Source organism: Typha angustifolia, chromosome 11 (genome assembly GCF_048772165.1).
Source record: "Typha angustifolia cultivar Huaian chromosome 11, ASM4877216v1, whole genome shotgun sequence".
Taxonomy (NCBI): domain Eukaryota; kingdom Viridiplantae; phylum Streptophyta; class Magnoliopsida; order Poales; family Typhaceae; genus Typha; species Typha angustifolia.
In genome coordinates this window covers 11,567,753-11,639,841 of record NC_133249.1, presented here as the reverse complement: position 1 = coordinate 11,639,841, position 72,089 = coordinate 11,567,753, and the positions used below count along the sequence as shown (strand labels likewise).

General features: G+C 38.5%; 1 protein-coding gene across 4 annotated transcripts; it reads left to right on the top strand.

Annotated features, from left to right (window-relative positions):
- Positions 1 to 15,929: 15,929 nt before the first annotated feature.
- LOC140769618 (uncharacterized) lies at positions 15,930 to 62,435 on the top strand. Of its 4 annotated transcripts, none has more exons than XM_073110390.1 (26): positions 15,930 to 16,020; positions 16,094 to 16,368; positions 16,573 to 16,922; positions 19,190 to 19,307; positions 19,411 to 19,534; positions 19,650 to 19,730; positions 21,098 to 21,317; positions 23,534 to 23,603; positions 23,687 to 23,740; positions 26,677 to 26,745; positions 27,374 to 27,430; positions 27,497 to 27,604; positions 27,694 to 27,766; positions 33,631 to 33,674; positions 36,143 to 36,232; positions 45,522 to 45,703; positions 49,658 to 49,766; positions 49,885 to 49,983; positions 50,062 to 50,205; positions 50,308 to 50,469; positions 52,982 to 53,197; positions 58,722 to 58,918; positions 59,007 to 59,178; positions 61,604 to 61,786; positions 61,931 to 62,116; positions 62,202 to 62,435. In XM_073110390.1, the coding sequence occupies exons 1-26, from the start codon at positions 16,011 to 16,013 to the stop codon at positions 62,295 to 62,297; spliced, it is 3,489 nt and encodes a 1,162-aa protein (XP_072966491.1). In that variant the 5' UTR covers positions 15,930 to 16,010; the 3' UTR covers positions 62,298 to 62,435. The 4 variants fall into 4 exon arrangements, with proteins under 4 accessions (XP_072966491.1, XP_072966492.1, XP_072966493.1 ...); XM_073110391.1 differs by having other exon boundaries at positions 62,180 to 62,310; XM_073110392.1 differs by lacking the exon at positions 50,308 to 50,469.
- Positions 62,436 to 72,089: the final 9,654 nt, after the last annotated feature.

Here is a 72,089-nt window from a genome sequence, read left to right as displayed (position 1 = left end):
AAAAAATTATACCCCAATGTTGATTTGCATGCATTAATACAACCTTCATAGTTTGAACCAGAGTAGCCAATTATTTTCAAATTATCAATCCATCTAAACATAAAACACGTAATCTTTGATCCCTTGAAGGCACTGTATCACTTTCTTTGCATTTCTCTAGTGGTTTATACCTAGATTATTATGATATCATCTTAACACTCCCATGAGAAGTACAACAACAAGCCTTGTGTAGACATGAGCATATATCAAGCTTTCGATAGGAGAACCATATTATATCTATTTCAAGATTATTTTTTAGGCACTAGCTTAAATTGAACCCTCACCCTTCACAATGAGAGCTATACTTGGTGAACAATTTTTCCTTCAAAATCTTTCTAAAACTTTATTGATATAAGTTTCTTAAGACACTTCTAAAATACCTTGAAATATGTCTCCATGTATCTTAATGCTAATGGAATAAGATGTCTCACCTATATCCTTCATATCAAAATATTTAGAAAGAAATTATTTCACCTCATGTAGTAAACCTTTATCATTGCTCATAACAAAATATTATCCACGTATGAAACAAGAAAACCTATTTTACTCCCACTGAATGTTGTACCTTCATATTCCTAGAAATTATGTGGTTCAACCACTTGTTCAAATTTTTTTGGAAACTCTTGAACTACCTAATCTATTGGAATGTTGTCAATTGTTGTGGAACTTCAACGATTTGTTGTTCCACACAGTTTGTACTTAAGCGATGTTGAAGATTTTGACATCTTGGATTTTTTATGATCTTCAATTATTTGAACTTCAAAGAAGATAACAATTTTGCTTATAATACTCGTCATTAAATGCACGTGCCCCTCTCGTGGGTAGAACCCACGTGGTTTCCACGTGACTTGTTGGTCAATATTTCTATACAATATATAGATAAAAGTTTAATATTTTTATAAATAATACAAGCAAAAGAAGTCTAAAAATACCATAGGCGACAATAATCCTCAAAATATATATTCATACATCTCATCGGAACAAAATACCACGTATGGGCTACAATTCATCTAACTTTATTTTACAATAACAAAATAAATAAAATAAATTATAGAACAAATCTTTGTTAGCTCCTCCACAAACTTGGGATCATATACTAATCTAAAAATATTTTTACCAAAAGATAGTGAGCATAAAGCCAAATAAGTATCTACTTCTATAGTCTAAAAGTAGTGTAAATAAAAATACAACAATTGAATATGAATATGTCTATCATGACAACAATCAATGCATTAGTGTCACATACTCATTATGTTCATCTAATGCAAATATGTATTAGCAATCTATAACAAGACATATATTAATATGTTCTATCATGTCCTCAAACTCATGCTCACACCAAGCTTTGCCCACAAGCATGTCAACACTATACTACATGATATGCATAATTTCAGACTATCAAGTTTTTTAACTTAAGCTTATGTAGAGTTATACATGTATACTACATCAACACTCACACTCAACTACACAAACACCCATTATAGCAATAGAATCATCTATCCATCACCCAAAGAATAATATAATCAATTGTCAGCCATCGCAGAATAAGATCTTAGTTTTAAGCTCAACACATGAGTTAGTATCACACTAAATACTACTCTCCGAGCCCTTGGCTCCATATTATCTCACCACCATGCGGAAGATCATGAGTCGTCGCTCACGAATGCCTCACCCTACATCATTGGGTACTGCTAGGCCTACGTCATCATATTCTTCTCTTTCTAACTTAAATACCCTAAAGGATTTGACTTTTATTGATCAAAATTAAATTGCATATCGCCCGGTGAAACGACTACTGTATTGTCTAGGATTAACATACTAGAACCTCGAGCATGAGTTCTAATATATAATTATAATAATATCCACTACTCTAACCATTACTTGGGAGGTGTCGGGTACTATCAAGACGCAGAAGTCATTCCTTTTATGGTCGTGCCCTCCCTTACCCGTTCCTTTCCCTCCCCATGCTTGTCAAGCCAAGGGTGAGGGAGGGGCAAACCAAGCCCCCCTATGCACGCCACCGACAACGAGCATGGTGGGCGAGCCTCGGGTAGTAGTGGGTTGTCGCCTTTTCCTTCTCTCTCTCCTTATTTCTTCCCATCCACTCTTGGCTCACTCCTTTCACCCTTCATTTTCTCATTCCACCACTCTCCCCTCTCACCATCTAACTAAGACCGTGGTTGTCATTGTCGTAGCCGAAGCAGGTGACTCATTATCGTCGGTGAGTCTTCCTCCCTTGCTCCTTCATTTTGGTAGCTGGTGTCTTTCCTTTCCCATTTCGCCTACGGCTGTCCAATGACAGTTGGTCACCGATGTGGGCCCTCATTACCCTCGTGGGGATGGTGCCGAGCTTGGAAGGGGGAGGGTAGAGCCCCTCCCCTCTAGTGTAGTGTCTTAGCCGGTTAGGTTGGGGACTGTCGGCTAGGGCTAGGTGGTGCCAGCCCAAGCGTGCCTGGCTTAGGCTGGGCCCGCGTCGAGTAGGGCTAGTCCTAGGTTGCTCGAGTGCGCCCAAACTCAGGGTGGGCCTTTAGTTGCGGGCTAGGCTTAACCCAGCCTAACAGCTCGAGCCTTCTTTTATTTATTTATTATTATTGGGCTGAGTAGTGAGCAGGGCCTGAGCCCAATTTTTTCACTAGCTAAATCCACACCCTTTCTGGGCATTTTATTTTCTCCTTTTTTTCTCATTATTGTTATTTTTATTTATTATTATTTGTATCTTCATTCACTACTTATTAAATATAGAAATAAGTGCTAACCTAGTGATTCTATCACAAAGCACCTTGGAACCAACGATCACCCCAGAGCCCACTGTGATTAAAGTGGGACTGCTTATCGCCAAGAAATTTTAGCTAATCTAGGCAAGTAGTTTATCAACCCTTGTATTTATCACTTGATGTGATGGGTGATAACATAAGAATTTATGATATGCTAATTCGTTTACCATAGTGAAACATGTTTGTTTAATATGCTGCCTATATCATTTTTATTGCAATGTGCATTCATCCGCATGCTCAAAGACAATAGCCTTCTTATAGTTACACTGTGTTAGTATGTTTACATTATCATGCCATTAGCACACGAGCACAACCATAAATGATCTTTTCGCCTCGACAATATCCGACACCTCCCTAACGAAGGTTAAGGGTGGAGGATATTTATATTATTACATAGTAAAGCCCACGAATGAGGTTTTAGTCTATGGATCTCAGACAATCAAGCAACCGGTTCGCCAAGCGATGGGCGAGGTACTGTCAATTGACGAGAGTCACCCTTTTAGGATGTTTAAATTAGAGAGAAAATATAGAATATACTGTCAATTGACGAGAGTCACCCTTTTAGGATGTTTAAATTAGAGAGAAAATATAGAATAATATAAACCTAGCAATACCTGATGTCGTAGGGAAAAGGCGTCTATGAGCGACGGCTTATGAATTTCTACATGATAATGCAATGATGTAGAGCAGTGAGATCAATGGTCGAATCTATGTGCATTACTGACTTATGTGATGAGCTTCCCTAGTCTGCTAGTAACAGACAACTAGTCATGTTGTTCACCGATGAGCAAGCGATTCTATCACTAAGATCTACCCTCCCTTGGGTTGCTGTGATTGTTGAGCATAGTGTTGGTGGCCAATGGCTTGTGTAGGCATGCCATGTATAAGTGATAAATAAAATAAATATAGTTTTATCGGGCCATGCTAGCCAATTACATGACATGCATGTTTTAGTTTATGTCCTGATTAGTTTCATAATTGCATATACATTTTTTTAATAATGATTATATTACTATCCATGATGCTTAACTAGTGATAGTATCACTTGCTGAGTATTAGGCTCATTCCATGCTAATTCATTATGCATACTGATTAATACCATAGCGGATGCTTGGTAGCAATTTATCTTGTAGGGCGATAGGCCCCTTTCTTTTCATACTTTTTGTACATTTGTATCAGAGATTTATGTTGTACTTTTGTATAAGAGATTTACTTTGAGCATATACTATTGTAAGGGTTTTCACTCTTTTTGTTATATTTGGATGGATTTGTTATGGTTTGTAGGCCATTTTTTCTACTTCTGTTTAATTTTTGGTCTCTTTGTTCTTGATAGTGCATTGTTGAATGCCTAAACCCCCCATGTGACGCTCATAAGGATGGATAAACCCTCATGAGAGTCACATGGCAGAGCCAAAATCAGAGCCAAGTCACTAAAAATTCTAGCAAATCCATCTGAAATACTATACATGAGAAAACCTATCTAGCTGTCAATAAGTATGCATTTTTCTTCTAGTCAATAACTATGCATTTCCTCCTAGGCAATAACTTATCCCCATAATTTTAATGGTGCCACCGAGCCATTGGAGGCTAATAGATGGTTGATAGATGTCAAGAAGATTTTGGATACCTTGGAATGCTCTGAGCGGTAGTGTGTCACCTTTCCTACCTTCCTTCTTCATGATGGTGTTGAGTAGTGGTGACAGGCAACAAAGAGGTTGATCCGACTAACACCTAGATTGGAGGCTATTACTTGGGCCATGTTCTCAGAGGCCTTCAACCAAAAATATTTTCTCATAGCGGTAAGGAACAAGCTGCAAAAGTATTTCAATGATTTGAAGTAAGGAAATATGACTACGGCACAGTATAAGGCAACCTTTGATGCTCTATCTCATTTCGCTGCATATCTTGTTCCTAATGATGAGGTCAGGATTGACCATTTTTGGAAGGGCTTGGGACTCAATACTAGAGAGCGATTATCTATTTTGGGACCCCTTTTTAGCGCCACGACTATGGAGCAGGCCTTAGTTGTTGAGGCAGATATTCTAGAGAGGAGGGCATTGAACTAGGATAGGGACAAATTTGGTCATCGTCAGGGTCAAAAATGTGATGCCCGCTGTCCTAGTTTGGGCTCGGGGTTGGGTGGCTCATCTTTGTAGTTGAGAATAGCTTATCATCCATATCAGGTAAGTAGTTATACTTCCGAGTCAACTCCTTATAGTGCTAGCTCTCATAGTTTAGGAGGCATTAGTCATGCCTTGTCTTAGAGTAGCATTGGTGGCTCAATTAGGGCTCGATGGCATCTAGTTCGAACATGCACCTAAACTATTTGGAACTCAAGGGTGTTATAACTGTGGCTAGGAGGGTCACATGTCCAAAGATTACCCTCATACTCGTCGCCCGACCCATTGCTTCTTATGTGGCCAGTAAGGTCACCGCTTTGATCACTATCTAGTGGTACCCAATGACGTAGGATAAGGGTTCATGAGCGATGGCTCATGAGTTTCCACACGGTGGTGCGATGATGTAGAGCTGCGGGCTTAGATAGTTGTATTAATGTGCAATACTAACTCATGTGATGGGTTTACGATTAGGGTCCCTAATCTATCGTGGCGGATGACCAATCATGCTATTTGTCGAGTGATGGGTAGGCGATTCTACTGCTAGGGTTTACCCTCACTTGAGGGCTGCTGTGAATGTTGAGTATGATATTGGTGGCCAAGAGCCTGTGTGGAAGATGTGTCATATATAAGTGACGGATAGAATAGTTGTAGTCTTATCAGATCATGCTAGCCAATTACATCACATGCATGTTTCAATTTACATCATGATCAATTGCATAATTGCACACACATTTTTAACGCTTGGTGTATTACTATCTATGATGCCTAGCGATAGTGTTACTTGCTGAGCGTTAGACTCATTCTGTGCTGATATATGATGCAGATTGATTGGCACTTTAGCGAAATCCTTTGCAGTAGTTTATCTTGTAGGGCGATAGACCTCTTTCTTTTCATATTCTTTATACTTTTGTATAAGGGGTTTATGTTGTCTCCTTATTATATCTTAATCTGACTATGTACTATTATAAGGATTTTTAATCTTTTTATTATATTTGGATGGATTTGTTGTGGCCTATAGGCCCTTTTTTTTACTTCCGTTTAATTTTTGGTCTCTTCATTCTCGATGTTATGTTGTTGAGCGCTTAAACCCTCACGTGACACTCACAAAGAGAGGTAAATCCTCGTGAGAGTCACATGGCGGAGCCGAATTATTACATTAATCTATATCTATCACATGCATACTCATACTAAAGATTATCTCAATATAAAGATATGATAATATAGTTTTCTTGAAACACCACCACCACATACATATGCTAATCATGTGCCAGATACCCACGTGATACTCACGTAACTCAATAATCAGTATTTCCACAGATTATAAATAATAAAACTATTTTACGAAAAGAAATATAAATCCAACAAGAAAAGATTCTAATAGAATTCAAATTTATTACTCTACCTTTCTCATTTACCTGTCCCCTCCCCCTTTGAAATCCCATACAACTCAGAAGAGTCGTGCCTTTTCCTCCTCTATTATGTTGAAAGGAAACTACTTACTCAGCCTCAATGATAAAGACCAAAGGGTCGTCGAGCACGTTTTTTTGTGTTGGTGTTATATTTCTCCAATCACTTCTATATCATCTACATACATACATCTAAGATCACTCTAATCAAATAAATAATAAAATATGTCTAACTATAATTATCTTTATATAGGATCACAAAATTATACTAGAGGTCAAAACATAATGCATATACATAATATATAATATATCTTGGTATGAGAAAACTATCTAGGAGATAAGACTACTTATAGTTTGATTAGAAAATATAACACACGTGTTCCTAACATCCGTCAACTCATCGCTAGCACGGTCTCCGAGGTCTAAAATAAGGAGTTTGAGACCTGAAAATATTTAGTAGTATGAAGTTAGCCATTTGTCCAATTAGAATCCATTCGAGTAAATATACGATGGTTTCTTAGGTCTAGAATTACTCTTATTAGTTTTATTAAATAACTAGATTTACGTAATAGATATAATCTTGTTACCATAATATATTATACTCTTGCTTGCTTAGTGATTCATTATATGCAAAATAATCCTTGAATATTTAATCATAAGTAATCATTATAATAATATATGTTAGACATTAAAATTACATAACCATGATCATGAATAAAAATATACATGAATTTGATTATAATTGATGTAACTATAAGTATTAATCTATTAATAATGTATAAGTTATATATATATATATATATGTTTATATACATGAAAATGCTTGTAAGTATAGTTAATTACTAATTGTACTAATTATATTTAGCTAATGATTAAATTAGTGAGTGCATAATCTTTAAATAATTAGCTACTTGAACAATTTAATTTTAATTAACTAATTAACATAAAATGAATAATTAATAGAAATCAAATAAAAGGAAAAATAAAATAAACTCAAAACTCTACGAAAGTGCTAGGCTTAGCCCAGCACTATTGTAGAGAGGAGGAGGAGGAGGGGTAGAAGAAGAAGAAGAAGAAGAAGAAGAAGAAGAAGAAGAAGAAGAAGAAGGAAGAAGAGAAGGAGAACGAGGAGGGAGGGGGAGCCGGGCTGATGGGGAGGGGCTTTACTTGTAACACCCATGTAAAATAAATAAATAAATATTAGTGCACGCGCCATGCGCATGCACTCTAATCGTAGCGCACGCACTTGGCGCATGCGCTGACTTCTTCTTCCTCCTCCCCCCACCTCTTGCAGTTAGTTGTGAGAGGTGGGAGAGAAGTGCGCCTAACTCCACTCTGCTTCCCTCTCTCCCTTATCTCTATTTAAACTCCAACACCTCTCCCCTTCGGGTTTTCTACTCTTCGCAATTTCTCTCTCTTCCACCCCTTTCTCTCTTTTCTCCTCCGAGCCGCTGAAGCTTTCGTTGCGGACAGCGGGTCACCGGAGCGCCGACAGCCAATCAAAACCCTCACTTCAATGCTCGAGTTAGTCTTCATCTCCCCTTTAGTTTAATTTGAATATTACTTAGTAAATCATGATTAATTACAGTTTATTCATTACTACCTTCACTGGAGAAATTCACCGGCTGGCGACTTTGGGTCGACTGCCCACCAGTCTAGGAAGTTTCCCCGCATCAGCCCCTTGCCTTGGGTACCCACGGGGCGTGAGGGAGGCGATGCCATGTCGCCTCCCACTGCCAGGTTACTTGGACACAAACAGCCACCACCAGTAGTGGTGGCCTCGCTCGCCAACCTCGATTGACTCACCTCTTCGCATGGAAGAGGTAGGTACTCGAGATGAGGGCTTCGAGCCCATCTTTTACCAAATTAGGAAGCTCCATGGCCGCCGGCCATGGAGTTCCTTAATTCTCACCATCGGCCACACTAGTCGATGGTTCAAACTTACCTACAACCCAAGTCGACCTCGTCAATTTTGGGGAGCCGATGGAGTTGGGCTACCGGCGACGGGGATCACCGGCAGCAGCACCACTTTCTTTTCTTTCTTTTTTTTCTTTTCTCCTCTGTTTTCTTCTCTAGGAAGAAGGCGATGAGAAGGGGTGGGGGTTGGGCCAACCCCCACCGTATTCTCATTTACGCTGTGGGGTGGGCCGCAGCCCACACCCACAAGCCTTTACCAAGGCTTCGATGGACTGTGCCAGAGCCCAGTCCACCCCCTTCTCGGTTTAGTGGGCTACGGTAGGCCGCAACCCACCTCCTCATCATGTCGAACTGAGCCCTTGAGTTTAGTCTAATACACCTTAAAGTTTAGTGGGCTGCGGCTCGTAGCCCACCTCCTCACCTTGTTGGACTGAGCCCTTGAGTCCAATCCATCACCTCTTAAAGCCTAGTGGGCTACGGTAAGCCCGCAGCCCACCTCCTCACCTTGATGGACTGGGCTTTTGAGCCTAGTCCACCACCTTTAGACTAGTGGGCTGCAGGTAGGTCAGCGGTCCACTTTCTTACCTAAGCAATACTGGGCCTTGAGCCTAGCCCAACAAATGGACCATATGCTAATCATTATTAGTCTTTTATTTTTCTTTAACATTTGTTAGCTACATTTCCTTTATTATTTTATTTTCTCAACCATGTTATTAAAAAAATTAGGAACAATACAGAATTAAAATAGACATTTGAATTTATTAGTCTTTTCAATTATCTTCAACACTTGCAAATGTGAATGTCTCTAATTTTACCATAAATGATCATTTTAAATTAATACAAAATAATATATTAATAGGAAAGGATAAATACAAAACGAAGTCAACTACTCGGACCTAGAAAATCAAACTTAATTTATACAGCAAGGTAGTTAGTCCTATAAGATCATTATTCTTATGTTTATTTTATCTATAAATTATTAGACCCATTACTTTGCGGGGAGGATCTCAAAATTCAGGAGGAGCCGACTGATTAGGAGAGTGAGATGGATTCCAAAGATATCTCAGGCGAGTAGAATCCCATATTAGTCTACGAATAATATATACTCATGTCATTTCTTACCTGTATTAATTACATGTCATTTCTTACTTGCAATAATTACATGTTATTTTTTACTTGTATTAATTACATGCCAATTCTTACCTGCATTATTTTTAACTTATTGCATATGTATGATAGGCTCCATGCATTGTTATAATACTTGTTACTTTGATGATCATGATATAATAAATAATAGAAGTCATGGCACCACGTGCACATATCATTATTAGTCGAGTCCCAACTAAGTAGTGCCTGTCTCACTCACTCAACCCGAGGTTAAGGGTAGAGTGTATTATATAGTATTATATTAGCGGTCTATACCTAAGGTTGTTTGGTAGAGCATTCAGGTGATTACACTACCCTAGTTGGAGACTAGTCTAGTATAATATTAGTAAAGATGATTGAGAGGTAGGGTTATAATTCTAGCGGTACCCGAGGACGTAGGGTCAAGGCGTCTATCGAGCTATGTGCTCTTACCCACCATATGCGATGATTCTGCTCTGTGCAATGATTCAGCTACAAGTAATGAATCTGTTTTGTGCGATGATTTACTAGAGCGGTGTTGATGGGCTTACGACTAGGGTCCTTAGTCTGATGGCCACAGGCAACCGGTCATATGTAGTGTCGCTAGGCATGTATGGGCGATAATACCGCTAGATGACTAGTCCCCCTCGATACTATGTTGCTTTGTGAGACATGTCATTAGTGACTCGGTTTTTGTGTGGGTTTTTATGTAAATTAAGCTATGATGATGAAAGTTATTAAAAGTTGTACTGTACACATTCCTTGATATATTTATGGATTTGCATTTCTATTTATCATGCAATACAATATTCATAGATTACTATTGGATTATACTTGTTGGGCCCCGTGCTTACCACTATTTTGTTGGAAATATTTCAGAGCTAATTATGAAGGACACGGATATCGAGGAGTAGCAGATTAGTTTTCCTATTTAGTATTGTTTATTCTATTATTTCTAGTTAGACTTAGCCTCTGCGAGGGATTTTATATTTAAAATTTGTGTATGGACTTGTAATCCTAGAGGCTTATTGAGGCCTGTGATAATTATAACTTTGGATTATTTGTTCGATTATTATAGTATTTCTAGACTTATCCAGATACTTTGTGAGATTATTTCACTGATAGGTCACGTGAGAATCACATGGAACTCTCCATGTGAGGAACACGTGATCCTTAAAAGTGGGTATTTCATTACCACTATTGGCTAGCTAGTGGCCGACCTCTCGCCGACAGCTCATGTAAGACCCTAATTTCAAAAAAAAAAAAAAATTCCCGTGATGCACGCGCCGAGCACGTGCGTCACAGGTACCTACCCCCGCGTCCTCTCTTCTCCTTCTTCTTCCCTTTCCCTTGCCGTGCACGCTACCCTGCTCCCACCTCCATTAAACCTCATCTTTCCCTCCTCGACCGCGCCATTTCTCCACCTCATTACCTCTCTCCATCTTTTCTCATGGGTTGCCGACGTCGGAGCCACCGAACTTGCCGACCAACCCCCCTTTTTTCGGTAAGCCCTTCTCCCCTTTTCCTTTTTTTTCCTGTTACTTCCCGCCGGCCTCGTGCTGTGCCGCCGGCACCGTCGGCCTCGTGCCGCGCCACCAGCGTCGCAGCCCCTCGGGCTTTCCACTCTCCCTTCGTCTCCTCCCTTGGAAGAGAAATACCGAGGGAGGGGGGGTTGTTTAACCCCCCACACCCCCCTTAGAAGCCCACTGAGCCCCTTGGTAGGCTGCGGTCAGACGCAGCCCACGAGCCCTCCTTGGTGGGCTGCAGTCCAGACCGCAACTCACTAGGCTTGAGTTGGGTGGGCTACAGATCGCATCCCACCAACCAAGCCTTTGGTAGGCTGTGGTTGGACCCCAGCCCACTTCAGGCAACCTTGTGGGTTGCAGTCCAATTGCAGCCCACCTTGCCTATTGGGTTAGGTTTGAGCCTAACCCAATACCTCTAGCCTAGCCCATTTGGGACCATTTGGACTCTATAACCCCATTTATCTATTTCCACTTGATTTAATTAGCCTAACCCCGTAATGACAATTTAGTATCATGTGAATTTTAGGATAACATAGACTCGCCCTAGGAGACCCTTGACTCAACTAATTGCTAAACATAAATGTTCTAATAAGATAATTAATTCTATTAGTTCGCTAATCTTACGTATGGCGTTACTTGCGTGAATTAACAGGATTGACACCGCGTGAGGAGGATTTTGGGATTCCGGAGGAGCCGGCTAGTTGACAAGATTTACCATAACCTCGAGTTATACAAATCTAGAATAATATAATTATAGTCATTATACCTGTCATGACACTGTAGGAAATGTCGATATTAATGCATGTATTTAGTACACCATGTTATATCTTTACATATGCAGTTATTGATAATTTGCTCATCATAATATTATGAGAATGTTAATGTAGCATGAGCATTAGTCTGATAATGCTCTACAAGTATCCTGTATGGTATACCCTTGCATAGATGTATATTTTGTTGTGAATATGGAATGTAACGATCATGATGACTATGATATGCTTTATACACTTATAGACACTGCACCACTTCCACCTATCATTAGTAGTCGGATTCTAACTAGGCAGTACCCTTACTCACTCAGCCCAGGGTTAAGGGTAGAGTGTATTTTATATGACTATACTATTAGTGGCCTACACTTGAGGTCGGGAGCCTGTGTGGCATTCAGGTAGTTATACTGTATAGTCAGAACTAGATTATGAAGTTAGAAAAACATGATTGTGAGGCGGGGATATAACTCTAGCGGTACCCGACAACGTAGGGTTAAGGCGTCTGTTGATGAGCCGAGGGCTCTCGATTCTCCCTCTGAGGGTAGTGATGATTTAGAGAGAGTAAGATATGGGCTTACGATCGGGGTCCTTAGTCTGATGACCACAAACAACCAGTCACATGTAGTGTCGCCATACACGTGTAGGTGACATTACTGCTAGATGTATATATATATCCCCCATCGATGTATGAGATGATGGATGATTATTTCTTGAGAGTATTTACCTTGTGTGGTGAATAGCTCGGTGAGCGATGATAAGTATGATTAATGCTTTGGTAGGCATGAGATAACTAAACTGCTATATTATTGCTATGCATAACATGTAAACCCTATGATTGAGATGTGTATGAATAAGAGATTGCATCAAGCTTTATATCTATGTGGACTTATCGTGATACGTTTAGGAACTAGCATGTTCCAGGATGGTGACCAATAATCTTTATCAATTGCATTGATGTAGTAACTCATGGTAAGTCATTTCAATAAGTATATTGTTATTGTTAGCAAATATAGGCATATATTGGATATACACATGTGTTTTCATTATTTTAGATTGTATGGATCCTACTCACTAGGCTATAAGCTCACCACCTCGTGGTGGCATTATTTCAGAGCTAGGGGACGCAGGCGCGGGTAGCGAGAAGTAGCTGCTTTTCTTTTTTAGTATGTATGTTAGTTGTATTAAGCCCCTGCGATGGCCTTATGATGATGTTGTATTTTAGACTTTAGCATTATATTTGGGATGTATATTTGAAAGGCTTGTTGTGGCCTGTGGAACTTGTATCCGGACTCTTATAGTTGAGTTTATTTATGGTGAAATTGCGTTGTTGTGTGCCTTGTGAAATCCTTGTACTGACAGGTCATGTGATGCACTGTGTGGGGGGATTTACCCACGTGGTTTACACGTGTATTTGGAGGTTTGGGTTTTTCAGCTCAGTTCTGACAAACCTAAGCCCAAGGGAAAGAGGAGAGAGAGAGAGAAAGAGAGAGGAGGAGAAAAGAAAAAAAAAGCAGAGGGAAGGCCTTATAGGTAATGGCAACTCAGCAGTGACGGCGCCAACAACAGTTCGAGGTGGTCAGTAACGGTAGTCCGAGAGAGATAAGAGAGAGAGAGAGATTAAAGTGGAGGTGGAGGAGAAATAGTGGAGAGAGAATCAGGCATGGCAGTTGCGGCAACGACGGCGGCGGGGCGGTGGGATCCTTAAGGCCAGCTGTCCCATATTAGAGACACGAGGCGAGCCACGGGAAGTTTTCAATTATTTTTTTTAAGGATTGTTACACAAGTCTTGCTCTTGTGCTTAAATAAAAATTACACATTGTTTTAACCTATTCTTTTGAGAAGGAGAGAATTTTTCAGACATTTTTTTCATGTATCTCTTGTGATACTTAGTGCTGTCTCCCATATGCAACTTCTTATTCAAGAAAAGCATTTATTATTCGTGTCAAAATGAGACTGAAAAGACATGTACTTACAAACAATTTTCTTATATTCTATATAATTAATCTTTATAGAGAAACACCTCGTGGTAAAGCAATGGTAAATAAGTCAAAAAATAGTAAATTTAGGTGATTTTACAATAAAAAAATAAAACCGGGAAATTTATAAATGTAATGATATATTAAATAAAAATAAAGGATAAAAATGATATTTCGTTGTAACAGTTGGGATAAGGGGAAAAATTGATCAACTTATTACCCTTTCCTAGGTTTTATATTGATAGATATTGTATTTGTATTTGTTTTGAGAAAGGTGGAAAATCCCATTAGGTTAAAACTTAAATATAAACTGTAATATTATTTTACAACTATTATATTATCTTCTCGTAGATATTTTTAAAATTTTTAAATCAAAATTAATTCATTGTAATTTACATAACATGAAGCCATCATAAATAGCGTCACAGATGAATATTCCATAACAAAATATTTATTTTTTTCGACGAACATATTCTAATATATTACTAAGTATAATAAATTAGGTAAAATATTTGAGAGGGGTAAATTTGACTTTTTCATGAAATGGGATAAGTCAGACTTTGTCCCAATTTTTTTTTCTCCCCCACATAAAACCTGAGATAAGAAATAAATAAAGATAAATTAGCACATATTTCATAGACTATTTGTAGAAAAAAGCTCTTGGATTTTAGTAATAATAAGATTAAGCTTTTAAAATTAAATTACTTTATTTTTTATAACTAGATTAAAAATGATCATTAGGCGGGTTGATCTAGCCTATTACCGCCCATCAGCTAGGCTGGACGAGCTTAATGAAATTTTCTACTGTATGTAAGTTCTGATCAATGTCTCCTATAATTACGGTTGCATGGAATATATTTGATCAAGGGCTATGCTCAGATTGGTGATAGCGAATTATTTTAGGGTTGCTCAAGGGGATGTGTATTTTGTGTTTTGAAGCTGATAATGCAACATAAGTAATCATCATGAATACCTGCTCAGAGCTGTTGGACCCATACTTTGACTGTATGATCCATGCAATATTAATTCAAAGAGGGCACAATGCTGTTGTTGAGATTAATAATGTTTTGCTCAATTTTTTTAAATACTAAATTTGGCTTCCTTGGATGATGCATTGAGGATTTTTCAGTCCACGACAGTCCATGAAGGCTCAATCTCAAGTCTCATGGAATGCAATGATTAATGCTACATAAAAGTGAGACCAACAACATCTTGTGGAGATCAATGATCGTCAAAAAAGCTCGAGTTCGTCGGCTTGTGAGCTCGGCTCGTTTAGAGCTTAACTTGAGCTCTAAATAATCCGAGCTAGAGTCAGCTTGCTCGAGCTCAGTTCGAATATGCTCGATATATAATATGTGAGATGATATTATATATATAAATCAAAATAGATATATAAATATTAAATAGCATAGTTAGTTAAAACAAAATTTATTATCTAGCCGGTGTAAGTTCGAATTCTACCTACTAAATGCTATTTTGAGCTTCATCGAGCTAAAGACAAGCCGAGCTAAACTTTTTCGGCTTTTGCCGAATTGAGATTTTCTTCCTCTCGAGCTGAGTTGAGTAGGGCCCAGCTTGCTCAAGCTTGGCTAGTTTACATCCTTAGTGAGAATAGAAGTGGCGAGGAGGCCCTTGCACTCTTCTTCGTGGACATGGCAAATAACTGTATCAGGCCCAATGATTTTACTTTTGGTGTGGATGTGGTGCTTCATGCTTGTGCTTGTACTATTATGGCGGCTTTAAGATGCGGAAAGATGGTTCATAGCTGTGTCATCCAAAGCGGTGTTTGCTCTTATGTCTATGTAGCTAATGGCTTAGTAGGTGGTGGCATCCAAAGCTCAAACAAAGTGTTTGACAACATCAGTAGGAAAGATATAGTGTCTTGGAACTCAATGCTATTTGGGTTTGCTCACCATGGATGGGCAACAAAAGCTTTGGGTTTGTTCACCAAAGACGTTGTCTCGCAATGTCGAGCCTGATGAGGTTACCTTCATAGGTCTTTTAACAGCAAGCATGCAGTCATTCTGGGCTACTTGATCAGGGTAAGGCCTTGTTTGAAACCATGGAATTAATTCGAGCACGGATTGGTTGATATAATTACCTCTATATCTAATTTTGTTATTTTAAAGAACTAAAGTTTTATTTTTTCCTTCAAATGACCCCAAATTTTATACCAGTGGGTTAATACCAATTTAAGGAAGATTAATTTGACTTACCAAATATGTTATATGGCCCTTATGGTTGGTAATCCTATTCCTTGCTCTAGTCCCTTTTTATTTTTTCAGTGGTAAAATGCTGCTCGACTTCCTCTGTTTTCAGCTTCGTGCAATTTACCCCTAAGATCCCGGCACCGAACAGCCATGGCCTCGCGTAAGCCTTTCTCCCGCTGCTCTCCTTCTCCCACCTCCCTCTCCTTCTGACTCCTTCTCCTCTTCTTCCTCAGTGCTCTTAGAGCAGCAAGAAAAGCTGCGGCGCGTCGTGGATGAATGGCGATACCGAACGCACGACCTCCTCTCCGGTCTCCACGGCGACCCCTTCACCTCTCCTTCTTCCTCCTCCTCATCCACAACCTCGAGTTCCGATCCGGTTCGTCTCCACGTGGAGCCCATCGAGCACTGCGATCTCTCCTCCCTCCTCGACTCCGACAACGTCGCCGTCTCCAAGTTCCTCATGGTCCTGTCTCACGACTGCCTGGAGATCTCCCGCCTCTCCCAATTCGTATGACCCCTCCCCTTCTCAATTCCCTATTCAAATCGTTTTTGAGATTGGTTAATTTCTTATAAAAATCTCTCCTTTAGTCCGCAGAATGCTTAATTTGATACCATAACCTCACCTCGGGGCCTCATAATCATAATTTAATACCAATTCCCTATTCGCATTGTTGTCAGAATGCTTAATTTGATATCAAAATCTATCCTTTAGGCCTCAAAGAATTTGTATCGGCAGCTTCTCTTGTTTGGGCACCGCTCAAGCCCACAAGAAGTGCTTCTGGAAGGTGAGCCACAGAAGGCATTTGGCCGGGCATTGCCCTTGTTTGTGCAACTCTATGAGACAGTGAACGGGATGACAGCAGTCCTGGGTAATTTGCTCCAGCAGCTCAATGCTATCTACTCGCTTCATGATAAGAATGTCCGGCCATTGAACTCATTTAAGAGTTTTAACTTGAGAACGGTCTTTGAATCATTTGGTAATGGGTTGGCAATGTTTCTTGTCTTGGATGAGATCTTGAAGCAGAACGGCAACATAAAGAACTACTTATCTCTCTTCGTGAGGTAATGTCATCCTTTAATTTGTTATTGCAACATATGACGAATTCTTGAATTTGCTTACTATGTGTGTTCTATTCTAAAGATTGAAAAAACTTCATAATGGTGCAGACCTGTCCAATTACATTTTGGTTCTACCAAACGACTGCTGTTTCTTAAATCTTACATCATGTTTCTGTCCATAATATTGTGTTCTAAACAAGGAGAAGATAAATTATTTACTACTCTGGTAGGTTGCCTCTTTTGCAAGTTGATCATCAAAGCATCAATCCCTCTAGATTTTCAAATCAAGCAGGTTATATTTTCTTGTTTTGATGTCCCTAGTTTAACTAGAAGCTTGTATCGATTTGTTAGTATCAAGGTTCTAAAACTTGGTATTGGGATTCGCTGTTAGAAAAAACGATATGTATCAGCTGTATCAGTTTTATTGGCCGCTCATATCAGACCAAATTATCTTTAATTATGTAAAAATCTAAATATTTAAAAATGCAGGAAAATTTGAAAAATCTAGAAAAAATAATAAAAAAATTAGTTACATATGAAATCTAAAAACTAAACAAAAAATTCACTCAAAACTATAATATTTTTTGACATAAACTTGACAAATTATACTCGTAAATTACTACTGCAGAACAATAGTGAAGAGAGAAATTGTCTGTAACAGTAAGAAAAAAAGAGTGGGTAGAAAGAGAAGAAAAAAAAGAAAAAAAATATTTATTCAAGTTCACCAGAATATAGAGTAGCTAGAGGAGCTTATTGGATCGGCCATCGAATGACCTCAGTGAAGTGTGAGAGGTAGGAGAAGGTGTGTGAGAGATGGGTAAAAATTTAAAATTTAAAAAGAAGACAGTTGAAGACATCAATTACTAATGTCTTTTAGGTTAAATACATCTTAGATTTGACATAAATCTTAAAACAAATTATTTTCGGCTGAATTGATCAATTCAACCGATACGGTCGAGACCGCCAAAACTGGCCAATCCCAGATCGACACGAGTCTCTAGACTAATCTCGGGTCAGGATCGGCCAATTTTAACCATGGGTACTGTTTGCTTTAATTTTAGGTTCTTCAATTTCTGTTGATAGTAGAGGCTTGTAGGGGATTTTATGAGGGTTTCTTGTAAGAAATTCTGATGAAAACCAATACAAGCATATATAATCTAACACACCATGTCAAATGTAGATTGTAGAATAGTTGACTTGAGTATACCTACAGTTATCTAAGGCCAGTTCTAGTCCAACACAAATCAACTTTTCATTATTCATTTCTAGATTTACTACGTCTTAGAAACTCTAAGATCTGCTATATTTCTTAAGCACAAAATTATGCTACTTTAGATGAATTTTGTGTTATTGTTTCATTTAAATTTTTAGGTAGTTACCTGGTAGAACTTCTGTTAGATTTTATATGCTTCAATGTAAATTGAAGTGAGAGTGAATCTAATGGCTTGCCCTCTTGCCCATGCACACAGACACTAAATCCGGGCTCCACCACTTCTTAGTACTTAAGTATATAAGTATATATAATGTTTTGAAGTATTAACTGATACTAATACATATCTGTATTGACCATTACCAATCTGAAATAGGAATTGTCACATGATTTCCTGTGGTTTCAGCCTACTTTCATCATATTGGTCTAGTGTTTGTATCGTCTAATATATATTGGTTGTATCATTTGCTATATTCATCATATTGGCTGTAGACACAAAATTTTGATTTTTTTTACGCAGTCTAGATATGGGTCAGATCACAAGTTGGATTTGACGTGAATCGTACTTGTGACATCAACTATTGATGTCTTTTAACACTTCCTATACTAATGCAAAAGTGGTTATTAGACTTACCTGTAGGTGGTTTCTAGCTACTGTTGTTGCAGAAATAACCATGTTGATGTGCATTAGGATCCATTAGAAATTCAATATTGTTCTTAATACTTTCACACTTTGTATAATGTTGCTACTATCTTGTGTGAATAATCTAAATTTTCTTATCCTTATTCTAATTTGCCTGAACTTCTTTTATAGTTTTTTCCTATGTCTATATGATTTTCTGGAATTGAAGTAATTAAAAAATAGTTTGAAATTGAAATGACCTATAGAGTGGTTGAAACAACTGATGTGGCTGATATGTGATATTAAAAATTATATTTCTTTTGTGCATTCTGATTTAGTCGTGCTTGATTTTCATCTACCAGAACTTTTGTTCTTATTTTGTGAACTTTCTACAAGCTGGCTTTGCAATTTTATTTGTTTGTTTTTGCTATCTTTTAGGATGCTGACTAAAGTGAAAAGAGAAGTCGACACGTTTGGTATAACATTTGATGACCTGGATTTCCTTGATCGAATTGTTGTCAAATTGGATAAGCTTTTTGTGGTTGGATTTTTCCAAGTAGGTGTTTTTACATCATCTTCTAAAATTCTCTTTTCTTGTTTATTGCAGTAATGTATTTAATAACAAACTTGGAAGACTGACGCCATCTATTGTTTCTTAGCGACTGATGCAAACAGAATCACCATGGCATGTGCAATTGAGTCTGATCAGATGTAATAAGAAATTTCTTGATGCATGTTCTTCTTGCTTCCATGACACTTTCTCAGAAATCCTACGACGTCTTGGTAAGCCATATATGTTCTTTACTGAATTGAAAACTTGTTTCGTCCTCACTAGTTATCTATTTCTCATTTCTATACATCTTGTAAGCATTGATATACACTCTTTTTCATCCTTTAGATTCTTGGAAGGAGCTGCCTGCTGATCGAAGGAAGATATTGGATTATGTGGCTTTGTTTTTGTTTTCCACACATGCCTCTGGTAGTTCCTTTCCTGAATAATCTTTTGTTATAGTTGATGTCTCCAACCATGTAACCTATATTTTTGTTGATAGAACTAGACTTTCAAGTTATTGATTTTCTGAAATCAATTAAATGATGCTTTGAGTTATTAATTTATAAAGTTTCTTAAGGTCAACAACTGAATAATTAGGTTGCATAAGATAGGGCAAAGGAACTGTAATGTTTCCCACTACCATGTAGAACTTTTCATTCACTATTTTATTGAAATGATTGGAGAATATGTGAATTATCCAGATTTTGAGTAATTAAATGCCATATATAGAGGTTTACAGTTACTTGTCAATGGTTAATACTAAATATAACTACTTATAAAAGAAAGTGTCGAAAGGTAGAAAACCTGTTTATTCAGTATGTCCTTTAAGAAGTCAACAATAGAAGCTACTACTGGTGTCCTATGTCATGATGATTTAAATGAATTAATACTATTTGTTTTTGATTATTGTATGCTTAATTTCTTACTTAAGGATCATGTAAAGATGAGACCATCACTCTTGATTACTAATGACGTTTATGCTTTTGTTTTTGTTGTTTATTATGGTATTACAACGCATTTAATGGCCTCTGCTGAGCATCCTGGTCCATGGTGGTTTCCTTGTAGTTTGATCCTTGTTCAGTCATGCAGGTCTCGTTTTGATATATTTTTTGATATCATTCAAAAAACATATTCCTATTGGCAGCTAGGTGTCTTTACCATACTTAAGCCATTTCGGTCATTTATAAACTGCCGAAATCCAGTTGTTCAATATTGCTTAATATGGAAGTGCCAAATTTAGTAAGTTTGAACTCACTGCATTAAGTTGTAGTGGGTGATCCTCTCCTATAGGGACAACTATAAATTCAGTGACTGTTTGAAAGTTCCATGTGTGGCAGCTCGGATTTGAATTTCTTGGGAAGTCTCTGTTTTGTGACTTTTATGACTATAACGAGAATCTTCATGAAAGGGCCAACATGAATCTTGGTAATCAAAATTTATAAATCTATCATAGTGCCATGTCCTTCAGGGGAATTTTAGTAACAAACATGGACTGTCACGCCGATTGATAAGCAATGTGATAGTCGACAAATTTCATGCCATGGACTTGGTGATATGTTTCAAGAGTGTATAGTCAACACCCAACCCATCACATTCTCCCTATGATACTCTAGAATGGTCTGTCTAGAGTAGACAGTTGTTTAATAAGTATTTTAAATGGCAATCCACTTGGCAGATTGTCCCTTCTTCTCATTTTGCTAGTTTATCCCAGAGATGTTTTCATTTATAAAGATGATTTCACCAGGTAGAAGACTAATTGTTTCTGTACCTTTTTCTCTCATGTTGGCTTTCAGGTGAAGTTCCTGAAAAGAGAATTGGGAAGTTGCTCATAGAAATGTTTCATTTGGTTCCTTTAATCTATGTTGAAGGAGGGAAGAGAATTATATTATCTGATGTAGTAAAAAGTCAGTGCCATCAGGCATTATCCTCCTGGCCTCCTTTGGCAGCAGACTCTAAAGAGTTTGGTGTTATGAAGAGCACTTATCTTATGCGGTTAAGTGATTTGCATTCAAGGTAAGCTTCCAAGCCCCATTTCTTTTTCCATGCAATATACTAGAACAACATTTGTAAGTAAAATCTTGTTTAGTAATGAGTTACTTGATATTCTGCTAAGGTCACCAATTCTACTAGACTTTGGACTTCATATAAGAGATACAAATGAAAAAACATGTGCCATATATGGCACCATCAATCACCATCATCAACTCCATCACTGACAACCGATCATCATAATTAACACCATGTGCCATATATAACCCATGTTGCCCTAAATTGTTTCCTTTGACAGGTTATATTTTTAAGAGGATCCCTTGGTGGATCTATTTAAGGGAGTGGATCAACCATTCTTTAAGTTGAACTGCTTGAAGCGGATCTGATTTACTAAAAGGATCCACTTGATTTATTGATTTATCATCCTCTCCAATCATCTACCTTGCACAAACCAGAGGTGTTGATGCCGATGGGGATCTTCCTCTTCATGCTATTCGAAGGTGCCGAGGGGTGAGTCTAGCAGATATTTCGGTGGTGGAGCGCACATAAGAGACAATCCCAACTGTAGATTCTCTCCAATGTTTCTCTAGAAAGAAATAGAAGGCAGGATTGTTGGTACTCTTTCAGCCCTCGTGCCAACTAGCATGACTATCCATGAATACAGATTTAGAATGTATTCATGTGTCAGGAAAGATATAGTAGTAATGTTCATTGATAGCTGTAATCACATATGGTTTGTGATTTTCTTTTATATCAACTCCTTACTCTTGTTAATTAACTTGTTTCACCAAAATAAGTTTGTTAGAGACAACACTACGTGATATGGGAAATTACTCTTGTGGAGTTCTAGATTTCCAACTATATATTTTGAAGAAGATGAATCTTGTAAAGCTCCATATTAGTTTAATCTTTCATATTTCCTTCTAATAATGCAATATAGTGTCTTGAAAGGAAGCCACGGGTGGCGAGTAGTCACCTTATCGCTTAGTGCCTAAGAAGAAGGCGGGCGCTAAGACGGTCTAGCATTTTTAATATATAAAAAATAAAAAATAATTATATATAATATATATTACATATTAATCTAGCGTATATAAATTTTTTAATAGTAATTCACAACCATAACAACAAAAAATCACAAATTAACTATATATATATGGAGCATGACAACTTATCTCATAATTTTTTTCCTCTACATTGGGAACCTACAATGCTTTGAAAAGAGAAGTAGTGGATTTCTGAAGCAGAGAGAGAAAAAGAGAAATGGGTTCTTATGATAGAAAGAGACTCCTATCTACATTGGGAACCCGCAATGCTTTGAAAAGATAAAAACAGTGAGAGAGAAAATGAGAAATGAGTTCCTAAGATAGAAAGAGAGAAAAGATGAGAAAAAAGAGAAGTAGAAGTGAAGAAGAAGAAGAAGAGGAGGAGGAGGAATGGCGGCCTGCCCTCCATTAGCAAGTTGCCTAGGTGCGCTGCCCCGCCATGGTGGCCGCCGCCTTGGCCGCCTTTAAAAACCATGATGCAACACACTAGGTCTTATTCAGTATGCTCTGTGCTACACATAGAAGAAGTAGGTTACAAATTGCTGAGTAACAATACTTCCAAAAATTTGTACAAGTGCCTAAGAGCAGGTAAGGGGAATAATTATTAAGCTCCTGATATACAATATCAGGAGAAGAGGGAGGGAAGGAGGTAGAGAGAGAGTCGGGTGTTTTGGCCAATCCAACTGTAACCAATCCAAAACTAGCCTGCTGACTGGCGTCGAGGCCAATCTATTTCATTCGATCCGCATTAGGATTGGTTGATACTCAGATCCATGGTCTTTTGAACTACTTATTTTGTTAACTGTTTATGATTTACCATTAGACTTGACCCTAATGTTGTAAGAACATATGATTTCTAATTAGATAGAATCATAGAACACAATAATGTATACTGTTTTTGGTTTGTGAAATTTATATGGATTCTACTTCAAATAGATGGTCTATGGTGCATGGACATGCCTTCCTTTTGATGGGGTTGATTTTCGTTTGTGTGGTTACTTTGAAAAATTGGCTAGTGCATTAAGCCATTAACATTTCTGGACTATTTCATTTGTAGTTTGAACTGACTGGTCTCTTGATCCTTTTTCTTATAATAGTCAAATATTCAAAACAAAATAAGTAAGCTTTGCTGCTTTAGGTACAGATGGATTTAACTCTAGTGATGTTATTAGATCAACCTTTCTTTAATCTGCATAGGGATTGGCAAGCAATCAAAGATTCACTATCTTGTTGGGCAGTCTCTTTTCAGTCAAATGTTCATCCTTCGGTAACTAACTTCTATCTGTGGAAATTAGTGCTGGATCATCAGGCCATACTGGAAATTTGACCTTTTCTTTTTTATGTTTTCAGTCTGAGATGCTGAGCGAAGAATGGGTTCGTCTTCTCATGAAACAAATTTTACAGGTGTGATTTTAAAATGTTTCTTGTGCATGGTAATCATTTGGCAGGTTAACTATGTAAACTATAAGAGTCATCTCGAAAAGATTGTGTCACTGTCCGAAATAGAAATTATGACTGACCATGTATCTCGATAGGCTTGAGATACATAAAGCCTTATCAATAATTATTTAATTCTATAATATAATGAAACTCAAAATTTGTTTAATTACTCCAATTCAAAAACTTTCAAAGACATAAAATACTTCAATTAATCAATGTCTTCTAAATATTACTAATGCAACATTTAACTTTTTAATCTAAAACTAAAACCTACAAATATAACTAAAAATGTAAAGGCCAAAATCCTAAGTGGGGGTAGAGTCTCGATGCTCATGTTCATTCGCCACGCTGACTAGTATCTGAGCTAACAACTTTAGCTCAGTGAGTGAATCTATCCAAAAGCTAGAGAATCATTCTTTATCTAATATGAGATATTAATCAAAGTTCAATAATTAATAATAATAGCGAACAAGCTCATAATATGAATGATAAGTATAAGTTACAAAGATGCAATTGTTAAGCTAATACATGCTCTATTTCATTATTCAAACCTCATTCTCAATAATATCAATTGTCTCAAATGGGACTGGATGGTGTTCGAATCTTTTCCTCATAGCTGATCCGATTAGGGCCACTAAAAAGTATCATCATATAATAAACTCAACCTATCTTTTTCAGTAACCATGAAGAGATTAGAGTCACCTTAGAGAGAATTCTGATCTAGCTTGAGATTATTCTCTGACCGCACTAGAGTCACCTGAACTGATCATATACTGATTAGAAATATGTTTGTTTTTTGGACTGTTCTTTAATTGTGCTAGAGTCACCTAAATGAATTATATACTGATCAAGAATAGGTTTATCCTTTGAACTTTAAGGTAGACTTGAGTCACCATAAGGAGATGCATAAAGAATAACTAGTCTGTATCTATTCTCAAAGTCTTATAAATCTGTAGCCAATATTTTACTATTTGTAGGAAGAATTATAATGCACGAAAATCAACATTTTTTATAAACTAAAATATTACACAAAGTAGAGTATGACACGAAATACAACATAAATAAAAAGATGATTATGCACGGAGTATAATACGACACGAATAACAATACAAAGGAATTATAATATGAACTACGAGACAATAATTATATGAGTAAATTTACTCACCTAAGCTCCATGTGGAGTAGCTCAACTCAATAACTAAGTAAAAACTCTTCACATATGATTATTTGGTGTTATTTGTAAGAATATAACAAAAGTAAATTTAGATGAGAAAGTAAGAGATGACAACCTCCTCATCTCGGTGCTATAGCATTGCCATAGTACTTGCATGCTATATAGCTGCCAAAAACTTTTTTTTAAGTTTTTTTTTTCCTCTAAGCCTCCCTTTTTATTGATCAAAGATATAAGAGTCCTACTAAGTTAGGGATTCTGATCTATTTTCTTAAAAATCTACCTAGTAAAATAATATTAATTTGATTTAATCCAAATCCTAAAATAGAAAGGATAAAATTAAATCCATAATTATCTCTAATTTCTTATTTATTTATTTTTACAATTCTGGGTTGTTACATTGTGTAATGCTTTTGGGTTTTGTATGGTTTAGAAATAGGTCTAGAATATCTTACTTCAGTATATTATTTTCTCCAAAATATACACCTTGGAATAACCTTATAATAGTTATTACTATAACATTTTGTTATTCAACAATGGAAGTTGGAAAAGCCTACCTTTTCCTATCAGCTATATTATCTGCACAGATAGGGGTGTAAACGAGCCAAGCCTGAGCGAGCCGGGTTTGGCTCAGGCTCGGTTCGAAATTACTTTCGAGCCTCATAATGTTGCTCAGGCTTGGCTCAGCTCGAGTTGAGCCTAACCGAGCTCGAGCCGAGCCTGAGCAAAGCTCGGGCTTGATTAGAGGATGAGGCGGTGGCGACATGGGTGGTGGCGACATGGACAGCAGCTTGCCGAAGGAGTCGGAGACGGATGGAGGAGGAGGCGACGACGAGGAGATGGTGAATGAAGGAGGAGGAGGAGGAAGCCGACGGATTGGGCGAGGAGGAGGCCAACGACGGAGGAGGAGGCCAACGGCGGAGGAGGAGGAGGAGGAGGAGGAGGCCGACGGAGAGGAAGGCGTGGCGCTGTGGTGGTGGCTTGCCGTCGTTGCCAATGGAGGCCGACGGGGAGGGAGGAGGTGGCGGCGCGTGGGGTGAGGTTAGGAGTGGTGATCGGGTGGATGAGGGTGAGGTGAGGGTGAGGGTGAGAGTGAGGGTGAAGGTGAGGGTGGGGTGGGTGGGGGAATTGAGGATGGGGAAGGTGATGTGATGGGCAAGGTGATGTGATTAATGAGGGTGGGGTAGGTGAGGGTAGGTGAGAGTGGGGTAGGTGAGGGTGATGAATGTTGAATGTGTTACGGGTGAGGATGGGTTAGTGAGGGACATGTGGCAATATTTCTTTATGCCACGTGTCCTTAGTTATAGGGAGTCAGGCTATCGAGCCGAGCCTGAGCGAGCCGGCTCCAGCTCAGGCTCGGCTCGATATTAATTTCGAGCCTATTATGATGGCTCGGGCTCGGCTCAGCTCAAATTGAGCCGAGCCGAACTCGAGCTTCACCCGAGCCGAGCCCGAGCTGCTCGTCAAGCCTGACAGCCCTATGCACAGACAACCTAATTTTGTCTTTTAATACCTAAATTGTTTAAATCAGAAATGTTGACATGGATGAGTTTCTTGAATGGTTTCTCTTTCACAAAATATCTCTTTTCGAGTTCATTGATGCATCTTCAAACACCTTTTTTAGTTTCTTTTCCCTTTTCTATTGATAAAGCTGTTACACTTTAAATTGCTATTGAATGCAAACTTTGATGCTATGCCAGTATTTATGCTTGTCTGTTCTCCATTGCAGGGAGTATTGTTGGCTAATAGACTGCATATGCTTGTCATCTCAATGCTTGACTTACATGCATTGCTTGAGGTACTTGCTATGAAACTCTAGCTTATTTCGTATTACTTTGATTCATTTTCTCAACATGAATTATTTGTCCACGTTAATTTATCTTTTTATGCAAAACTTTTGACTTGCTTTGCAAAAGTCTTACTCTTACCTTAGCCTCTAAAGTCATAGTTTAGCTTTAGCTATCTTCATATTTTAACTGAATATCTATTAGCTTAGGTATGTTAGAAAGTCTACATTGTATTGCAATGTCGTGTATCCTATTAGGTCTACCATCATTGTTATTTGCCTTCGCTTGGAACAATGTGACTTTGCTGAAACCTTCCATTACCAGAATCGCTACCACGAATCTTTCTCCTTTTCAATTGAGTTTTAAGTTCTAGGTTGTGGTGCAGAAATATAATAAATTTTCTCTTTTAAAGAATTTGATGACTAAACAGCACATTTTATATTTTTATGTGCATTTAAGTGCAACATAGTTGTCTTTGTTTTGTTTTTTATTTCTATGGTCTGCTGGTGTTCTTTTCATCACCACTACTTTATTTAAATGTTTACTGCCATGTTAATATCTAATATCATAAATATCTAATGAACAATTTGCTGCCATGCGAATCTATTCTAAGCCATTACTTCTGATGATACTCTTTAGGTTCCTCTAAGGAGGGAGAAAATGAAGTCTCTTTGTCATATGATAATTTCATTGAAGGTAAGTACAACTTTTTCTGTTTGATATTGATATAACTATTTGGTTCTTATAACCCTTTTGGCATAGGTTATTGGAGATATAGTCCACATAAAAGGGCCTAACATCATGCGGAGCCTTCCTCATGTATTGAACATTATTCAGAAAGATATTGAACAGTTTATAATACCTTTAAAGGTTTGTCACCTAACTAATTCATACAATTTCCTTTATTATATTTTAGTTGCACTACTAAGCTCTGCTGCTATTTTGAACTCTTTGTACAGGGTAAGATAGAGTCTGAAATAGCTAAGGGGAGTCAAACAAGCAAGATGGGATTTTTGAGTTCTCTAACTCGTGGTATGACATCTAATTCTTCTTCCTATTATGTGGCGTCATAATCCAGATGTTTATGGAAGCAAATAATACTCCTGAATGAAACAAGAAAAATGCTATTTATCCACCATTGTCTGTTTTACTTGCATAGTGCGAAAAGGCAGTGATTTGGCCAAATAAAAGCTTCCTTTACCCTGATGAAGTGTACTGCCAAATGGTTTACCCAACAGTCATCTTGAGATAGAAAGCAACAAATAGCAGAAGCAATGTTCTAAGGATAGTACGTCAAGAAATCATATGCAGTAGTAATGGTGCAATAAGCATAATAGAATGCCATCAACAAACAAACAATGTACATCAACAAGAATTCATCATCATAAAGGAAGTCACTGAAATGCAACAAATTAACATAAGATGACAAATTGCATTACAAATAATGTGAACTAGGGAGTTGAATTACTACTAACAAAACTGTTGCTAACTACAGTGCAACTCTCAAGCTTGTTAGTAAATCCTGAAATGACTAACACCATCTTTGGAACCAACTCTAGATGGGTTTTATTTGGATAAAATAATGAATTCAATTGATTTCATTTTGAAATGAATTCTTTTGTTCAGATTTCATTTTCATTATACTTACTGCAACCCATGCAACTACACTAGAATCATTTGAATCTCATAATGTAATAGTTTCGAATTGTGAACTTGGAAAAAATAGAATTTTAAAGATTTGGAGTATCCAAACATGGTATTAGAACTATAAATGAGCTTAATGCGTTATCCTCACATAAAAATTGTTCTTTGCTAACACCTTGCATATTGTATCCTTGATGCAAGTAGGTGAGAGCCTCAGACACTCAGATGTCATAACACCCATACGCAAATGTTAGAAATAGTCATATCTAAGTATTATTACTGTCATGACTCGAAATCAAAATCATGATTGTGCCATATACCTGAATACACTTGAGATACAACAAGTCCATAGTAACAATAATTTTTATATGAATATCTAACTTCAAGTAAAAATATACTTCAATAATAATGAAATAACCAAATGTCACCTCTAATGAGTCTCCAATGAAATTAAATTAAAATAATAGATAGTTTAGAATATAATGACTAATACAATTGAAAAATAAAAGGGGCAAATCCTAAGTGGAGATAGGATCCCGATGCATCTTACTTATTTGTCACATCGATCAGTATTTGAAATTTTAGGAGAGGGATCCCATGAACAAATAATTATAGCTTAGTGAGAGAATTCATTCGAAAGCCAAATAAATATGAAATTCATAGATATTACTTAAAAATATATCTCCAAATTCAATGATATAAAATAATAATTTCATTAAACATGCTTATAACAATAATAATAATAACTACACAAACAATAACAATGTAAGTCATATCCCATGACATGCTTTGCTTCACTATATTAAATTTTCACAGTATTAATAATACCACATATCTCAATTGGGTCATGCCCTATGAATCCACATCAATTAGAAGTTATATTGAGATGATACTTGAAACTTTTCGTTATAGCTGATCCGGTTAATATTATCAAGAGGTATTACTATATGATAAATGCATACTATCTTTTTTCCTAAGGGTTGCTAAGAGTTGTTATTATGTGATAAACTTATCCTGTCTCTTCTATTAATCGTTGAGAGAGATTAAAATCACTGTATAAAGTTTTTCGATCTAATATGAGCTGTTTCTTAACCTTGCTAGAGTTATTTAAGAAAATCATCGGAGTGATTTATAATAGGACTGTCCTTTGGGTTTTTAGGTAGACTTAAGTCACCATGGAAAGTCGCAAAACTATCTATGCCGGGGCTATTATCTAAGTCATACAAATCATCAAATATGGTTTTCCACTAATATCCATGGTTAATAGAATTTTTATTTGCACGAAGTATAGGAATGCGCTAAGTTATATATTTTGTACACAAAAACATGATTTAATTTGCATACAAAAAATATAATATTTAATTTACACATAGAAATATGATATTTAATTTACACATAAAAATATATGTAATTATGTAAAAAGCACCAAGTACAAGACAAATAAAAAGGTGAGTGAATCTACACATTTAAGTCTAACTGAATCGACTGAAATCTCTAGTTCACATGTCAAGTATTTTAATTAATTATTATCATGATTTTCTGAAGTAAAAATCTTATTTAATTAGTAAATGATCGCAAACTAGCCAAGGATTAGGCTGAGCTACAGCTACTACCCACTCAAACTAAATAAATGGAATGGGTCCATGGCCCAAAACCCATTAACTCACAGACTGGGCTGTGGCTAGTTCACAGCCTAGAAAACTCATTAAATGGATCGGGCTAAAGGTCTAATCCTACTAAACTCATTGATTTGAGTTGGATCTTGAATTCGAAATCCAACCTAATCCGAATCCAATTTAAAAGGGGAGTAAACTTGGTTGAGTTTGAGCTCACCTTCCTTAATGGAAACTCAGACAGAGAGGGGAAAAGAGGAGGCTAACGACGATCATCACTGTTGGCAATCCACCAGTAGCACCGAAGGTCCTCACCACCCTTGCGACCATGCTAAGCACGTCGACTACACAAGGTGGAGGAAAGTCGTTGACAACAACTGACGACCCTGTTCTATGGTCAACGGCCATGGAGCTGGCTTCTACAATTATCCGAGGCACGAGAGTTCAAATGAAAAACACCTATGGCATGAGGCCAATGGTGCAAAGCTGTCAATACCGATGAGGCAACGATTAGAAGCTGTTGGCTGGCGTATTACGCGATGAAACCAAAATGCCCAAAAATATAAGTACACAGTAACCGCTCTGTTAAATCCAAATTAGATAAGAGAGGTGGGAGAGGATTAACCGGTGAGTCACGTGATGGTCTTCGATTGCTCCGGCGGTGCTCCGGTGGTTTGATCCCACGACAAAGGCTCTGACGATAAGAAAGGAAGAAGAAGAAGAAGAAGAAGATAGAGGAGGAAAGAAGGGCTAGGTTGTGTGAAGGAAGAGGAATCTAGGTTTCTGTTATATAGGTAAGGATTTGATAAATTGGACTCAAAAATTAATGTCTCGGTTTGATATTACGTGACCACCCACCTCTCGCCGTGTAATGGGCGAGGGGAGTGGGAGGTGGGTCTCGTGTAGTGCACGTGACTTTTATTTCTTTTAGTTATTACAGCTATCGCAATAATCAACTTATCCTTTCATTAGTTGGAAAAATTCTACAAGGAGAATTTGGGTCGAGATGGAGAGAGTATGATCTAAAAAGTGGAATTTAAAGTATTTGAGGTAATTTCTCAATTCTCATGCGTATATGTTTATAATAATAAAGGGTCATGATGCAAAAGTGAGTCATGAGAAAGGAAAAGAAAAAAGAATGGATCATATTAGGTGTGTAGATTAATATCAAACTTGTGACCTAGCCTATAGCTTTCTGCATATCAGTAGTTATTGGCAAGGTTCTAAAAATCGGTATCGAGATTGGGATCGGCCATATGAAAAAATGATACATATCGGCTGTATTAGCTGCCAGCATTGGATTATACTATTTTTTAATTACATAAAATTTTAAATATTATGTAAAAATACAAAAAAATTTCTAAAAATTTAGAGAAGTGATAAGAAAATAAGAAAATAATAATTACTTACATAAGAAGCCTAAAAATCAAAAAATACATTAATTTACTTAACATTTTGATGAATACAGAGTTGGTTCTCTCTTCTCTTTCCCTCTCTCATTTTTCACTCTTTCTATTACCCCTAAGGCAAAAAAAAAATTCTAATTTAAATTTACAAGGCACATTTTATTTTTCAAATTTTATTTTTTTATTTCTTTTCTCCCTTCTCTTTCCTTCTCTTTCGTCCTTCTCTCTCAATTTGTTACTCCCTCCCAACCTCTTCTTCCCTTTCTCACCCTCCACTCTCTCATCTCTCTAACTCTCTATTACTACATTTGATTTTCTAATATAGTAACTGAGATTAAAAGAGAGAGTAGAGAGAAATGATAGAGATGGGGCAATGGAGAGACCAAGAATGAAAAAAAAATTAGGGAGAAGAGAAAGGAAATGAAAGAAGAGAGGGAGCGCGGTTGGGTTACTCAGGTATGGAGTATTGGCTGATCGCCATGGATCGGAATTGGCCAAAACTTGGAACCATGCCCTAATCATTGCTATTGATAGCAGCTTTCATGTGAGGGACAAATAAAATTAGGTAACATGGACTATCAAGTGCATTTTATTTCTAAGAAGAAATTAAAGCACATACATTGGTTCTCATAATAACACTCTAGTTGGTCAAACGTTGATGGAGGCAAGGTTAAAAAAATCTGGATTGGGTTCAGGATCAGTATCGGCCTTTTGGAAAAATGATATGTATCGGTAGTATCGGTCGCTTGGATCGGATCGAACTTTTTAATTACATAAAATTCTAAATATTATTTAAAAATGTAGGAAAATCACTATAAATTAGAAATTTCTTTACTAAAATAAGAAAATAAAGAAAGAAAAATGATGATACAATGAAAATTGAAAACAAGAAGAGATTAGAAAGAATGTGAGTGGAAGAAAAATAAAAAAAAGAAAAACCATGGTGCAGTGAAGAAGAAGAAAAAAGAAAAAAAATAGAGTGGAAGAAATGAAAAAAATTGAGAGAGAAATAAAGAAATGAATTAAAAATTTATATGCCAGAGTTCGTCCGAGTTAGCTCTACGTTGTTGGAGTTTGCCGTAGCTAGGTATCTCCGTAAGAGAAATAATGGTTATATGATAAGGAGAGAAAATGAGAGAGAGAGAGAGAGAGAGAGAGAGAGAGAGAGAGAGTTCAGATTGGGCTTAGATCGGGATCAGTTTGGCTGATCCTGGTCCTTATCGGGATCGGCCGATCCGGCGACCCATGGATGGAGGTGGTCTAATGTATCTAACATAGTAAAAAACTCTGGCAATGGAAAACATTGATAGGAAAAGGAAAAATGTTAATAGAAGAAAGGAGAAAAATAACCATTGTGTGATTGAACATACATGCATGCAAACAACAGGATGAGTGGCCACTTGTTCCCTATTTTTTTTTTTAATACTAATTTATTTCCTGTTTGCATGGGCCTTCATCCATAGAAAAGAGGCTTTTTAGTTTATTGATTACTTGAAGAGAATTGTTTCACAATTGGGCAAATCATATCTCTCTATTTCATCTTCATCTACTTTTCAGCTTGAAACAGGAAGTAAATTGTTCTTCTGCTTGCCCTTCATACTCCATGAAGCATGATAACTACCACCTTTGCTCTTCTTTATAGTGATTATCATACGTTTGGCTCCCCTTTATTTAGTTCATCATTATCTCTTATCTTGATTTAGTGATCCTTTGTTGAAATTTCCTTGTTTACTCTCTCTCTACATGGATATCCCATTCCATGATTTTCCTAATATGCCATGTTGATAGAATACACTACATGTGATAACTGATAAGCAGGTTATTTGGTCTAATTTATTGATGTTTCAAATTCTTATTTTTTTCAAAATCATTTTACTTGTAGTCATTGAAATAAGATTTCGAATTTTCATTGACACCACTGGTGCATATTACAGTCCATATGTTGTATGTTTTTATGGTGTACAGTATCAAATAATCGGAAGTTGAGAATGTCTATTTGAGATTAAAGTACGCTGGAGCACAACTATACCTGTAGAATGCTGAATTAAAATTAAGTTTGCCTAAATCATTTACTAGTACACGTCAGACCCAGATATTTCTTATGTAGCCTTCCATCATTTTCGGGGAATAACATGCTTTTCTAAAGGTTTTCTATATATTAATCATCCTTAACTGTGTTGCTTTATCTTTTTTTTTTCAATCACACTAAAATTGGTCTATTTTGTGGTTACAGGTGGTAAGGAGATGGACACGAAACTTACTGATTCACTTACATTGGTAAATGAAATCTAAGCCAATTATTTTAAGAGATAAAAAGTCTGAGTTACCCTAGGCATAAAGAAAAAAACACTTTTCCTTTCTCTTTGTACTCTATGTTGATGTGCATAGACTAGGTTTTGCATTGTTTGGGTTTTTTTCTACATTTTGTAGTGTTAAATTTCTTCGACCTTGCTGAGCTGTTTGTGCATTTTTCTCAGTACTTTATGGGTATGTGCATACATATTATCCATTTTTTGATATTTTCTTATTAGTGACTCTTTTTATCTTGTATAATAAAGGGTGATCTCGAAATTCATTTACTATTTGATACTACATATAAATTATAAACCATTTAATCAATCCTTATACATAATCAGTTGATATATCAAATTTGTTGACATGAATTGATATATCAAGTTTGGGTTTGTACCTGAACTTCTAACATTAAATTAAGTCTCTAGTGACATGCAAAATTGAAAGCATTATTACTTTGCCTGATGTGTGTGATACAAAGTTCATGACGCAGGTTTTGAGAATGTGTGATTGCCATTCTCTGACCGGTACTGGCCAACAAGATAGGATCTTTAGTTGGATTGCACAACCCGCCCCCCCCCTCCCCCCCAGCAATAGCTCACGGAAGTGTATCCACAATCGGCAGAGTAGGGGAGCATATGAGTGCAATTTTTTTATTCTCGATCATGATATCGTTCCTCTGGTTTCAACAAAGTCCATGAGAAATGACAAAACATCTGCTAATCTAGATCACTTTTGCTGTCGGTGATTGAAATGGTGAAGAACATGAGAATTGAGGAGTTTCTCTTGTTTGTAGAGCTTTGGGCCTATAATTAAATGCATCCAATCTAGACATGTCTGATACTATGGTAACTGGAATTAGGGTGAGCAAAGGACATGATCCACTTGCTGAGAATCCCCTGATAGAAACTAAGAACCTTTATCCATCCTTTCTTGATAACATCCATAGTCCAGATATGGCTGTCCATTTAACCTTGAGTATAATACATATAGGAAGACTGATACTTAAATAATGTAGGTGTAGCTCTATCAGATGTCTTGTCGGATATGATGCTTGTCAAATAACTGACAACTTACATTTCCATGCTTCATTGATGCATTTTAGTGTTTACTATGAAAAAAAAAAATTGTATATACCTCTAGAATACTTAGTGGATAATATGAGATAGGGGGTCATGAACATTTATGATATTCATTTATGTGAGAGACTATTACTTTCTAGTATGCATATATTAAAATGTTCTACACATGATAAATGTTGACCTCAAAATGATTTTTAATGATACATGATATGCTGGATTTGAATTCATGCCATAATGTCCCATTACATGGTAATTTGAAGATTCTGAACTGAAACTCTGCCCTTCAGGGATTACTAATTTCATTTTCCTCCAAATTTACCCAAACTGTTAGCCTTTTACTTTTCTCTACATTTCGTTTGAGTAGTTAAGAGCTTTGAGTGATTACAAAGCTCATATTAACTCAATAATTTAAGAACTTCATTTTGTTGGCAAAGCGGTATTCTGAATGCTCCATCATTTTGTTGCCAATATGGCATCAGCGCTAAAGAAGCCGACATGGGGACAACATGCCAATTCTTCATTTGGCCAATGTTTTACAACATTGGGGTGACACGACAATTGTTGATATGTACATTTCCTTGTCCCATGAAAAATAGATCCAGGTGTGCTAACCTATCTAGATTGGATGTTGGACTTAAGATTGATTTAAAGCTGATGTAAGAATCTGTTGTGAAGAGCTAAAGATATGGAGAAACATAAAAGTTTCAAATAATGAAGACGTCTTTAAGATTTTGAAGAGATGATCTATAAAATATTTTCAGACTAAAGAATCGTTAATTGGTCTAGTGGGTCATAATTGGGTCATCTCTAGTTAGAAATGAGTAAATTTGAGTCAATTTTTTGCTTAGCGATATCTTAGGTTTATGGGAACAAATTTTATGATGATTGTATTGCATACTTGTATTATTATTCTTTGAAAGGATTAATATGGGTTATACATTTCCTTGTCCCATGAAAAATAGATCCAGGTTGCTAACCTATCTAGATTGGATGTTGGACTTAAGATTGATTTTAAGCTGATGTGTGAATCTGCTGTGAAGAGCTGAAGACACGGAGAAACATAAAAGTTTCAAATAATGAAGGCGTTTTTAAAATTTCGAAGAGACGATCTATAAATTATTTACAAACTAAAGAATCGTTAATTAGTCTAGTGGTTCATAATTGGGTCATCTCTAGTTCAAAATTAGTGTATTTGAGTCAATTTTTGCTTAATAATATCTTAGGTTTATTGGAACAATTTTTATAATGATTGTATTGTATACTTGTATTGTTGTTCTTTGAAAGATTAATATGGTATATGAGTTCCATTTTTTCTACAAGGGAAAGCATGGCATCAAGTTTGTTTCTTATCCAGCTTATTGAATTGTTCAGGTTCTTATATCTTTGCAACTGCTTGAAGGGGGTGGTAATTATAAGAGACAACTCATCTTCTCAATCACCATGGATATTCTTCAAAGCATTGTAAGTAATTAGATGTTTGTTAGCTTGTTCTACTGTGTATTTTAATTGCTATTTGAATTGAATTTTGAACTCATAAAATAAAGTGATCTTTCTATATAACACTGAAGATACTGCATTTGGTATTTTTCTGTTGCCTTCATGCTGTTGGATAATCAGGTTTTATGTTATGGTACATCATTTGGAGAATGTTGGATGTTTACATAAACAATGAATGTACCAGATATATTAGGAAGCCTCAGTTTCATGAAATAAAGGAAATTTAAAAGCTACTGGATAGTTCATATGTGCTATTGGGGTATATATGCAGCCACAATATGGTCTAAGGATAAAAATATTATAAATCTTATATATAATTTACCCATCTAGTGTTTTGAATGTTTTGTAAAAGCAAACTATTACATTAATAAAAGTTGCAATATGATATATAGAAAATAATTTTCATTATATCTTATCCATGAAGGGATGCTACTTTTTAATCATATGATTACTTAATAAATATTTCAAGTATGATAAGTTGCATCAACAAAATTATTATGATGCACTATCTTAATATTAAAATATATTGCTCTCATATGCAAATGAGGGCAAATATGCACATGTGATGTATATGCGGTTGTTGTCGGTCAATTTGTGGGCGCATTAGTCTTTCTAGGGGAGGCAATTAAGGGTGGCAATTGGGTCGTGTTAGGTGGATCCGGGTCGGGTCAACTTTGCCCTAACACGAATACGAGTCGATTATTAAACGAGTTATATTTGATAGATATGAACACGATCCGTTTATTAAATAGGTAACATGGCATGACGTGTAACCCAAATATATTCTGTCATAAGCTTTGACATAAACTAAAAATAACCTAGGAAAAGAAATTTAATATGTTCTATCATAAGCTCTGTCATAGGAAGCTTTTAGAGTACCTAGCAAATATGATACCAAACGATGAGACTCAATTAATTATTTTGATCCTAATACTTCTTGATAGAATATACTCTAATACATGGATGGCCATGCCGATCACCACCGGCACGGCACGTGCTGCGACATTTGTTGGTTGTGCCGCAAGAGAGAGAGAGAGAGAGAGAGAGGAGGGACACTAGTGCTGCTTCACTCTTAAACCTCGTAGTCGCTGCTCGCCGTCGTTGTTCGCTGCTAGAGATGAAGGTGTCTTCACGTCCCACGCGAGGATGCCCTAGCCCCAGCCCTAGTCCAAGGAGGAAGAAGACCTCAGACGGGTTGGGGCAGGTGAATAAAGAGTTAAGTTGCACGTGCCGGTACATCGCTAGCATGGCCATCGTTGCTCTAATATGTCCTAATAGATAAAGAGTATTTCTTTCCTAGTATCATTGTATAAACAATGATATTTGGAGGAGCTAATAGTAGTGCTAAAGGAAATGAAAAACACGAACTGAATAATAGCATTAAAGTTTGCTTTAATGCAAGATAAAACATAGTAATTGATGAATGATCCATGGTTTAGGTTGTAAACATGATTACAACCATTATTTTTACTCAAATTATCAATTATGATGTACAAATTATGGTTTAATGTTATTAGTCTACGAGAGTATGGGTCATGACTATACGGTAGTCCAGTTAAAATGATCAGCTCCAATTTGCTAGAATTTGTCACTTGAGCTGAAAAAGATCTCATAAAGTCATACCAAATTTGGATCACGCTAAATGAATCTTCATACTTTGATTTGGTGGCTAACATAAGACTTAACACTGCAAAAACTAGGACTTACTATTATAGTTTGGGAATGTCACAATTATACCTAAAATTATCTAAAGAAGGAAGAGTCACCATTATACGTAATGATACCTAATTACTCAACACTACAACACCTAGTGATTAATCTAATTAAGCATGTTACTACATCTAATTAATCACTCTTTGAAGCTCGCGTGTGGTTGTGCTATTTGATGGGCTTCCCCTGTCCCTTAGGATTAGCTCAACTATGTGCAAGTGCCATTCACTTGGAACCTTTCTCTTCTTTAGCTTTTAAAGTTCTCATTTGAATATTTGCTACTACCACCAAGATCTGCACCGATGGTTGCTTCGTCCGGGCTCATGACCCGGGTTTTGTGGTGGTCGCCGCGTCCTCTGACTCATCGGAGCATGGCGCTCGCCCTGATGGCCGGGTATGGGTTGCACACTTCAGCACCATCCATTTTCGGTGCTAGTTGATTTAGCACGTGAGTTGTTACACACTCCTTAGTAGATTTTGACTTCTATGACCACTGTCTTGCTGTCTTAATCAACCAACACCCTTCGTGCGTTCTAGGTTAGTGTGTAGTTAGGCATCATAACCCAGCTTTTGGTTAATCTTGCATCGTTGGTTCTGCTTACCAAAAATAACCTACTTGGAGCTCTCGATTTCATGGTGCGGCTCACTGTAGCAGCCGCACCGTTCTATCTATTTAAAGTTTGAGAATAGGTCGAGGGCGCTGCTCTCCCGATGCCTTTAATCATTGGCTTTACCCGATAGGACTCGCATGCTGGCTCTAGCTATCCTAAGGAAAACTTCAGTAGAAACTTTCAGAGGAAACCAGCTACTAGATTGTTCGATTAGTCTTTCACCCTTATACCCAAGTCAGATGAACAATTTGCACGTCAGTATTACTTTAGTCCTCCACTAGAGCTCGCTCAAGCATAGTTCATTATTTTTCACGTCTCGATCGGCACGATCTACTGATATTTAGCCTTTCATTTGCACGGTTTGTCCCTCCCCCACAACTTTCCCCCTCCCCGGTCTTGACGGTGAGGTATGAAACCCTTTTCTCTCCGCACCTATCTATCCGTTCAACTAAAGCAGTAGCAGTAACGTGCCCGTTCTTGGATTGCACTTGTAGGGGTCTCGAAAGGCTTTGGCCCTACCTTTGCCTTGTAGGGGTCTTAAGACAGCAGCAGTGGTGTGCGGACGCTTGGGTGCCTGCTCTCGGACTACACATAGGCCTTCTGGCCCTGCCTTGTCCCAAGGTAGCAAGCAGCGTGCACACGCTCGGGTGCTCGCTCTCGGGCTACACTTAGGCCTTCTGGCCCTGCCTTGTCCCAAAGCAACAAGCAGCATGCACATGCTCGGATGCCTGCTCTGAGACTATACTTAGGCCTTTTGGCCCTGCCTTGCACCAAGGCAGAAAGCATCGTGCACATGCTCGGGTGCCCAAGTGGCACCAGCAGCATGCTCGCTTTTGACTGCACTTGGGCCTTCTGGCCTTGGCCCTACCTTTGTCTTGTAAGAGTCCCAAGGCAGCAATAATGGCGCGCGGACGCTCGGGTGCCCTAGCAGCACCGGCAGCGTGCCCACTCTTGGACTACACTTAGGTCTTCTGGTCCTGCCTTGTAAGGGCCAAGGGTGCCCGCGTGCACATCCTTAGGTGTCCCCGCAACCTGCTCTTAGACTACACCACTTAAAAAGGCCTAAGGCTGCTCGCACTCTCGAGTCCAACTATGAGCACACCGGCCACCCACTCCAATTCAAAGACCTAGTGGTAGCGGCAAAATAGTCTATTCCATAAACGCAAGGCTTCTCGCACGCTCTGCGCCTGTTGTCTTACTGACGAACCCGCATGAAGTTTGGACATATGCCCTAAAGGTCCTAACTCGTCTCGCTAGATGTCCTAAAGTCCTATCTCAGTCCCGTTAGATGTTCCAAAGTACTAAACCACTCGATGCCGGACTGCGACTGTTGGGGATGTCCTTGGCACTCACGAAACTCTCGCTGATAACATAGGCACAAGTGTCTCACTTAGTACCCATAGATGCCTCCGCCGCACAATAAGACCGCCGTATGCACAACAAGCTTCCTACCACCTCTTGCATAGGCTTGTGCTGGGAAAATACTGACTCAATGGCTCTTGCATTGCCCCTTTGCTCCTCCTCGATTGAAGGTACATGGCATCAGCTGTTCATCCAGCCTCCATCGACCGTCACTACCCCTGCCATGGGCTCGTGCAACGAAATACTAAGCTGTGGGCAATATTTTGGCATGCCCCCTTTAGAGTGCCCAAAAAATCACAAAGTAGCTTGTTGTTCGAACAAGGGTTGTTCTCCCGCCGCATAGTGATGGCTCGTTTCTTCCAGGTGGACAGGCGTGATGAAGGTGTAATCACGAAAGAGAGGTCGATCCTCCAAATATATTCAGCAGCAGGTATCGTACGCCATTGGAAGGGCGGTTGCCTTTGAGATGGTCCAACCAGTAGTCGAATTTGCTCTCCCTGGTCGCCTCGCTGAGGCGGGTGGAAGTTCCTCCGCATGGGCCTGTGGGGGAAAAAACTAGCTCATAAGGCTCATTTTTATCACCCTGGCCGAGCATCCCAAGACTGCATTGCAACGGGTGCCTGTCGTTCGAACGAGGGCTATCCTCCCGTCGCACAGTGCACTAGCATGGGCCTATGTAGGGGAAAAACTAGCTCATGTGACTCATTTTTGGCTCTCTAGCTGAGCACCCCAAAAAATTGTAATGTTGTGGCGATAGTCACCGAGGATGGAATGACTGAATGGGCTACAATGACTACGACATTGGCTTGTGCAGGAAAAATAATATGCTAGGGGCAATATTTTGATCCCTTGGCCAAGCATCCTAAGACAGCATTGTGGCGGACGACTGTCGTGCGATCGTTGGCTGTCCTGTCAGCCAGACAACACCTGGCAAGGGCCTATTCGGAGAAAAACTAGCCTATCGGAATAATTCTTGCCTCCCCTAGTTGATCTATCAAAAGAATTGCGATGCTTGTCCGTAGATAGAATGACCGCTCTGGCAACAATGGCTATGGCATGAGCCTGTGCGGGAAAAATAGTGAGTCTGGGACAGTATTTTGACCCTTTAACTGAGCATCATGCAAACTTTGGCTGTTTGCTCAAGCGGAGAACAGCTAGGGGAGGCAAGAATTATTCCGATAGGCTTGTGCAAGAGAAAACTAGCCTATGAGGCTCATTTTTGGGCCCCTAGCCGAGATCCCCAAAACGTAATGCCCCATAAACCTTTGCGACGCGGACTGATCTGGAATGTAGAATGAGGGATGCCCCACCAGGGTATTAGGTTGGACATATCGCAGTGTACGCCCGTTAGACACTCGTCATACAGACAATGCTTAGCATCGTTCCGTGTGAGAAAAAAACTAATCAACAGGGCTTATTTTTGGGCCCCTAGATGAGGTCCCAAAGCGTAACGCCCTACAGACCTTTTGAACCCCCAAGAATTATAGAATGAGGGATGACCCACAAGGGTAGTAGGTTGGACATATATCTCAGTGCGGTGCACACCCGTCGTGTAGACAGTGCCTGGCATCAGCCTGTGCAAGAAAAAACTAGCCAACATTGCTCATTTTTGTGCCCCTGGCTGAGGTCCCTAAAACGTAACGCCCCATAGACCTTTTCAACCCTCTCGGGTTGCAGAGCCCTCCTCGAGTAGTAGGTTGGACATACTGCCGCAATGTGGCATGCGCCTATCAAGCACCTGACATCACCTTGTGCGGGAAAAAACTAGCCCCACGCCTGCTGCCCCTCCATGCCAACAGGCATGGTAGGTTGAAGCATAGGCCATTGGTAGGGGTTGAGACATGGTGAGTGGTGGACGTACTCTGCGCGAGCTGTCGTGCCTTCGGCCCCCTTCTAGGAGGGCCCGCAAGACGTCGCCGCCATTAGACCGTAACCCTAGGTCAGGCGGGATTATCCGCTGAGTTTAAGCATATAAATAAGCGGAGGAGAAAAACTTTACAAGGATTCCCCTAGTAACGGCGATCGAACTAGGGACTGCCCAGCTTGAGAATCGGATGTCCCCGCCGTCTGAATTGTAGTCTAGAGAAGTGTTCTCAGCGATGGACTAAGCCCACGTTTTCTGGAGAGGGGCACCTGGGAGGGTGGGAGACCTGTCTGGTCCTGACCCTGTCGCACCACGAGGCGCTGTCCCTGAGTCGGGTTGTTTGGGAATGCAACCCCAATTGGGTGGTAGACTCCGTCCAAGGCTAAATACGAGGGAGAGATTGATAGTGAACAAGTATCGCGAGGGAAAGATAAAAATGACTTTGAAAAGAGAGTCAAAAGTGCTTGAAATTATTAGAAGGGAAGCAAATGGGGGCCGGGTGCACCTTGGTTGGATGTAGAACGACTTTAAGTTGGTCCGTCAGTCGGCTCGGGGTGTGGAATGTTGCAGGCCGCGTCGGTGGCCTATGCTCGAGCAATTGTTCCCGCTCGGAGATTGTTGTCGCAGTAGCCGACAGGCCATGTCAACACTGCAACACCTTCACTCTCTCTTTTAACCTACAATCAACCCACCCTAATCCATCCATACCACCACCATCATCTTGCCTTAGCCAGACCCACTATCCACTCCTATAGATTTGCCCTCTATCCTAAATCTAGCCTAACTCCAAGACCACGCATCTGTCTATCCGTTAGATCTCAAGTTACCTTTAAACCTTTATGATCCGCAATAACCTTAACTATTTGCTTGAGAGTCGGAATTTGAATCCATTTACAGATTTGGACTCGCAGCTATTCAGGGATTAGGAAGCCATGTGTATTAGTAAGCGATTTAGTATTTGCTTTTTAAGAGCGCAATTTCCGTACGCTATGTGAAAGTCAGCAGCAATATGTCCAGGAATCGCTTTCCGGTAGAGCGATTCATTAATTGCTTTCTGGTAGAGCGATTCATTAATCGCTTTCCCTAATAACTTAGATATGCAGCGTACTGATTAATCGAATATGTCCACCCCCTTCCTTCTTCTCCTCTTCTTCTTTTTCTTTGGGAAGAAAAAAAGCGGACGAAGAAGACAGGAGTAATTTAGATATTTATAAATTATTTTATATATTATAACAGAATATTTCTTCTCTAATACCGTCTAAGTTAATACAGAGTATTAAATGAGAATTATAGGAAAAAAGTAGGGGTTGGGTTATAAAATTATTAAAAACAAGATGTGAATCACAAAATAGGTAAAATGTAGGGTGTGATTTATAAAATATCCTAAAAAATCAAAGAGAATCTATAAGGTCTTATACTCAGTCTTATGTGTCCCTTAAGTAGTGGTTCCTTGTCATTTGCATCTTCTAGTAAGCCTTTTGAATTTTGATATTGTCAATGGTAGTGGAGCGATAAGAACACTCATTTCTTCTACATTTAGAGGAGAAGAAGCCAAGATTTGGGGAACTGTGAAGCAAAAGGTAAGAGGGCTTATATGGTAGTTTGGGGGTGGAGACATGGAGGGAGGGTGGGAAGGGAGGAAGAAGAAAATGTTAGGCATGGGTTTCAATTTCGACCAATCCTGCATTTTCTTCTTCCTCCCGAAACGGATCGATATTGGTCTTAGCCGATCTTGATCCTAACCGAAACCAGCTTGTTTGTTGGTTTTGGCTGGGGTATGCTGTATAGGTAGATCTTGACCCGAAACTAGTTGGGAGGGTTGGATCAGGGTTAGGTCCGACCCGAGTCCCTCCCACTCTCCTAGCCTTTAGCTCTTATTTCTCTCTTTCTCTCACCTCTTCCATATATCTACCATCGACTACCGAGTAGATCTCCGACAATCTCGACCTTCGGTGATGTTCTCCGACCAAGATCTGATGACTTCAGGTGAGTTTTTTTTCCAATTAAGGGATGCGATATTAAGAGGAAGAGAGTAGAAAAGAGGAAGAGAGGAGGAGAGAGGGATGCGACATTGAGAGGGAAAAGGAAAGGGAGAGAGAGGGGGGAACTAAAGGGAGGGAAGAAATGGAGAGAAAAATAAAAAATATAGAAATATTCTTTCTGGTAGTAAAGAATTTGAGAGAGAGGAAAGGAGAAAGAAAATCAAGAAAAAAATTTGAGAGAGAGAGAGGGTATTATTTTTATAGTTTTTAGGCTTCATATGTGAGTAATCTTTATTTTTTATTTTCTTATCATTTTTTTCTAATGTTTTATAATTTTTTTATATTTTTAAATAATATTTAGAATTTTATATTATTAAAAAATTGTTCGATCTGATATTAGTAGCTAATACAGTCAATACGTATCATTTTTCTGAACGGCCAATCCCGATTCTGATTTCGATACCGAGTTTCAGAACCTTGATGTTAAAGCTACTTTTATCAATTTTCACTTGGTTTTACAATTATTCACGCTTTATTTATGTGTCCACGTTGAGGAATTGATTGGGACAAATGAAAATATAGCAGTCATTCTTTGATTTTGGGCTAAGTCTTGTAAGATGTCAAAAATATATTTTCCCTGTTTTGAACAATCATACATATTAATATGCTCTGACATAGATTAAATATGTACTTGAATAAAAGTTAATCATAATTTTGATTTCTTTTTACGAGAGTTTCTATGGACCTCTATGATTTTCATTTTGCAACCATTGTGGTAAACGACACAACTGTGAGCCGTGCTCACACATTTTTGAAAGTATTTGGGAGTTTGAGAGAAAGGGAAAGAAAGGCCCTAGAATAAGAGAAGGGGAGGAGAGGAGACTGCTTCACTGTGCCTTGGAGCCTTTACGAGACTACTCACTATGTTGCAAAGCCTCCACAAGACTACTCATCTTGCTGCAGGGCCTCCACAATGGATGACCTCTCCTCATCAAGCTACTGCCGTTGCCATCACTTTTCATCACCAACTGCTCTCTGCTCGTGTCTTAGCAACAGATAGAGAAGATGACGAGCAAAATGGGTTGAAAACAAACAGATGTGCAAAGCTGATTAAGTGGCTATCGATGAGAAGAGAGTGACAATGATTGGCAATAATGAGGAGAGAGTGGTAACCATGAGAAGAGAGGAGGGGTGATACCATTTATCACCTTTAGGATCACTACAAGGCGATGGACCTTTGCTAGGAGACGTGTTGTGCGGCATCTCTCGTCCCATGTGCTGGTTGGCACTCCTTATGCAGGTCGGCATGACAATCCCTGATAATATTCCAATTTTGTGGAGCATTATCTTCATTAATTGTGCTCTAACCAGCCATAAATTTGATGGGAAAACCCTTGGATGGCAGATTACTGTATGCATGGGATTTATAATTTAATGTCTTCTAACTTGTTATTATTGTAAAGCTTGATATGTTAATATGCATTAGCCAATCAATCCGTTACAGATAAAGAATGTTTATTGAGTTGAGTGTGGGAAAATTCATAATTGAATGGAACATAATATCAAATGTAATTCCTCATTGCAAGTTTGAAATCTATTAGTATGACTGCAATTATATTTTAGCTTCATCTACTTTTCTATTTCATGCTTCTTTTAGTATACCATTACATTTTATGTTTATTCTTGGTTTCAAAAATCTAATTGAATTTTCATCTTATGTTCAGGGTGCTTTGGATATTGACTTCTTGAGGATCAGGAAGTTCACATCAAAGCTAGAGACTCTTGCAGAATTCCAGAGCATCATTGAGGGAAAAACAAACTGTAGCTTCTTGTATTGGAGAAAAGAGATGATCGGGACTTGGTTGTCAATGATGTATGCAGATGCGAACAAATTATCTTGGCTACAGTAAGTAATACCTTGAGAAGATTATTTAATTAGGGATATAGAGAAATGAGAATTTTATTCATAAAGTTAAATTAGGAAGATCAATATGGATTATGTGGATATGAATGATGTTATACCCGAATTCGGAATCATGACTGACCATGTAAGGCTTGAGACACATGAAGCTTTAATAATAACTACCCAAGTTTTGTTATGAACCGAGTAAGTGTCCGCTACCCGATCAAGATCGAATGCAGGAAAATAGCTCGCGCAGTCGGAGAAAAATAATCATCAAATATTCTATCGTAGATAGAAAGTTATGAAACCAGGGGTGGTCGATCTGTAATTTTCTGATCTACGTTTTTGGTATTTACGTCCTCTGCAAATTCCGATTGCAACTGGGACAAAACTACGCAAAAGTGGAGGTGATGGTGAGGGTGACGGGTGATGGTGATGATGTAGAGAGGGATGATAATGGTGATGGGATGGATGGATCATGGTGTTAAGGGGATAAGAATGAAGGGAGAGAAGTGGTTGAGATCCTGAGGAGGGAGAACTTGACAGACGAGGGAGATTAGAGGATCACCGGCGTTAAGATGACGGACGACTAAGGCTTGAACTAAGAGGAAGGAAGATTAGGGTAAAAAGGAAGGGAAGGTATAGAAATCAATATTCATTCATCAATAATCATTTTGGTTGCCATCCATACCTTAAGAGTCTAATCTAACAAGCCAAAAATAACAAATAATAATCCTAGAAACAATGAATTCTCACCGATCGTGTTCGAACGGGGTTGAACGCGTTCGAACGCAAAATTTGCGTTTTTTGCCGATGTGAATGTATGCAGACGTTCGCATGCTGGCGTTCGAACGGGGTCAAGTGTGTTTGAACACATAAATTGCGTTCTCTGTCGATACAAACACTTGCAAGCATTCGCAAGGGGCGTTCGAACATGGCCCTCTCGTGTTCGAACGCGACATATAGAATCCTTATTTTTTAAAGAAAACAACTAAAATAACAATAAGAGTACACTCCCATAAGGTGTATCCATTCTCGAGGCGGCTCGGTGGGGTCCGAATCACATCAAGTTTACAATATAAAAGAACCCAAAACAACTAATAACTCTAATTTAAAAACTCACAAGGAAATAAAGATACTTGAGTTACACCACCAATATCTTCCAAATAAAACTAAGGTAGCAAATAGTTTTTCGATTAGAAATAGAAATAACTAGTCCAACTCGAAGGTAAAAGACCAAATCTTAAGTGGAGATAGAATCTTGGTGCACCATACTCATTTGTCACACTGACCAACTTCTAAAATGTTAGAGTTTTATAAGCCAACAACTATAGTTTAGTACATGAATTCACTTGAAAGCCAATAAAATCTATAATGTGTGGAGCATGATTTTAGAATTCAAGGCTAAGCAATTCGTAATAAACAAGTAATACTAAACATGCTCATAATAATAATAATAAGGCACAAATGATGATAATGTGAATAATAACTGATAACATGCTTAAGATTTTATTATGCAAAACTTCTTAATATCAAATAAATGTCATATTTCTCATTTGATTATGTGCCTGTAGAACCATATCAACTAAAAGTCATCTAGAGTTGTCATTATGTGATAAACACATTTTTTGTTTTTCTCTAAGGGTTTTTAGATGGTGTTACTATATGATAAATGCACTGTCTCTTTCACTAACCATCAGGAGAGATTAGAGTCACAAAGAGTAATATTTCACAAACATAATGTGATATACATTTCATGAAGATAACATGATGATAATACATGAAGATAACATGATAGCATAATAATACAAAATATGAGGCAAATAAAACGTGAGTAAATCCACTCACCTGAGATCAAAATGGAATAATTGAAATCTCTAATCCAGGTGCAAGAAAAATTGCCACATTTAATAATAAAACTACTTTAATCTAACCATAAGTATGATTTCTGAAATTAAAACTACTTTGATCACTAAATTGGCTAGATCAAGCCCAAGGAGTTGGGATGGATTGTGATTGACCCATAGTCTAATCACCACCGCTCTCCGGCAGCCAGAAGGCTGCGAAGGACCAAACCAAAAGTTAAAGGGAATCGAGGAAAGAAAGAAGAAGAGGGTGGTTCGTCAAGCGGAGCGGTTGAAAACGACAACCCTTCCCTCCATGGCAGCCGGATAGGGGAGGTGATGGTAGTCGCCTTGGTTATAAATTAGATTAGGAAAGATGATTTAGATTGTGATTTGGTGTAATCTCCTCGTTTTTTATATAGGGTTGAAGGAAATCCCAGAAATAATAAAATATTTCTTGGAAAATTGAATAAAATATTATTTTGGTAGAACAATCCATCAGTATCTCTTCACTCTCCTCTCTCCTCTTGTGTTGGATTCCATGTTTAGGTGGGTTTTCTTTTTCCATCACAAGCCAGGTGAGCTTAATTCTCTTTCCTTTGGAGCTTGGTGAGTTATCTCATCTCTCTGATCTGTCTAGTCATGGTAATATGGAAAAAATTGTTGGATGCGGAACAAGATCTTCATTGAAGCCCTACTTTTTCTCTCCTCGTGCATGGATCAAAATACCTCCTTATTTTTCCTGAATTAGCATGTTTTCTTATCCTATGCCACATCGTTTGGTCAGCATGATAAAAGAATTATTGTAGCATGCTTAGATTGTTGGTGAAGGTTTTACTCTTACTCTGTCCCTACAATAGATTGGGTAACACCTTATTTTGTGGCAAATTGGAAGCAATTTTGCTTAATATGCAAGAAAATGGTAAAGATAATGAGAAAAAAATATGGTGTCTATCTTCGTGAAGAATGATACTACCTAGACAAAAAGGATTCATGTAGCTGACCTCAATCAATAGGGATATGAGGCTCAAGGATTGTTGTTGTTTTTTTTCTTTTTTATATTCATTATCCATAATTACTTCCAAATATAAATGGGAATGCCATCTGGCCACAAATTTGTCCTATTTTCATCTTTATGAAAAATATCTGAGGAAATCTTACTCAGTTTTACCCTGATCTAGACTATTTCTTTTATTCTGTTTCATATGACAGCCATGTATAACTAAGAGAATGACCTGAGATAAATGAAGCCTTTTTGTTCAAACATTTCATTTCAAGATTCCCAAATGAGATTGTAAAATAACCATCAAACATAAATTGAAATTGTCTCACATCATAAGAAGTTGGAATGATGACCCTTAATTGCAAACCATGAATTAAAAAAATATAAAACTAAACTAAATAGATTGAGTTCACACCTTCAGACCTTAGGAGAGGGAACCCTGACAGTTGTCCCGGTCATAGTTTGATCAACTCTGTTCCCACTCTAGACTTCAAAGGAGTTTTATAGGCTAGCAAATAAATGTTCAGTGGGTAGACCCACTATAATTAGGTATATTTAAAATTGAAAATCATAGTTAGGTTATACTTAAACATATACATAGATATATTATTTGAAACAACATATTTTACTTGGATTTTATTCTAAATGCGACAACATGATAAGAACTAGCTTTCGGCAATCTAACATGTAGTGGCATGTAATCTTGAAATAGCATCATGGTGTCAATTTGCATGGATATCCACCATAACTTGTTTCCAGAATGTTTAATACAATATCCCGGAGTCATCAGCAGAAACTTGTTAGTCTTGTGACAATGTTGTGTTTTTCTTTTATTGGTACTTGTGGTTTCACATCAACTATAGGACACCCATTGGATGGCACCTTGGTCTTCTTCTATAGTTCTCTTTGAATTTTGAGTTTCTAGATTTGATCTTCTAAAAGTAAATCAAGGGATTGCATCATACATTAGCCAACTGATATACCTGACAGTTGTCAGTATCACAGCATATTAATACAGTTGAGGTTTTACCTACGTTCCTCATGCATCTTATGATGTGTTATAGCTTCTAATTCATCTGTGCAGTATATTACATCATTTTAAGTTGCCAGGTACATTCTCGATGCATTTTCTGATGGGCTTTGGTTTCTGAAACTTGGCCATGTAGGCAAATTTACCCTTCAGTCTTATGAAGAAGAAATTGAGGATACTTTGAAAAGTGTAAGGCACCGTAATATTATATTGCGTTCTACTTTCCATTTCTAGTCTGTTTGAGGTTGTCCTTTGGTTGCTATCAGTGGATTCATCGTAAGGTTTTTGATTGTTTTCCTTGAAACAGGAAATTATTGCTCCTCTCTGTAGAGATATTGAAACTGATCTTCGTCTTCATGTTCATTCCACCCACTTGAAGGGATCTGTATCTGTGAACCCAACAAAGGTGCTATATGCTGTGAAATTACATTTAGGCTATTCATTTTTTGCTGTAACTGCTAGCTTTGTTGGTATGTCTCGTCAGACTGGTGTTCAGAATCTTTCTTGGTACTTAAGGATGAAGATGTTGCGACTTCCTTTCAAGATAATTGATCTTAACATGCTTGTGGAGAGCTATTTAAATGCTGCATTTTACAGTCATTCACTAATGACTACTTATGATGTGAAGGTATGAATTTTTTATGAAAGATCCTTGTACATTCAAATTTCGTTTATTTGCTCATACGAATTAAAAATATTTTGCCTTTTATTCTGCATTTTGCAATTTCAGATATATTCTGTGATGCGACAACTAGGAGAACTGAAGTATGGCCTAGAGCTCGATGATTTTCATCTTACTGAATTTTTTATAGATCAAGATTTTGATGTCTTCAGAATTGTTCAGAAACTGAACATATTTGTAGAGGACTACTCATATAACATAGTTAAACAGGTTTGTGACTTTATCTTTATTGATGTAGGACTGCTGGTAAGAAAGTAATGCATGATTGGACCAATTCTTCTTAGCAATGTGGATAAAACTTTTTTGATTCATCAATCATGATAAACATCAATACATTACCATATATTGAACTTTCTGGGTGTTTACAGCTGTTATATTCTATCTGCACTGCATCCACCAGCTTAGTTAGTTCTACAAATGATGGCTATTGTGCTCCAGTTGTCAATATGACTCATATGGTATTTGCACAATTGCACCATTATTATTTACTTGGCTACCATTGTGTCCTCTGGTAAACCAACATTTATGTTCCCAACACTGGCATTGCAGTTGACTTCTTTATTTTCATTTTAGAGGGCTGCAAGGACTAGAGGAGATTTGACTCACTTAAATTGAAGTTATAACTTGTAAGGGATTAGACAGAGCTTGACTAACCATTGTTACAATCCCTAAGTTTTTTCTTCAGGGCAAAAGTGGTTGGTAAACTTCGAGGACTTGTTAAGATGCAGCTCTCTGTAAGATGGTGAAGCAAATCAACAAAAATGCACTAGTCATGCATTATAAACGCAAACAAATTTACATAATTAAAAAGATACACATTATATAATGTGAAGTCAAACAATAATAAAATTGGATATATTCATTTGCATACATTTAGAAATATACAAGTAAGTCAATGTCAGAATATTTTCACCTGTCACAGGGAGAAACTTCTCCACTAGGTAGTTTTGTGACTGAACTCTAGGATAAAGTAAGAAATACCTTTTTGATGATTTTGATATATCAAACAGGTACATAGATTAGAAGGTGCCCCAAGTTGATAGGACCAAAGAAAGACTTATTTATAGGAAAGATATGACAATCTTTGCTTTGATGAAGGACATGACTCAAAGTGGAGTTGAATACTAGAAAGGTTCATGGCAAAGATAATTGGACGATAGTATGATTGCTGTGAAAATTTTCAAATCATCACCATCATCATCCAATCTATTCCTTCATAACATGGGGTTTACCTGGCATCAGCCTATATAATTGGTGGCAAATTCTTCGCAAAAGAAGAATTAGACCGAGGGAATTGCCGTAAAACCTGTAATGTACTAATGTTGGTTGAGTAATCTACTTCTTTGGCTCTTGGTTTCAGTTTAGCTTCGTCTAAGCTATGAGCAAGCTCTCCAATAATTGCAACAACCTAGACAAAAGAGAAAGATTGACAACTTTGGTTAGCAGATTTGTCTTCTTTTCTACAGGACAATTAAAATGAAGAGGTGTTTTAGAAATTTACAAACATGTAAGAAATTACATGATAACTGGTTTTTTTTGTATGACTAAGTCAATGACATTTCTTGTAGAACTCTTTTTATGAGCAATTTAGTAGTCATAGGCAACGATGGCTATGCCACAGGCACGGCCCGTGCCGACCGCCGACTGGCATGGCACGGCACGTGCCGTAAGAAAAGGAGAGAAAAATGTACCACCTTGGCCGTCGCCGTCGCCGCTCTCTTAAGTTTTTTAACCAATAAAAACCCACCCGTCTCTTTCTCTCTCTCGATCTCGTTCTTCCCCTACCTCAACTAGGGCACCCGATGCGAGCTCGGGGGAGCGGCGATGGCGACCGGGAGCGGCAACGGCGAAGGCCAGCGGCGATGGCGACAGTGAGCTCGACAACGAGGTCGATGGCGAAGCTATTAGGAGGGGTGCCGTGCGGCACCCCTCGTGCCACGTGCCGGTATGCCGCCGGCACGGCAAGTGCCGACCGGCATGGCCATCCTTGGTCATAGGTACATTTCATCATTGCTTCCACAATTGACGGTTCTCACAATTCACAAGGTTCGTCTTTTCAAGAAATGGTGATCCTTGTATCTCTGTCAGGCTTACCGGTTGTCTTGTCATATTCAATCCGTTGTTCTTCTGTCTAAGGAAAAGGCAAATCGAAAATGCTGTATATGCTCAAGCTGGCTTGGTTGGCGCAGGAAGGGATCCTTCGGTTGCTGTCATGGTCCTAGTCTCTGATTGGGCAGCCTCCTCGATGAATTGATGAACCATAATTGGACGATAGACTTTATGAAATCAGATGATTGTCAAAGCTAGGTTGCAGGGCAGTATATTGGCAAGGAATCCACTTTGTGCTACTTTAGTGTCTCATCATTCTGTGCTGTAGCACTACTGGGATGGAAAAGAAAACATAGTAGGATGTTTTGATTGTTCAAAGTCAAAATTGAGTATACAATGGTTTCCTGAAGCTAAGCTATGGACTTGATTAAGTTGCATCACATTGTCATCACTTTTTAATGTTTTATTAAATAATTATTTTTCTTTGTATTTCTCATTAGATCCAACTTTCAAGATATATTTTTTCTTCACAATGTCTATAATTCCTTTACATTATCAAGTCGTTATTGTTTATTACTTTATTTAGCTACAATCAGTTCAAAAAAAAGGTCCAACTTGTTTTGCAAAGGAGCACCCCGTTTGGTACTTATTATCTCATTGTTAATTCTTGCAGATGTTCATTGAGAATGACCCTAATAATCAAAAGAGGAAGAACTTGAGAGTAATCCATGTTGAACATGTTGCATCTTCACTTGCCATGTATGGTTTAAGATCAGTATCTGCAGCTTCAGATTCTGTTTTGAAGTTCTTAACTGAGATGTTTACAGATTTAAGTGAGTTGCTTAAAGATGATATCGAAATTGAACTATTGAAAGACTCCTATTCTAAGGTACATGCTGTTTTCTTATACTTCATCTTTTATATGATTAATATCTTGCATAAAACATTTGATCCTTCCATCTCTTTTTCACATTAATGTTCTTTGTTTATCTTGTATAATTCCATTTATAGGAATTGGTAATGTCTCCTCCAGTTGTTGGGTCTACCCATGCATTATTATCATAGTGATATAGGACTATAGGTAATAAAACATTTAAAACTCATGTACAATCTTGCCAACATTTACACCTTTCGGTCCTGCTTTAGAAAATAGCTGTATGGCTATCTTACAAGACACCTTGAAGATTACTCACTCGCAGTCTTTAATAAGAGATATAATTTTGGGCGCTTTTCTGGCTCATAAAGAATTTCTTTTACATGGTCTCTTAAGTTGGGTTCTAAATATCTCTGAGTAATGTTGAAATACCCAAACCTCCAAATACACGTGTAAACCGCGTGGGTAAATCCTCCCACGCGGTGCATCACATGATCTGTCAGTACAAGGATTTCACAAGGCACACAACAGCACAATTTCACCATAAATAAACTCAACTAAAAGAGTCCGGATACAAGTTCCACAGGCCACAACAAGCCTTCCAAATATACATCCAAAATACTATGCTAAAGCCCAAAAATACGTCATCATCACACCCTCGCAGGGGCTTAATACAACTAACATACGTACTGAAAAGGAAAAGCAGCTACTCCTCGCTACCCACACCTGCGTCCCCTAGCTCTGAAATAATACCGCCACGAGGGGTGAGCTTACAGCCCAACGAGTAGGATCCATACAATCTAAAATAATGACATCACATGTGTATATCCAATGTATGCCTATATTTGCTAACGATAACGATATGTTTATTGAAATGGCTTACCACAATTTACTAAGTCAATGCAATTGATAAAGATTACTAATCACTATCCTGGAACATGCTAGTTCCTAAACGTATCATGATAAGTTCACACAGATAATAAGCTTGATACAATCTCTTATTCGTACACATCTCAATCATAGGTTTTACATGTTATGCATAGCAATAAAATAGCAGTTTAGTCATCTCAGGCCTACCAAAGTATTAATCATACTTATCATCGCTTACCGAGCTATTCACCACACAGGGTGAATACGCTTAAGAAATAATCATCCATTATCTCATACATCGAGGGGGGATATATACACATCTAGCGGTAATGTCACCTACACGTGTATGGCGACACTACATGTGACCGGTTGTCTGTGGCCATCAGACTCAGGACCCCGGTCGTAAGCCCATATCTCACTCTCTCTAAGTCATCACCGCCCTCGGCGGGAAAATCGGGAGCCCTCGGCTCATCAACAGATGCCCTAACCCTGCGTCGTCGGGTACCGCTAGAGTTATATCCCCGCCTCACAATAATGTTCTTCTATCATCATAATCTAGTCCTAACTATGCAGTATAACTACCTGAATGCCACACAGGCTTCCCGACCTCAGGTGTAGACCGCTAATAGTATAGTCATATAAGATACACTCTACCCTTAACCCTGGGCTGAGTGAGTAGGGGTACTGCCTAGTCAGAATTCGACTACTAATGATAGGTGGAAGTGGTGCAGTGTTTATGAGTGTATAAAACAGGTTATAGTCATCATGATCATTACATTCTACATTCACAGCAATCATACATCTATGCAATAGTATACCATACAGGACATATGTAAAGCATTATCATACTAATGTTGATGTTACATTAACATTCTCATAATATTATGATGAGCAGGTTATAAATAACTACATATGCAAAAGATATAACAGGGTATACCAACTGCATGCATTAATACTGACATTTCCTACAGTGTCATGACAGGTATAATGACTGTAATTATGTTATTCTAGATTTGTATAACTCTACTCGCCAGGGGGTCTCCACAGTATGGTAAAACTCGTCAGCTAGCCGGCTCCTCCGGAATCCCAAAATCCTCCTCACGCGGTGTCAATCCTATTAATTCACGCAAGTAAGCCATACGTAAGATTAGCGAACTAATTGAATTAATTATCTTATTAGCGTATTTATGGTTGGCAATTACATGAGTCAAGGGTCTCCTAGGGCGAGTGTTATGTTATCCTAAAATTCATATGATACTAAATTATCATTACGAGGGATCAGGCTAATTAAATCAGGTGCAAAAGATAAACGGGGTTATAGGGTCCAAATAGCCCCAAATGGGCTAGGCTAGAGGCAATGGGTAGGCTCAAACCCAACCCAAAAAGCAATAGGGCTTTGGTGGGCTAGGGGGCCCAGCCATAGCCCACCAAGGTTGGAATAGTGGGCTGCAGACTGCAGCCCACCCAACAATGGGCTAATAGGCTGCAGCCTGTAGCCCACCCGGATCCAAGGCCAGGTGGGCTGCGGCCTGCAGCCCACCCAGACCGAGCTAGTGGGCTGCGGTCTGCAGCCCACCCGAGTCTAGGTGGGCTGCGGCCTGCAACCCACCCAGACCGAGCTGGTGGGCTGCGGTCTGCAGCCCACCCAAATATCAGATTAGTGGGCTACAGTGGTTTGCAGCCCACTAAGGAGGAAATGGGTGGGGATTTTAACCCCCACCCCTCCACCCTATCTCCTCCCGATGAAAGGAGGTCGAGGCGGAGAGAGGGGTCCATGAGGTTGCGAGGCTGCGGCAGTGCGGCACGAGGCCGACGGCGCAGCGCGAGGCCGACGACACGGCCACGAGGCCGGCGGCGCAATGCGAGGCCGGCGATGGCCATGAGACTGACGGGTAAGTGAAAAGGGGAAAAAAAGAAAGAAAAAGGAAAGGGGGGAGGAGAAGGGCCGACGGCGAGGGGGGTTATGCTACAGAGTTAATGGGAGGGGGGGGGGGAGGCTTACCGAAAAAGAGAGGGGTTGGTCGGCAAGCTCGAACGCTCTCGGTCCGGGCTTCGGCGGCTCCGCGGCTGTCGGCAACCACGAGAGAGAGAGGGAGAGAGGCAATGCGGTGGAGGAGAAATGGGGGAGGGGGGGTGGGGAGAATCTAGGTGTCTGCGGTGATGGGAAGGGGATAAGAAGATGAGAGATGGCGTGCACGGCAAGGGAAGGGGAAGAAGAAGAAGAGGAGGAGGGGGGGGGGCAGAGTGGCAGGGCTGACATGCATCAGTCAGAGGGAAATTTTTTTTTTTTTTAATTTGGGGTGTTACAAATGTGGTCATTTATTATTTATTAATAGTCCCAGGAAAAGCCAGCGCCATTATGGTGAAGACCTGTCAGGTCTCTTTCCATTTTTGCCACTTGGAGAAGGATAAATGAGGCTCTGCCTCTTTCTGCAATCCATTGTAGCAACTGTAGATCAATGCTCTTGCTGTCACACCCCCATCTTGGGCTGTAATGAAGCTGACTGTATTGGTTTGTGGAACACATAAGTTTTTTTTCACATTAGACTTAACCAGATCATGAATTTAGTAAGGTCAATATGGACATAAATAATATTTTAGGAACGTAAATATCATAACAACTCAAATGATATATTGACTGTAAACCCAAACCCAAACGTAGACTTCCTAGACCTATTCCATTCAAGTCACCAAGTCACTGGTTCTAAATCTACAGATTACACTCGTCTTTCCAAAATCTTTTAATTTTTTTTTCTTACTTCTGTCTCACTTCTCTTCCCCTCTCTTTCTCCCTCTGTTCCTCTCTCTCACTCTTACCATCGCAAACATGGAACTTTTTCATTTTTTTCTCCATTTCTTCTCTCCCCCTTTTCTTTCCCTCTGTCTCTTTCTATTACTCCCACTCTCTTCCTCCCCCTCTCTCTCCACTCTCTCTCGTCTCTCTATCTCACTCTGTTACTGTAGCAGATTTTCTGCAGCAATAATAGAGACAGAGAAAAAGAGAGGAGGAAAGAAATATAGGAAGAAAGAGAAAGAAGAAAGAAAATAAAAAACAAAAAAAATTACTCATTTGAGGTTGTCAGAGATTGAGGTCATCAGATCTTGGTCGGTGCTTGGGTGCCGATTGGTTGGGTGGGAGAGTAGAGAACAAGAGAGAGAAGAGAGAGAGAGTAGATGACTTGACTGGTTTCGGCCTTAGACCAGAATCGGCCATAGCCGATCGTGATTTGTCTTGGGTATTTTCCTTGAGCTGATTTGGTTATATAGTGTGTTTGGTTGATGTAAAGTAGAAAAATAAAGTGCACTGGCCGAAACAACATGATATAGCACATGACGCAAAAGTAAAGGCTTTTGCGTATATCACCTACCCCAAACAAGAGGGAGAGAAAAGGAGGGAGAGAGAGACTGCTTGCCACTCGTCGTCACTGTTCGCTGTTTGCCGTCACTGCTACTGTTGTCCTTGGCTCGCGTGCCCTAGCTGTGAGGAGGAAAAAAACAATGGAAGCAAGTTGAATTAAAAGGATCCTCTTTGCGGATCTAAATTAAGTTGTGGATTAGGCAGCGACAAGCAGCAATGGCGACAACGATGATGAGCGGCAAGGACAATAATGTCAATGAGCAGCGAGGGCAAATAACAATGGCTAAGTGGATCACAGTTAGGAGGCGATAAGAGCCGGGTACAAGTACTGATAGATTGGCCATGTCAACCGAACAACAATCCTTGTTAGGAAATGAGTTTCTCTATTTTCCTAAAACCACTTTTTCTAAAGGGGGAGAGCGATACTGTCCACCATTCTATATACTGCATATCATCATTAATTACCATGATTACCCACTTTCTTAAAACACTTACAACTTAACATTAATAACCCATAATTACTTACTAGAAGTGATTTTACTAGAAGCTTTCACCACTTTTTTTCTCTTCATTTATTAGCCAAACACACCCTTAAGGTCACCTAGCACACTAAGCTTTTCCTCAAATTATTGAGAAACTAAGACCACAAAGATTCCCTGAATCTATTTTTGAGCTTGTTTGAGGAATCTACATGGGTGATTTAGTTCCCTTGATCTCCAACCATTTCAAATGAGGGACTATCTCAACGTGCTCCTCTAGTTGTAGTGTAACACAACATTCTATTGCAACAAAATTACCAATTCAGTGGTTTGCTAGAGTCGCGTCATATACCCTGGGCTTCTATACGGGTTTCACACATGCTTCCACCAAACTAAGTTTGTCAAATTATTACATTATTATATTTGAAGACTGCAAATAATTTGAGACTGATATTTGTCCCATCTTGTTTTAGCAGTTGGCATTATCCAAGGGTGCAAATTTTTTGACTCTCTTTGGTTGTCATGCATCTTCATCATTAACATTGGAATAATTCGAGACTAATATCTCCCATCTTGTTTTAGCAGCTGGCATTATCTATGGGTGCAAAATTTTGACTTTCTATTAAGTGGATTTGGTTGCTGCTATATTGCATAAACTTGCTGTCTTGCATTCTGGTTGCTGAAATACATCAACAAGAACTTAATATTCCACTCTTTATATAGTTTACTCTTTGGTTGTCATGCATCTTCCTCAATATTGGATTTCCATGTTAAATTTGATTGGACCCTAAATTTATCCATCTATTGTATCCATTTCTCTGGTTTCTTGCAGAATAACAAAGGAGCACTAAATACACGTCCTTTTAGACAAGGAGAGCTCAAATTTGCTCTAGGGAAATTTGCTGTTGGAGGCCATGGGGTGACCTTTCCTCAACAAGTACAATCTATCATCACTAGAATAGGTAATGCTTTAGGACTGATGAGGATTCTTCTGGCTGGTTGTTCCCGTTATTCCTGCAGCATTTCATGGTAAATTATTTATCAAACTTTATCTGGATAATCATTTCATGATATGATACATTTTATTCTCATATATAAGAGCTTTCTTGAACTTTAGGTATGCAAAAAGATCCAATTGTGATTTGAGCTTCTGGGAGAATTGCAAGAAGCTAAGTTTTATTGATGAGATTGTTGCAGCAGGAAGAATTATGGATACAGCCATCACCAAAAAATACCAATTGGATGATGGCGTCAGATCTTTTTCTGTTTTCATAGCCATGTTTAAAGAGGTAATAGTTTTGTTATGCATTACTTGGTCTAATGCCAATTTTTTCTTAGTTTTTCTACTTGCAAATCTTCCTCAGGAATTGAGTAAATTCATACTTCACTGTAAAATAGTTCAAAGTAGAACCTCTCTTCTCATGGTAGTGGTAATCAAATATATTATGCCACATGTCAGAGGAATTCAGTGTGATCATCTTTTCTCATTCTATGTGGGTGTGTAAGAAGAAAGGAAAAAAAGAGAAGTAGTGGCTGCATCTTGAAAAATTGCCATTCACAGGATTTAGGGATTGGCAAGAAAGAGGAAAAGTTCTAGGGCCAACTTCAAGATTGTTAGACCTTGAACTGATGCAAAAACCTTAAGCTTAAGTTTTGACATGAGTTTAAGGGTGGCAGGTCAGTTTTTAATTATTGAACCATATATGAAAATCTTGAAGTCTAACAAGTTATGGAGCGACTTTCAAGTTGCTTCCGGTTTGAAACCGATTTGGAAGGCCCACCCAACCACCCACTCAGACTCTTTATCTTGTCTGAAAATCATTGTTTTCTTCTCTCCTATATCCATCCCTCTCTCCCTCTCATCCCCTTGTACCACTTTTCACTGATCTCCAACATCCTCTGCTTCTTTGTTGTGCCTGTTTTTTCCTTGTATCACACTTTCTCTATCTCCTCTTGGTCGTACTATGCCAAGGCCATGTTTATCGTGTTGACAAGCTACTGACATGAGATGTGCCGCCCAACAAGGTGCTTGCTGTAGTTAAAACCTCAATCATCAAGAGGTGCATGAGTTTTATCATTAGAATCTTCTAGCTTGTAGGTGCGCAATAAGTTCCCTGTGTATCATCTCTTCTAATCTCTCTGTCATTCTATTCTTTTTCTTACCTTAATGGAAGGATGGCTGTGTTATAGGCATGGCCCGTGTCGACCACCGACCGGCACAGCACAACACTTATAGGTCGTGTCACAAGAGAGGGAGAGAAAAAGATGAGGGTAAATAAATGTGACTATATGCTCTTATTAACCTACCTACATGAATCCTTTGCTTTATGAGTACCTCAAAAGTTCATAATAACACGACTAGAGTAAGACTAACAACTATCTTAGATTGTTTCAACTCTACCTTTCATGAACATAAAAGGTTAATTAATGTTTAGCTAAATACAGCCAAGAATTTTACTTTAGTCATGTAAATATAACTAATAACTCGACTATGTACCTTGCAAGAGCATGTATGTAATAAGAGTTTATTCAACCTATCCAGTCAATGCACTACTTATACAAGAAACTATGTATAACAACATCTATAATTAAATATTAGAAAATTTAGATTATCTACTACTCAATTATTTTTGTATAATCTTAATGATGTCTAAAAGTTATAATTACAAACACAAGCGTATATACACTTGTAAAACAACTAATCCTTATAACTAAGATTTCTAACCTTAAGGAATTTGCAATGTAACTTCCCTTGTTGCTTTATTCTTTTCTACTACCATAAAGAAAACATGAATTTCTGCATAGTTATATTTTACTACATAAAGAATATATGAATTTCTCCAACTCTTTGCTTCTCTTTTGTTCTTCCTTTTCTTCATCCTCTTTTCCTTTCTCCATGAAGATGGCTGCCGTTCATGGGTATTCTCATAAATTTGGTTAGTGTGTGATTAGGTTAGACACTGTCTCAGGTTTTTGTTTTTGTAACTTAATTCATATAGTTTAATAAATCATAGTATAGGGTCAAAGGCAGTAAGTGAAAATAAGACGGTTGTCATTTTAAAATTATAGGTTAAAAAAGGTTGGATTATAGATAGCTCAAGGACGGGGTGTTAATCACAGATTGGGTGTTGTTTGAAACTTCTCTAATTTGAGCTGTAATGTACTAAATGCTCTGTATCAGGCTGGTAGAGTTCTCCTTGCACCATAAACCAAGATGAAATTTAGTGTGTATTATTCTTGATTCATATCTTTTGGGCTGAGCAATGCTAAGAAGATCAATGACCCTCTTCCGCTGCCATGCTGAGCTGTTAGGCCATGCTGATGGCATAAATAGTGTGTAGTATGTCAATGCATAACATGCGGACTACTCACAAGCACATGCCTGTGCATCTGCCATTTGGCAGGATGATTCATGGAGCATATCATTTGCTTTTTTTTCTGGAAGATGATATCTAATACTTTAATTAGCAAGCTTATCACTTGATTGCATACATGATGAATAATGTCTTTTGACATGTATCCCATATATTGTTCAATTGTTAATTTTCATATTTTTCTGTAATTATTGAAGGATTACATATTTACATGGTCAATCTGCCTTGTACTAATTCTCTTTTGTATGTTTTACTAGCTACTGCATGATTGCTTGATTGCATATTTGAATTATCAGTCAGCCTTAATACTAATTTCTCCTATTTCTTTCTCTCCTTGTAGAAGCTTCAGTCTATCGAATTTGGTCAATTTAAGGATTTCTTCCATATAGTACCATCCATTATTGCTCACATGGTAGACTCAAGACTTCTCGAGAAGGATAAATTATTACGAAAGGACCATGAGCTGGGAAGCATGGTTAATTTATATGATGGTTTCGTCATGGGAATTGTGTTTGTTCTCAAGGTACTTTCTGATTAACTGGATTTCTCTATTATCATTGCTTTGTATAGTTAGGCCTTTTAACAAGCAGTTTATATCTAGTATTTCAGTCTTTTAAAGTTTAACTACGGTATTTTCTCTTTTTGCAATGCTATTTATGTATTGTAGGTTCTAGGCCAAGAGAAGTCGTTTGATGAGCTGCATTGGTTTGCTTCTATGAAGAAGAAACTTGAGGAGGAAATCCCTGTGCCAGAAGACAGTGGCAAGTTACTGGAGAAGAGGACGAGCAGCAGTGGTCTTGCTGGTTTAAAGCTTTGGCGCCAAACTCCATCAACTTCAACGGAAGTTCAAAAGGTATTATAACATCGTTTCTTTTGCATGCTCTTCGAAGTGTTTTAACTTGTCAACATCTTTTAGTTTTTCCCCACTTAATCAACAGGGATTAGAGAAGAGCAAGAGATACGAGAATGAGCTCGAGATCATAGAATGTGGCCTAAAGATTGCTAGGACAATAATGTCACGACATGAAATATAACTAGTTTGTTTTGTTGATTGCTTTGTTTATGCTCCTTTTTTTTTCTTTTTTTTTAATTATGTGTCTGAGTGTGTCCTGCAAGGAGGTGAAATTTTCAGCATGTAAACAACCCCATATTTATTTATTTATTTTTCAATTATTTGATTTATTATGCTGTAGATCTGAGTAGTTTCCCGACATAATCGTTTAGCCTCGTGAGAACTAAGGAGAGAATGTATGGATATTGGTAAACTATGAGTGAGTGTTTACAGCCAACTCATTCTTTACTTGTGGAACAACGGTGGAACATGCATAACTATTTTAATTTTTAATACTAGAAGAAGAGAGTTAATACTAGTCTAGGCTATTCTAATATTTAGTTCAATTCTAGTGTAAGGAGTAATAATTATATTTTATATGACATGAAGTTGATATTAAAGTATTGAAGAATAATAAAATTATACTAGGAATTAGTGATGTTTTAAACGAAATGACAAAAATAGTTTTTTGGATATATGTTAAAGTTGTATTTTCTAAAATAATATTATTTTTTATTGAAACTATGGATTTAAATTATTCTATATGCTCATAGTATGAAGAAATAATTATGCACTACGGGTAATGTAGGGTTATAAGTTTGCGTTACAGGAAAATAATTTCGCACTCTTTATATAAAATAATTATGCACTAGATAAAAAAGGCATTGCGGGACAACGTGGGGTTGTAATTTGTAATAAAATAACAGTGCACTAGAAGATACAAAAGAGGAACTGTAAGGAAATAGCGGGTTATAAGTTTGCACTTTACGCTAAATAACTATGCACTAGAAGAAATAAATAGATATTATGGGTTAATGTAGTATTATAAGCCTGCATTACGATATGGCGCAAGGTTATAAGCCCGCTCTACATTGTAATGTGAGGTTATAAGCCCGCACTCTATATTAAATAATCATACATTAGAAGAAATAAAATAAGTATTGTAGCTTAATACAGTGTTGTAAGCTTGCTGATACGATTCGATCCATATTGGCTTCACGCGTGATATTGGGTTCATTGGAATGAGTATTTATCTAGTTGAGTTTGCTAGAAGCAATAAAATTATTTTTTGTCATGGCGCGTTCGAACGTAGGGATTGGACCGCGTTCGAACAAGGGGGTGTGAACACCTGGATCACATTCACAAAAACAGAGAACGCAAATAGCGCATTCGAATAGAATCGAGCCATTCGAATGCTTGCACAATGTTTGTATGGACAGAGAACGGAAATTTTGCGTTAAAACGCGATCAGGCGCTTTTGAACGCACCGCGACCAAAGTGTTGGTTTTGTTAGGATTTGTTAGGGTTGTTTGGAGTTGTTTAACTTAGTTGAGGAGTTCTTAGGGTGAGCCTCTATATATATGTGGAGGAAACCCTAATTGGAGTCTTATGATAATATTGGAATTGACTTTGGCTTTTATCTCCTCCTCTACTTGTCTCTAGCCATTGGCGCCCTCTTCCACCTCTCTTTTTTCACTGCCCAAGTCTTTGGTCGGCCTTTCCAGCTTCTAACCTCCCTCTTCTACAACAACTTCTCCCTTTTCACACCAATAACTAAACCTAGTATCCATCTAGCCATTGGTGAGCTATCAAGCTAGGATCTAATTGACCTTCGGCCACTGTTTGGGCGATATTTTGAGATCTAACCATTCGAATTCTGTGATATTGGATTCTTTGGGAAGCTCTGTCCAAGAGCAACAACATATCAAAAATTCAGGAGGATTCATTGGTTAGATTGTTCATAGATTCTCTTGGAAGTTACGTGCTTCATCGAGTCCAGAACCGTTGCGGATCGGATTAGGTTGATTCGTAATAACTGGTTTCAAAGTCAACTTTCCTCAGACCATTATGGCTACCACAAGATCCAAGGCGACTAAGCAAGTAAATGAACAAGGCGTGGAGACGGACCACACAACTATGTCAAGATCTCCATCCCCTTAGAATTCGCGAGGATGGACAGAAAGCCCGCCTGATCTTGCGCAAACCCTAACACTTATTGCGCAAACATTGTTGGAGATCAAGGCAACCCTTGCTGATAGGAATGAGTACCCTCCAAGGCGTACCCCTGAGTGTCATCGAAGACATGAAGAACCCCCCTTACCTAGACAGGGGAACCAACGAGGACCGATCATGGAGTAGGGGTGTAAACAAGCCGAGCTTAATCGAGCCTGCTCTAATCAAGCTTGGATTGAAATTAATTTCAAGCCTGTCTTTGTGATTAAACTTAAATTAAAATAATTTCAATCTGAGCTAATTTCAAACTCGAGCCAATTTCGAGCTTAAACGAGCTGCTCAATTAGCAATTTCAAGTCTTATCAATTTCAAACCATTTTTTAGCCTGAGCAAGTTTGAATTAATTTAGGCTTTAATCAAGCTTGAAATAAAACCTAATTCAACTATAAAGATATAAATATTACCAAAATATAAATTACAAGCAATAAAGATAAATGGGTTAGAAAACTACAAGGAACCAAAATATAAATTATAAGTAACAAAGATAATTGTGTCAAAAAACTACAAGCAACCAAAATATAAATTACAAACAATAAAGATAATTGTGTGAAAATAATGGCTGAAATTCTGAATGGGTAAAAGAGTTTTAATCTGATGGTTCATATTAGTTTGATTATACTCATATATATATATTTGAGGCTTATCGAGCTGATTCGATCGAGCCGGCTCGGGATCAAGCTTGACTTGAATTTAATTTCAAACCTAGCTTTAATGATTAAGCTTGGCTCAGCATATTTTTGAGCCGAGCTTAATTGAGCATTATCGAGCCGAACTCGAGCTGGCTCGATTATTTTGACAGCCTTATCCTGGAGGCACCATGGCAACAGCGCGACGAATCGCAAGGGTGTCGGACTGACCTACCTCCTTTCCACCCAGGGGAACCTATGGCCCCACATCTAGAGGAGGATCCTTGGGATGAGTGGGAGGAGCCCCCACATCAGCCAAGGGTCCAACAACAAGAGTCGCTTCGTCGAGGACGCGAGAACGGACGTGACCAAATGATACGACCTCGCACCGTTCGAATCGATTTTCCTAAATTCAGCAGTGGTGACCCGTTGGATTGGATTTATAGGGTGGAGTAATTCTTCACTTATTAAGGGACACTTAATCACCAAAAGGTGCTTCTGGCCTCATTCCACCTTGAAGATGTAGCGGTGAGATGGTATCAAGCAACACATCGCTCACGCCCCTTCACCACTTGGGAGGAGTTTGCTGATGCGCTTTGTGTGCGTTTGAGACCTTCTAACTATGAAGACTTCAAAGCCATCGTGATGAAACTAACCCAAAAAACTTCTGTAAGAGCCTATCAAGAGGAGTTTAAAAGAATCAGCAAAAGAGTCCACGGGTGGTCGGACTCAGCCCTCAAAAATACTTTCATCTCTGGGCTTCGTCGTGATATCCAAGCGGAAGTCAAAGCTACTCGTCCTACCACCTTGCTAGAGGCCTTCTTAGCAACTCAAATGATGGAAGAAAAGATAAAGGAATTGAAGGCTACTCACCGTCCTACTTGGAGCATTACTGACCCACGTGTTAACTCTAGACCACTAGTCTCGGGCGTGGCATGTTCGGGGTGGGTTAGGCCAAACCCACAATGGACAGGCCCTGACCCTAGGGGACAGCCAAGGGTGACGGTGTAACGCCCCCGCCCGGCACAGGCACGTGCACGTGCACGCCCACGCGCCCACACGGCACGTGCGGCTCATGTGACAGGACGGGTGAGGCCTGTCACGCATAGATACACTCCTGTGCACATATAATCACGACATCATCAAATAAAACCTGCTAACATATCCATACTCATACAATCCAACACCAAATAAATCATCCTATCAGCCAAATAAACCTGTTAACATATGAATATCCAAATCTACAATAATATACACTAGACCACTATATAATCTGGTAGGACCCACACAGGCCACAAAAAACCATCAAGATATAACTAAAACAACTGATACACGAGTACCTAAAATCTGACATGTATTATACAAATCATCGAGCTGATAGAATAAAGTACAATTATAACAAACAATGATACAACTTAATTTCTATACAAATTATCATCTATACCGTTTCGCTCCTATAGGTCATCTCATCAATTTAAAATATCTTTTTAGGATATCTCAAGTCGCTATCTCGTATCACATATTTGTAACGGTTAGAAAAGAAAAAAAGAGAGTCATGAGTAAAAAGCTTAGTGTCATAAATAAGTGATGCAAAACAGAGAGTAAATCATGTACTAGATAATATGAATCAGAAAGAGCATCATGTCATAAATAAGCATATGAATGTATCCTCAATAATATATAAATGTATGGTAGATATCATGTCATAACTGATTAAATTATATAATTCTCGACAATGTATAAATAAATCTCCAAGTCATACCATCATCATAACTCTCTCTTAAATATAACACATATGATGCATGCCGATCATGATCATGCTATGATATCAAATGCAACCACATATGATACATATTGACCACTCGATAATCAGGTATGTTAGATGATAATGAAATCATATGCATTTCTCAACATCACGATCATCATCAACATCTTGGTATAATATCATCATACTAGACCACTGTGCACAGCCAACACCCGGTACCCGATCTCAACATCTTGCTTGTAGGCTCAGAGCATACCCTGCTATACGCTACGGGTATCTCAGTCATAATCATACCCTGCCATACGCTAAGGGTATATCAAAACCATCCAAATCGAGTACCCCACCAGTTAATAAAAATCACATGAGGGTAACTCACCGCACACATGCCCTTGCCAACGGCAGGTGTTCGATTGTCTGTGTGCATAGACTCAATTGACCTCGGACGTGGGCCATGAGATATCGCATATCAATGACCATAATCATCAATCCAGGCACCCTTAACCCTAGCGCCTACTTGGGTACGAGAGAGTCTTGGAGAGAGAGCATGAGAGTCCTAGAGAGAGAGAGCTATAGAGAGAGGCGGTGAAGGGGTGCGGCAACGACGGCGACGACAAGAAGCCGTCGGCGAGGAGAGAAAGAGAGAGGTGATAGAGAGAGAGAGAGAGGAGGGTAAGAGAGAGTGAGAGAGAGAGAACGAGCGATTAGAGAGAGACCTATACAGAGTGAGAGAGGCGGTGAAGGGTGCGGTGACGACGACGACGACGGTAAGAAGGAGAGAAAGAGAGAGGTGCTAGAGAGAGAGAAAGGTAAGAGGGAGAGAGAGAGAACGTGCGAGTTAGAGAGAGAGAGCTATAGAGAGAGAGGCAATGGAGGAGGTAAGGCGGCAGCTGTGGCGGCACCGAACTCGCTGCAGCCAGCTAGCCCGACCTGGTTGGCCAAGTCAGCAGTTGTGGGTGCACATGGCGCCCTCAACATGCACCCACAATTTGCATGGCACGAGCTCGTGCCATGCAACACCAAATTTGTTTTATTTTTTTTATTTTTTTCTTTTTATCTTTTTTTATATTTAATTTATACATTATTATTATTATATTTATTTATTTTTTCTAGGTTATTACATTATTATTATTATTATTATTATTATTATTATTATTATTATTATTATTATTATTATTATTTATTTGGGTTATTATAAATAGGGCAACACCTCACACCAGCAAAGGTCAAAGATTGACGTTCAAAGGGTCTATATTTCTATTGCAACGAGCGCTTCACACTAGGCTACAAATGTGCCAAACAGCTCGCAACCATCATGCTCATGGAAAAGATGATAGAGGATAATCCTATTGAAGATCTTGATGAGCAGCAAGTGGAAGAAGTGGGGCACACCGAAGATGACAGACCACTTGAAGTTCAAGTCGAACTCTCCTTTCATTTGCTTGCCAGCGAATAGACTTCGAAAACTATTCGGGTCGAAGGAGTGGTTAAGAAGAAAAAGGTACTAATTCTTATTAATTCAGGAAGCACCCACAATTTTGTAGATTTACGGATGGTGAGGCGGTTGGGATTATAGTCGAAGCCTTCTAACGGCTTTGACGTGATCATCGAAGATGGCACCATGTTGAGAACTGGGGGCATATATCGTAAGGTCCAACTGCAAATTCGGGGCCATGACTTCCGAATTGACCTTTACCCATTGGTTCTTTGAAGAGCAGACTTGGTGCTTGGGGTGCAATGGCTTCGGAATCTTTGATCGGTCACCTTCAACTTCACCACCATGGCGATGGAGTAAAGTTATGGCGACAAACTGATCTAGTTAACGGCTGCATCAAACGTGGAAACATTTGGAGCGCTGCAGTCCTTGGAAACATTTGCAACTCATCGAAGGGGCCCAAGACATGGATGATCCAGCAGCACCTTTACCCGCTGATTTAAAGGCCGTTTTGTAGGAATTCGAATATGTATTCCAACAGCCTCACGGATTGCCACCACCTAGGACGTAAGACTATTGCATCGAGATCATGCCCGGGGCGGGCCCAACCAATGTGAGGCCATACCAATATCCATTCATCCAAAAGGAGGCTATAACAAAAATGGTCCAAGAGTCCAGCGGGGTGATAAGGCCAAGTAGGAGCTCCTATTCTTCACTAGTCTTACTTGTGCGGAAGAAGGATGGGTCATGGCGGTTTTGTGTAGATTATCGAGCTCTCAATTCCATCAACGTCAAAGACCGGTACCCCATTCTAGTGATTGAAGAGTTGCTTGATGAATTGGCGAGTGCATGTTATTTAACAAAGCTAGATTTGAGGGCTAGATACCATCAAATCAGAGTCGAACCATCAGATGTGCACAAGACAGCGTTTAGAACTCATGATGGACACTGCGAGTTTCTCGTTATGCCTTTCGATCTTACTAATGCTCCCGCCACCTTTCAGAACTTAATGAATGATATCTTTAGGCCTCATGTAAGGTAATATGTGCTGATATTCTTTGATGACATATTAGTATACAAGTGGACATCGGAGGAACACTTAGGGCATCTTCAAACAGTATTTGGCCTACTTCGGCGACACAAGTTAAAAACAAAGGACTCCAAGTGTTCATGGGGGCAACAAAGGGTCTACTACCTAGGTCACATCATATTTAAAGATGGCGTAGAAGCTAACCCTAAAAAGATCCAAAGCATGATAGATTGGCCGCTGCCAAAGACTACCAAAGAGCTACGTGTTTTCCTCAGTTTAACCGACTACTATCGCCAGTTTGTAGCGAATTATGACAAAGTTGTGGCTCCCGTCATGACCTTGCTACGGAAGGGTGCATTTTCATGGCCTTGAAACGTTCAAGAAGGCAATGATCTCAGCCCCGGTCCTTGCTTTAGCAGATTTTACCAAACCGTTCACCATTGAATGCGATGCATTCGAAGTCGGTGTGGGGGCTGTTTTAATACAAGAGGGCAGACCCGTGGCCTGCATGAGCAAGGCTCTTTCTAAGTGCTCATAGCTGCTATCTACCTATGAAAGAGAGATGCTCGCCATCATTCATACTATCACTAAGTGGAGGCCTTATCTCATCAGACGACGCTTCACGATCTGCACGGATCAAAAGAGTTTGTCATACTTTCGTGGACAGCGCATACACACACCAACCCAACAGAGGTGGGTGTCTAAGCTGCTTAGATATGACTACGAGATTGTTTATAAAATGGGGACTAAAAATAACGCTGCCGATGCCTTATCCAGATGCCCGAATCTAGCCGAGTTAGCAGCAATTTCAGCACTAGTTTTTTCCTTCTTCCAGTAGATACGGGAGGCCTACAAGAATGATTCAGATACCACGAAGATGATGGACGACTTTGCTGCAGATCCCAGCCGTAGATAAGGAGTGTTGGTGAAGGACGGACTCTTGATAGACAAGGGTAAGATCATTGTTCAAGCTGACCGTCATTTGCGCTTGGAGTTGATGCACTACTTCTATGACTCCCCTATGGCTGGACATGAAAGGGTGTTGCGCACCTACAAAAGGTTAAGTCAGAGTTGCATATGGGTTGGGATGAAGAAAGATGTACAGACCTATATCAAGGCTTGTGAAGTGTGCCAAAGAGTAAAGACGGAGTCAGCAAAACCTACTGAATTGCTTCAACCGCTTCCGATTCCAATGAAGGTTTGGGAGGATGTCGCCATGGATTTTATTAACGATCTACCCAAGGTCAAAGGACATTCTATTATATTGATGGTGGTAGATTGTCTCAGTAAGTTTGTGTGTTTTTCAATTTTAGTGCATCCTTATATGGCAAAAAGGGTTGCGGAGGTTTACGTGCGCGACGTGGTCAAGATGCATGGTATGCCAAAATCGATTGTTTCAGATCGTGATCCTATATTTGTGAGTCAATTTTGGCAAGAATTCTTTGCGCTCCAAGGGACTATCTTACGGATGAGTTCAGTCTATCATCCTCAAACAGACAGCCAATTCGAGGTGTTGAACCGTTGCTTAGAGCAGTACTTGAGGTGTTTTATTGGCAAGCGACCACAATAGTGGATATCTTATTTGCCATGGGCTGAGTGGTCATACAATACGGCTTTTCATTCAGCCATTAGCATGACTCTGTTTGAGGCCGTCTATGGGCAGCTATCTCCTACATTGCATACATACTTGCCATCGGCTCGAACTAATGAAATCAAAGTGGATGCAGTTTTGTGAGACCGTGATAGGTGTTAAGGAGACTCAAGATACATTTAACGACCACCCAAAATAGGATGAAGCAAGTCTACAACTAGAGGCACCAAGAGAGGTCTTTTTTGATTGGGGATTGGGTCTATATCAAGCTCCAACAATATCAGCAAAGCTCGGTTAGACCTATTCCCAATCAAAAGTTAGCTCCAAAATTTTATGAACCGTACTAGGTGACTGAGAGGTATGTGATTATGTTATGTTAACTACCTCATATTTATCTATGCAATAGGTTAAAAAACTACCCAATACGTATATTTAACTATATATTCCATTGCAATTGAGTACTACGTTGCTATGCGATTTTACTACTGAATATATTCTAGGAACTTAATCAAAAACACCATAACTTTTACTTTTGTTATTGTTTACACCTTATTATATGAATATTTACCATTCAACCCATTTATTTTGCCTAAAATGCCTCAAAAATAATACATCTGTAGTTTGATTAACTCTCAGTGACCATGTAGATCAGTTAAGATAAATGTACTAAGATTTTAGATCAAGGTAAAATTAAAGAGAACTAGATTTAAAGTGAGGAGTTATTTTGAAAGTAATGTAATATTTTTTATTTCGTTAGCATTGTTATGATAAAACTAATTCATAGTGTATTTGAGTAATTATAGGCAAAATGCACCGGTCGAATAATAAATATCTATTTGGTACAGTGTAAACAATAATAAAAAATAAATGACGTAGTGTTTTTGATAGATTTCCCTATATTCTAACAACAATAGAATACCTTAAATTTAATTCATAATTATAACTCTTAGTAGTTCGTGGTTATTACTCTTGTAAGTTTAAAGTTATTACTCTCAATAAAAAAAATAAATTAAAGAATTATAAGAATTTTTATAATTGGTATTTTAAAGAATTAAAATATATTTTAATATTTCTTAGAAACATTTGCACATAAGACCCTGTATTCTAATGAAATTGTGATTTACACCCTACGTTTTTACTATTTAATACAAATTAAGTACTATAATTTAGCAAATATGTGCAAAAAAACATATTGGATTAAATTTGAACCAAAATACCCTTGGGTTGGATCGGGTTAGGTTAGCTTGGATTAGGTTGGGTTAGGTTAAAATTGGGTTAGGTTAGGTTGAATTGAGTTGAGTATAATAAGTCAGGTAAG

What these genes read in the sequence shown, in the direction of transcription:
- LOC140769618 (XM_073110390.1), top strand. An exon ending in TTGTGGTTGGATTTTTCCAA is followed by an intron (nt 19,308 to 19,410) that starts GTAGGTGTTTTT and finishes ATTGTTTCTTAG; the next exon opens with CGACTGATGCAAACAGAATC. An exon ending in AGTCAAATGTTCATCCTTCG is followed by an intron (nt 23,604 to 23,686) that starts GTAACTAACTTC and finishes TTATGTTTTCAG; the next exon opens with TCTGAGATGCTGAGCGAAGA.